Genomic DNA, 72,089 nt, shown 5'->3' with positions numbered 1-72,089 from the left:
GCCTCTCTTGCTCTTGCTCAAATGAGCAAGTAGGTGTATGCTGGCTAGTTTCTCTTTCTCTCCTCGGACTTTCTATTACTTCTTCAGTTATTTACTCCTCAACTTGAGGATCAACCCTCCGTCTTTTGGCTTTTGGTTTCTGGATTGACCCACTTGGAGGTGTGGTCTCTTCCCTATCCCTCTTTTTACCTCTTTCTTCATTAAGAGGAGTGTGTAAAGTTGGCACTTGTAGTGCCTCAGTTTGTTGTGGAGGGGCTTGCCCTTGACTCTACTCCTTTGAGGTGGTAGGTTGTTCTATCACTATTTCCTGCTCTGCATCCATCACCTCCTTTCCTTTTGTTGTACCTGTTGCTAATGTAGATCTTTCTCAGGCAGCTTGTGAAGCTGCAGCAGTAGATGGGCCTTCTTTGACTTGTTGTGGCAGTTTGAATATTACATGCTCAAAATAATCCAAGTCAAGAGTTTTTTTCCAAATCTTTGACATTTCGCTCCATTATTTCTTCTTGAGTGAACTCTTCAACCAGTGTCCCTGCCACCCACTCATCTTGGTTGGAAAATTGTTCAATATGTGGGATTTTGTAGTGTTCATAGGCTGACAGCCTATATTTTATTTTTCTGGCATTAATAAAGCCATCTAGGTCATAAGGGACCCACCAAAAACTCATTTTCAACTTAAGTTTCTCCCCCAATATTTGATCAACAGCTTGCCAACCTTCTTTCTTGTTCATGACAAAGGGGCCTAGTTGGTCTCTGAATTTCAGGCGAGCCTTTTTCTTAGCACTATGAAAATGAGTAGAATTGATGAGTTGCCTGTAATACTCCAAGGAAAACAGCCTCATTGGCACATATCTTGGGAGCCTGTAGGGACAGAGCTCACAGCCATAGATCCTAATGACAGTGTGATTTTGGTAAAAGTACCAGTCACCTATTTTATAGTTCTTTGAAAGCTGCAATATTTTTTGCATGTCATAGGATAACCTAGCAGGAGGAGTTCTCTTCAGGAGACAAGATACTGGATAGACAAACAGGTCAATGAACTCGCAATAAGAGTAGGGGGAGTTCTGGACTTCATGAAAGTCTGAGGTCCAGAAAATTACAGACCTCTTTTCCCCTTTAGAGTCCAATCTTTTGATGGGGCATTGGAAGGAGTCTGGCTGATAATACATGAATAAATGGTAGATGTAGGAAGAATATTTGAAGACTCCCTCCCTATCCAGTTTCAGTAGTTGGTCATGTATCTTATTGGAAATAAATTTGGCATAGTTGTATTTGACAGCAGGGGGCTGTCCTGGAGTAAATGCTGACAACATGACTAATATAGTTTCATCAATGTGCTCACTTGTTTTGAAACCTAGAACATAGGATATCATGTCTACCAGTAGTTTGCCCACGTCATTAAAGCACACATAGAGAAAAGGAGGTGGCCCTATTGGCTGGCGATCTGCTCTCATGAATACTTTGGCAATTCTGGCTATTTCTGAGCTAGAGAGTTTAGGACCTTCATCAAGCAGGAATTTCATAGAGAGAGGGACCAGAAGCTGAGTTTTCTTGAAGTTTAGCATTTGGTTGATTGATTCAGGAGTTATTTGGAAGAGGGTGCTCCCAGATGGAGACTTGACTGCTCTTTGTGTTGGGTCATAGTTTTCACAGCAGAGGTGAATAATTTCGGGGAAAATATTGACAGAAGGGAGGAAGTAGATGGGCAAGTTTGATTCCCAAATGCCATAGATGTCACTGTTGTTCAAATAACTATTTCTCAACTTACAGAAGGTCTGTAAGTGGTTTCTGTCACCAACTAAATCTTGAATTAGGTGGTCCCTATCAGCCAAAGGCAATTCTTCAAGTTCCTTTTGAGGTGCATTGAGAGGAGTGATGTTCAAGGCTGCTGGGGTGGTCATCTTCAAATTTTCTGTGTTTGTACTTGAAATTAGGAATTGTGCAACAATAGACTGGTGAAAATTTCTCCTGAGGCTTTGCTAGGGAGCTGTAGAGTAAGCTTATCTAGAACTATCCTTACTTTGTGCAATTTATGGTAGAAGAGCAAATTTGCAGAATTTACACAGGTTTCTTTTGAATAAATCACTTGGATTTATAGACTGTGAGTAAACTGCAGAGGAAACGAGAATTCTTTTTAGCGAAATGAGTGAAATTATGTGGAGGATTCTGACAAAGGGAGTGAATGCATGGGTAGTTTGCAAACTCTGCCAGCGAAAACGGCCTCGAAACGTATTTTAATGGTGGGATTTTGCAGAGGATGGCAAGTTTGCCGGGTTGCTCGTGAACAGAGGTTTGCTTAGTGAATTTACAGGTGGAATTTCAGGGATTGGAGTACATTTTAGCGTGAATTTGCAGATGTTCAATCTATTTCAATGGAGAAACTGCGAAAAAACAGGGTTTGGAGGCAAACAGACGGGTAAATACCTGTTTTAATGGTGGAGAGGGCGACTGACAGGTACAAATGCTGAGCTGAGGGGTCGAAATTGCAGGAAGAACTCACTTGGTCGATTAAATTTGAGTTCTGGCGGCAATTCATCGTAAACGACATGCAGAGCGCTCCACAAGTTGACCAATAGAAATAAAACAAAATGGTCACTTTCGTGCTTTTTAACAATATTTGGACATTTCAGCGCTTTTGGCGCTTTTCGGGGATGACGTCAGCATGACATATTTTGGCGCGTAGCGGGTATAGAGAGTGACGTGGCAGCTGACGCGTATGGTGACATGGCATGTGACACGGCGGTAGGGTGGTGATGTCGGCGAATGATGTGGCAGCACTATAGAGGTTTGGGGGTGACGTGGACGCGCGGTCATGCGGTGACGGGGACCTAACATCAGTAGAAGGAGGCGGGTGGTTTCCAGTTTTCCCCGCACCACTTTTGGCCCAGGGCGGTATTGCAGGGGGGGCTCCGATCACACCGGGAGATTGACGCGTGGCGGGGGCACGACAACAATACCACCAATCCCCCGGACGCTAATCTCCGACAGCTAAGGGGCTCCGATATGGCCGCCTACCGTTGGATCAAGGGTTGTCGATTGGACGTCGGTCGGGAGGTTAAAAGCTGCGGGGTTCGACAATGAGGTGGACCCGCGCATATTTAAATGTTTAATAATATATGCGGGGAATAAAACTTAGGTTATATGGGTTATGTGTTCGGCACCAGGGATATGGTTTATTTGTTTAATCAAATATCAAACAAGACCCGAAATATATGAGCACGGAGGGTAATATGGTAAGGTTTATGAGTGGGGGGGGGGGTCAACATAGTTATTAATCTAACCAAGTGTTAGATTAATCCTAAGAAATTGGATGCGGAATGGTTAATCATAGGTTCCAAATGAACCAATGTTTCCCGAACTTTAGGTTATATAGCTATAGTGCTATGGGGTAGGAATATTTACATTTTTTGGGGTTTTTATATAGTTTTTGTATGATAGGGATGGGAAAATGATTTAGGGAGCTATATAATAGGGTTAAATGTTAATATGACTTTATGGAATGAAACTGTATGAGAAAATGCCAAGTTTGTGGAGTGAAAACTTAGACATAGGTAGATGAAAGGAGTATAGAGTAATTATTTTTACACGAGAAATGTGGCTTCTTTTTACCAAGTAAACTCATAGTTCAACTCAACATTTCTCATAGAATGAAGTGAGACAGGACTATTGGGCAGATCCCAAGGTCCTCGAGGGGATGTTAATAAATGATTTCTGGGGGAATGAAAGGGGAAATTAATCATGCTTCCACTGTTATGCCACCAAATAACTGTCGTGGTACGAGTGTCATTGATAAGATGAGCCTTTCTTGACAAGACAAAAAGTGATTATAACCTTGCTTCTGCAACCTCAAACTGCCTACCTAGCCTAATACACCTAACATATTTTCTTCCTTTTGATTGGGTGCACTTGAACTGGAAAACCCTGATCTTCCTCTTTTCTTTTGACTTCCCTCCTATTTAAATATACCCTTATATCTTCCAAGGGCCCAGATTAAGCAGTTGGACTCCTTAATTTCTCTACCTATCTACTCATCTGCCAAGCTTGAACTGTTTGGACAGATATTCTTTCTCTATTCTACAACAGGAAATTCAGACATGGCATGGTCCAGATTGAACTGTTGGGCCATCCATCAAATGTGATAAACAACAACATTTTCACATTGTGAAATTTGCAAATAAGATAGCAGTGGCATTTTGACTTGCCACTTTCCTGGTCTTTTGGTTTGGGGTTCATTTCTATTATTTTTTCTGACCAAATCATTTTCTTGCCCTTTGATTATTCTTTTAGGGCATACCCTCTTTACATTGTTTAACTTTCTTCTTTTGTTTACAAAATATGGAACCTTTGCAGCATGCAAGGATGAACATATTTGGCATTTCCCTAGTCAATCATGAAAAATGAAACCTATTGGTATAGGAAACTAACACCCCCACAATAGCATAAAGAATGATTCATAGTTGCGTTACTGCCACATATTAGGTTACCTTTGACACAACAGAAGATTGTGACTCAAGGTGAAGCATTGGAGATTGCGATGAAGCTGTAATCTTCGCCAATTAGGGATACCCATGGATGAGTACAGTAGATACAAAATCATCTAGCCAATCTAAATTTGGAATTGCAGGACCTCAAGAAAGGTAAAGAGGCCAGATCATAAGTATGGTGTACAAAATGCAAAGTAGAAGGTCATTTAAGGATCAATGCCCTATGTTCAGAGATTATATTGCAAGTGGAGTGCCTAATCCAATAAACCTAGGTCTGTGGTGCGAGATTTGTAGAATGAGAGGCCAACATTTCTCTGAAGACTGATACCTATTACAGAAGTAAGTGCAGACCCCAAAGCAATTGTTTTGTAACTTTTGTAGATCAGTAGACCATGATGTGCAAAATTGTTGAAGTTATGATTTAATGATCAAGCACACTGCTGATAGTCATAGAATGAAAATTGAAGGAAATAAAATGAGGAGCAAGGCCATCACGTTGGTTGAGGAAGATTTCAAGGATGAGGACGAGGTGGAGGAGCTGGTCGAGGACGTGGCTAGATTATTTGTTACAACTGTGGACAGGCCAAATACTTTGCAAGAGATTTTAAAATCCCTATGACAACATGTAGTTACTATAAATATTTTTATCATGTGATAGAAGAATTCCCCATCCTTATTTCGAAGATGTAGGAGAAAAGAAACTAGCAGCCTGCAGAAAATATTTAAATGATGACAGTTGAGCCAAGGGAATATCAATCATGCATCGGCATTGTAACGAGAAGTGGAGTTGTGACTGGAAATGATAAATCTAATGGGAAAAAGGAAGTTGAACCTACATGGGTAAGGAAAACTATTGAAAAAGATCCATCATTTGATATCTTGAAGGAAAAGCAAGTATTCATGGAGGTGAGGCAAAGCGTTATGGACGACGGAGCCTCAACCTCTACCATGCAGCCAACTTAGAAGGATAACTATGAGATAGTACTGGTTGCGACACAAGATGTGGATCTGAATATTTTGAAATCTTTTCTATAGACTTGCATGAAGTTGTTGAGAAATCAGAAGGTCGTAGAGGGATTGTAGGAATTGATAAATTCTTGTGCTCCTAAAGAAGTATGGAAATTTAAGATTCGCAGTGAATAATTTGCATTGACACAAGAAGCGGACTGGGAAGGAAATGAGGATTATAGCGTAGATTAGGGAATACGACATGGATTAGGTTATCTTAAATCTAGGATATGATGCCAGTGTCTTCCTGAAGAAAACTTAGGAAAATATGTGTAAGCTGAAGTTGCAATGGTCAACTATCCAGTTGAAGATGGTAAATCAACATAAGATCATCCCTCTAGGAAGATTGTTAGGAATCATAATAGATATTGATGGAGTGTGCATGTTGGGCACAGGATCCCCCAAGAGAATTTTTGGGGCTTAAAGCCCAGGTTTTCGCTAAAACTTGTAAATATGATGTAAAGACTCCACTTTTTGTGGGCACGGAGCGCAAAGTTGTAAATGAGTCATAGGGTTGTCCGCCCTTAATTTTGTAATGTAATGTCGTCTTTAGAGATGTACCCATGGTCCACAGGGCATGAGATTGTATAAATAGAGTGAGGCCCTAAGTAGTTGAGACATCTAATTCCAGAAGGTGATCAGGGAATAGGAGCATAACGGAATATCTAAGGGTAAAGTCGAGTCTTTGGGTCATAGAGTAGGAGAAGGCTCTACAATTGAGTGCACAAAGGCCTAGTAGTCCGTAGCTAAGTGCACGGACCCCTATAGCTGAGTGCGTAGGGCAAGTCGAGTTTGTAATTGTTGAAGCATTAATAAAGAGAAGTTTACATCAATTTTGTGTATTTAGTTCCTATTTTATGTATCGAATATATTGGGTATAAATTGCATTTATGTTGTCTATATGGTGCGCAAACATATATAACTGTGTAGATTAAGTGAATGTGAGTTAAAGTATCTGGTTACGCAAAGTTGACTAACATCTATAAGAGGATAAGTAAGATACATGGTGTAAATTAGGGAAATAGCATAGATTGTTGATAGCAGTGTGAAATCACTTCAATCCCTGGTTAGGGTTGCATGAAGAACAATTATAGAAAATCGTGAAGGTATCGCAGGCCAAAACAGTGCGCGAAGTAACCTGCACAAAGGTAGGCACAGTTGGACTAAATCTACCCCTCAAACATCTCGAGGGTGCGAAAACTTGGTTCCAACATCCCCCCATACTGCTTTGGGTGAGACTTCAGTCCACGCTCCATGGGCTGATGCTGAAAGGGCCAGTAGTGTAGGGATTTGTTTGGCTAATTAACTTTGAACCTAGGTTAGGCCCCATAAAGCCAACAAATGGTTCTGTTGCCAGGACTAGAATCTGCATAGAGATGTCTGATGTCATATCATTGGAATCCAAATAAGAAGGAAATTGAAGGCTGGTTGGATAGAAGAATTCATGAGTTTGTGGCACAGGATAACATGAACCTGCGACTAACAAAAGAAGAGTGGTTAGATTGCTACCTGTACACACAGATCCACGAAATCTTCTTTGCGTCTTTCCCTACTGAGTTGTACGAGTGGATCGCGAAGCTAACAAATAGCCAAGGAGGTGGAAACTTGGTAACCATATTGTGTGGACCCCAGAACTAGTATGAATGTTGGAAGCATTGGAGGATAAGATCGCTCGCATCATTGATAACTGGCTCGATCAAATTATAGGAGGATTCATTACTGAGTTTGCGGTTTACACCTCAGTTAGCTACATCGAGGCAGAGCAATGCTTTCTCAAAGGACCGTGAGGTAAGTACGTAAAGTCTCTGAATACTTGGATTAAAATGTTATTGTGTGAAAAGAGGGTTATGCAATTACCTTGATGTTTGAGGCTACACGAAGTGGAAAAAATTACATGAATGAAGGAAATAAGGGACTAGAAGCTAGCCCCTTGATTTCACCTCCGCAAGGGGACGAGGAAGAGCTTGCGAAGGTCTCTCTGTGAAGTGCGATCCATTTGATAAGGCAAAGAATTCTGTGAATACCACCCCTACCCACACTGCCACCAACTTCACCACCTTCACCTCCATCTTCACCCGTACCACCTCCGCCACCACCGTGAGTCAATATGGCAAGCACAATAAAGTTGCATGTGTTCAATGGATTGGGAATGAGGATCCAGACCAATTTTGGTTCATTTTAAGAGCCGTATGGGAAGTGAAATGAGTTACGGATCACAACATAAAGAAAGCGACACTAGTTAGCGCCCTATAGGACCGCACGCTGACCTAGTATATTAAGCACTCCAATGATAATCCAAATGCAGGAATCGCGGATATTCAAGCAGTGCTAAACAGAGAATTTAGCAGGCCGAAGTCGAAAGCACAGTCGATCATTATATTCAAAGAGATCAAGATGCTACCAGGCGAGACTCCTTGGGATTTAGATCAGAGGTTGAAGTTTATGATTCGTGAAGCTAATATGAATCTTACAGATGGACAACATCGCGAATGGTTTGTATCATTGCTAACACCACATTTAAAGAGCCCTCTATCACAGTAGAAGTTAACGACTCAAGCAGAAGCCTTAGAGATCACGATGAGGATGCATGAGACCCCGATGTAGGATCCTAACTTAGGAGTTTAGCAGATCCATGCACAGCTAAAGAATTTATGCCTGGAGATGCAGAGTCTAAAACAGGACAAAACAGCTCGACCAAAAGTGCACGAAGAGGTGTGGTGCATAAAATGCAAGGGGCAGGGTCATGATAAGGACCACTGCGTGGTGTTTGAAAATTACCTAGCAGGATGAGGACCGATGCCATTAAGACTAGAAGTACAAGAAGGACCTAGCATGGCACCTGCTTTTTGGTGCGCTATTTGTCAAATAGGAGGAAAACACACTACGAACAACTGCCATTTGTTACAGAAGTATACACAAAATTCGCAAAATTGCTCTATAAATTTTGTAGGTTGATGAGACATGATGAGCGCACTTGTAGAAGCTATGAGTTGATAATGGATAGAACTCCCACCTACAAATTTCAGGCTAAATCGCAACCCCTAGACCAGAATGCAGGAGTGGTGCGAATAGGATTTCATGGGCACGGATGAGGCCGAGGCGGAGGAGGACCTAGAAGAGGTCGCGGTCAATTCATATGCTACAATTATGGAGGTCCAGGACATTATTTCTGTGATTGTACGAATCTGACGTGGCTGTTGTGTTTATATTACAACTTGTTCGATCATGAGACGAAAGATTGTCCTATGATGATAACTGGGATACGCGACAAAGGAGTGCTACCACCTCCCTCGACTCAGAACCTGTAGATGATGAGGTCTAAGCTACGCAAGGAAGATCCAAATATGAACATTGTGCTTCGAAGTGGAATCACGATGGGAGATGACAAAGGAAAACAGCCGGAAGATAGTACTTGGGTTCGCAAAGCTCCGGCAAAAGAAGCGGAATTTGCTTTTGAACGCACTTGGGAAACCTTCATGGAAGCTAAGAAGAGCTTCACTAATACCTCTAGTTCAAGAAGAAAAGATAGACCAAAGCCAGAGATGGACCCATATATGCTCACAACATTCCTGGAAACATGCGTGAAGTTACTGCACGATAGTAAAGATATAAAAGGGTTACAGGAACTCATTACTAGATGCGTTGGGACCGCACCAGGAGAACTGCATGTGGTCACAAAGATTGGAAAGCATAAGACAAGGATGGGAAGAGAAATGAAGTTAAATGCACAAATTAGAGAATATTAAATGTACCAAGTAATTATGGATTTAGGATCGGATGTGAATGTTCTTCTGAAGCATACATGGGAGCGAATGGGGAGACCAACGCTGCAATGGTCTCCTATTCAACTGCGAATGGTGAACCAGTAGAAGATAATACCCATGGGGCGACTATAGGGAATCACTGTAGATATTGAGGGAGCGAGTGTGGTAAGCGCCAGTATTGCAACAAGAATGTTGCAACTTCTGGGTTGCCAACTTTACTTTTATCAACCCGGTAGTTCGTAACAAACTTGGAAGCATCGGTGCTATATGCACAAGTACTAGTTCTCGCTGTAGGTTGTCACTTGGTCAGCCAGTGCAAGATCACTTGGAGCTCAAGCAAACTTCTATATATCTCAGAAGAAGCTCTATGTGTGATGACAAAAAGAAAGATTACTTTACAGAAGCTATTCTAATTGCAGAAAGGAAAATGACTAGAATGTAAAGCAAGACCTAGTAAACCCTAATTAACAAGCTAATTCTACTTCTGCCAAAAACACTATGAAAATCATAAAAGTAATGCCATTACCTACTCAAGAAATCAAACAAAATCTAACCATGCTATTTCTGGAAGTAAATAAGTAAGAAACATATTTTTGGATTTTTACGTGTTTTTATGTGACTTTGACATGTATCTAATTTATTGTATGTGAGTGTGGCAATGAACAGGTAGCATTGAAGGGTGGTTTTGGAGCTTGGGAGGATGGAAGATGTATAGATGGGTCCTAGGAGGTCTTAAGTGGCCTTCCGGAGGCTTTGCCCACACTCGGCCATCAAAAGAAAGCCTACAGGAAAAACTACTGGAGGACACAGGGAAACTACAGGAGGAAAACAGGGAAACTACAGGAGGAGGCCGAGAGCAATTTCCGCTATTTTGAGGGTGTGAGAGTGGGTGGAAAAGGTGGATGAAGGTTGGAATGAGGTGTTAGGGTGCCTATGGTCTACCATGAACCACCAGGAGAGAGATATATGATTGGGTTTTCTCAAGGAGAGAGGAAGAAGTTCTATGAAAAATGCAGGAAATTAAGGCAGAATTGAGGTGAGGTTTGGGAAGACCTATAGGGCATCGATCATATGGAGGATGTGATTTCTGATAATCTAGCCTACTACTGGAAGAGATATTCTGCAAAGGAACTGATATTTAACCAAGAAGATCAAGCAAACAATAAAATGAGTGCATTTAGGAAAAATCGAGTTTTGCATTAAAATGATCTAAACTTTGAGTGTAGTTTTGTTTGCATCGATGTTTCGAGCCATCCACCGTGGCTCATCATCAAGATAGATCAGTAATTTTGTAAGACAGATATCATGATCTAAACTATGACCTATGAAAGGAAGTGCTAAGAAATTTTGCAAGCAAGGAAAGCATGAAAGAGGACTATTGAAAATCAGGAACTGAACATGATAATGAAGATCTGAAGCAAAGCAAAACTGGACTATTAACTTACTAAAAAGTTGCAGACACTAGAAGTCCTATGAATGAGGAAAATCTTTGTTTTTGGGGCAGCAAGAGGGTCTATGTTTTTTCCTCAAATCATGGTCCCAGAGAGAGGAAGAGAGGCCAAGGCACTACTGCTATCCTTTTGAATCTTTTTTGATCACTTCTTAAACTACTACAGAAAGCACAAATGGAAGAAAACTATTAAATCATCAAAAGAAACCTATTCTTAACCATAAAAGAAATACATATAACAACAAATTAATCTACAAACTGAAGTAAACATACAAATACAAGTAAAGAGAAGCTTGGCTATTTGGATTGGGCCCTAAACCAAGAGCTTCAGCCCTCTGAGGTAACTTAGTGCTAGCTCAAAAAGGATTCCATATTCATTATCAAAAAAATAGCAAGTTTACATGAAACTGTCACAAAATAATAATCTTGAAACTTGAGCAGAGTTTACATAAGAAAAAATCAAACCCTATTGAGGCCCTAGGCCTCCCCACTTATACATCTGAAGCTACCAACAACTTCCTTAAAATCAAGGAGGCTTGGCTCCAAAAACTCAAGATAACTATAAGTCATCCTCCACTTGCTCGGTTGCCTTCTAGTGCATGATTTGGCTACTTGTACTCCAAGCTGAATGAAGGGGAATTCAAAGTGAGGAGTAATAAATTGGGGGGATTCCCTCCTATAAGTCCTCTCCTTTGTCTATTGCGACTTATTGCTGCCATTTGACCACTGGATCCTTGACTTTGACCTCGAAATCCATCAATAATCTACGTTAAATACATGTTAGATCACATGGAATCATAACTAACTCAACTCACTCTATAAGCATAAATATAATCAGAAAATCATACAATAATTTAAGAGAATGGTTGATTTGACTAGGTTAGGAGGTAAAATGAGCCCATATAATTACCCATTTATGAGGCTCATCATTACCCCCTACTGAAGGTGTTGCTCATCCTCTGAGCAACTTAGTCAATCTCCTCATATTTTATGGCCCTGATGGCCTCTATAGCATCCCAAGCTTCTGATGTGGTCTACTCATGTTGGCCATAAAACCCTACCTTTCTTTCTATGTCCTTCCATTTCTCCTCCTCATCTTCTTCTCTTCTACCTTCTAGCATGCTTAATAGGAGTGGGGGACTCAGTTTGAGGCCAATCCAATTGACCTTCAGCCTTTGCATGGAGCACTTTTACATTGGCACTCTTTTCAATTCCTCCTTCAACCTCATGGGGGAATATTATTCCTTGATCTGCAAACTGTGAGGTAAGGTGTTCCATCTTCTCTTGCATGCATGCACACAGTCATCCCTAAGTAGCCTTTGCATGTCTTCAAGGTGTGCAATGGCTTGTGCCTGATTTGTTAGATATTTAGGTGCAATCTGAGGGTCATTGACAAGCAGGTTATGTGTGCTGATGAGTGCCATAGGATCTGATGCCTCAGCTCTTATCATTAATGGCTCATTCTGCTCTTTTATCATCAATCTTTTCATTTCTGCTACCCTTAATTCTTCATGGTTCATCTATGAGGCCATGCCCATTAATTGCAAGTCCCCTAGATTGTCATTGGGGTCCCACACATTCATGTCTGTGATGGCCATGTTGTGTAGGTAGAACTCTACCATCTTTGCTTTATCCTCCGAGGTGCTCTGGTCACACAGGTCCATGAACTACCTGTAGTGTTGGAAAGGCATTGTGCATGTTTGTGCCAAAGTCTTTATTTGGAATTGAAGCCATTGGTCCTTCAAATAGAGGCCATAGGATTTGGTTGGTGTTTTGCATTGTAATGCCTCCATGGATAAGCTGGCCATGTATGCCAGTTGAGCCTCTTTCTCTTGTAGTTGCCTCCTTAGGATTTCATTCTCATTTTCTAGGTGGCTTCTTGTGATGGCTTCTCTATCTCTAAGAGCACTCAATTATCTACACATTTCCCTGAGTTTGTTTTCCATATGGCCAACATCCTCAACCCCTTTGGATTTGGCTATCTACATCCACCTATGTGTTCTCACTCTTTCTTTCTCCAATTCTAAAAACAGTGTAATTACAAATTTCTGTGGGATTATTCTGCCTCCCTCAAGTAGATTGTAATAGGAGGCAAGACTAGGCTGGGGGTCAGGTTCTTGTAGCTCTTTTTCTTCCTCCTTCACCTCTGGCTGTCCTTCTATCCTTTCCTCAAGCTTTTGGGTATCCTATAGTTTAGACAATGTCTCTTGTAGGACTGTCTCAGCCTCATATAGGTCTGGCTTTGGGTCCTACAGTACTGCCTTTCCCTTCCATGTAGAATATCTCAGAGTCCCCCTTTCATATGTGATAGGTGTCTTGGAAGGATATTCTTTTACCTTGGCAGATGGTGAATCTCCAATGGTAATGGGAACTTTTGAAGAGGGCTAAGGTTTTCCTGTTTTAATTATTGTTCTCTTCCTTGCCCTAAAATACATGGAGGTTTGTCTTTTCCTCTTCTGCTTTGGCTTGACTGGTGTACTAAGGGCAGTGAGGGTAGCTGTTGCCTCTCTTTCCAAAGTCTGAGGGGACTCTTCCCCTTTCTCTGCCTTCTCTGCCTCCTTTTCTCCTTCTTCTATCTCTTTTTTTGTCTCTTCAACTTTTCCCTTCTCTATTTCTTTTCCTTCCTCCTTCCTTTCTTGCTCTGCTATGTCACCACTGGCTTCACCTTCTCCTCCTTGTTGTTCTTCCTCCTCACTACTAGTAGGACTGACATCATAGGTTAATGCTTTTATGTCATCCTCAACTATCATATTTCGTAAAACTTCCCATGCTATAGGGAGTGTAGAGGTATGGATGGCTTCCTCTACTAGGAGTTTGATTAAGCCATGGTGAGCTAATTGCCCTGAATTTCCTGCTTGTACCTTGGTGCTGGAGTCAATGAGGGACTGAAGGAGAAAATAAGGGATACTGAGCTTTTGAGGTGTTGGGGTATCCATGCCATACCTCAAGTCATGGAGGATTCTGAAATGATAACCATAGACAATGTTGTGCCTCCCCTCACAAGAAATGTATTTAATGATTGGGTAGCTAACCTCATCCCAGGGATATGGTATACTATCCCTTCTAATTCCATTTTTATCTTCCACAAGGGTTTCATTATTTTGGAATAATTTCTTCTTGGCAGCTTGGCCAATGGGTTTCACATCTTTACTCCAAGGCAACCCAATAGGAAGGGTAGTGACCCTGCTGATGAATTCTGGGGTTATTTCGATGGAGAGGCCTCTAATGGTTGCAATGGCATGTTTTCTTGTGTGAGGGACTAGAGAGAGAAAATTATTGGGAAATCTCCTCATCAAACCCTCGAAATTTCTCAAAAAAGTTCATCCAGTTTTCCTTGTGAATATGTCCACTACTTGGGGATGTGCATGGAGCCTAGTGGAGTTAGTGGACTCCCTTCTCATAAACCCTCCTATCATATTGCATGTGCTTTTTTAAAAAACCAAATATGGAGGTGGAGACAGAGGGTTTTTGAGAAAAATAAAAAAACAGAGGACACTGTGTTTTTTTAAAATAACAGAATTTTTTTTTATGTATTTTCTACCCTCCTAAAGACTTATTTCATCCTCAAATTGAGACCACTTCTTTCATATATTGATATTCAACAAGGGTCATGCATGAACCCTACCTCTTCAGCCCGAATTTCATGCCAAAAACCTTGTTTTCTCCCTTCAAAATGGCTCACTTCCCCTCCTGTAGAAGCCCGTTGTCCCTCCTGTAGATTTCCTGTAGGTGTTCCTGTAGATTTCTTGTAGGTGCTCTTGTAGAAAAATCTGAGAGCAGAGATAGGGAGGAAATCAATGGAGGATGGTGGTTACAAGACTATGGGGGCACAAGAAGGCTGTTGTAGCTGAGTTACGAGGACAAAATTGTAGGTTTTAACCCCGTACAGAAATTACCTGCATACGAATTCTAAATCACATAAAAATAAACAATACGAGAGCATAACACATAAAACACATATACACAGAGATTTTCCCCTGGATCCCAAAACCAGGACTACCAGCTTGATTTTTCATTATATTCCTTTCAATGTTACAATACATATTTATACATGTTGAAGCATTCAATACCATAGACCGAAAACCATCGCGTCCAAAACCATGGACCGAAAACCATAGGTAGGTTCGCCCAACCTAATATAAGGTCCAAAAAAATATTTCCCAGGGCGCTTCCCCGGACCCCGTAGAGGGGGGCTACCCACCGCCCTCAAACCCCTCGGATAGGGGGGGCTACCACCCCCGCTATGTAATCGACGCAACGAAGGGGGGGCTTCGCCCCCCCTCTAACCCCCCGGTTCACTACGTAGGTTAGTCGTGGAAAGAATATAACACAACCCAAAAAAAATGAAGAAAAGGTGGTGAGAATACACAGGGAAGAGTGTTCATTACCCTTTATGGATGTTTTTGGTTATGAGTGCTGAGCTGGCAAGGTGTACGTCGGCCATATTTGGACCATTGGTACCCATCTGCCTTGTCATCATGGCCCCTCCTCGTAATCATCCCTCATTATTGCATCAGAGTTTACTCTTTCTCCACTACCTGTCCTTGGCATATTTTCTTGAGTTGACTGTGTGCACGTGTGGGTGACATAGTGGAGTCAACTACATGAAGGTGGCCAAGTTAACTGAAAACCTTTACCTCGTTCAATCTCAACCATCTTGTTGCCTTCGTATGACTCCTAATTACACAAATGCAAATAGAGGAATGATTTAGTTACTTACCTGTGATCCGAGTGTATTTATTGTAAGGTGTTGTGGCTCTCTCTGTTGCATGCCTTCATTCTTATTCATGCATGCTGTCTCTGCTAGCTAATGTGTGGTTGTGGACTTTTATAGGTTCTTCTTTTGCTGGAGCTGAGCTACATGTGCCTTTCCAACCTTCAAATGTGCACTCTTTTGCTGTTGGTGCTGGACTTCTATGGGATCAACTGCTACAGAAATTCCTACAAGAGCTCCTGTAGCTACTTCTCCCCTTGAAACTTTAGTTTTTCCTTATGCTTGGAACTCAAGAATAATGCCAGAGGTGTCATGCATTATGGAGGGAAAATAGGTAAGCTTCAGGTAAGGTTATTGGTGCCTTTTTCCCTTTTTATAATTTTTGTTTTTTTTTCATATTGTAAAACTATTTTTTATATGTTTTTCTTGGATAGGAAAAGAAATGACACTTGGGGGTGTGATGCACGATTGGAAATGATAACAAGGAGGCTTGAAGGTGGTAAGAGGGATGATAAGTTCCTCATGAAGCTCTCCTGGTCCCTCAAACTGCCCTCTGTAGACATTTTTGGCTCTCTGTAATTCCTACAGGAGCCTCCTGTAGAAAACACAATTTTGGGGAAAAAGGTGCAGTTGGGTGAAAGAGATGCCAAATGTGATGGAGGAAGGTGTGGAGAAGGTGAGATGGATGGTAGTGTGAATGTCAGGGTTTCCTTGGCACCTTCTTCTTCTTCTTGTAGTCCTCTTGCAAACCTACAATGCAACAAAAATTCATTTTTCTTTTCTCTTTTTTTTTTTTTGAAAAAAACTAGGGCGTCTCAAAGAGGTTTTCACCTTAATTTCCTACCCTGGGCGCCTCCAAAGGAGGTTTTCACCCAAGTATATTATTCTTTTCCTCTCTTTTTTTCATCACTGGGACACCATGGAATAGGTTTTCAACCCAATGATGGGACTCAAGCACCTCATGGAGGTTTTCACTTGAGTCCTTATTTTTTTATTTTTTCTTTTCTTTAGTGAGTGAGTGAAGTGGGAGCTAGGACATGCTCCACTACCATCACTATTTTATTCAAATCTTCAATAAACTCTCTCTTGGAGAGAGGTTTCTTGTATACTTTCAACTGATGTCCATTGACAAGCATGGGGATGGCTTCATCATCAATGGTCTTGATTAGAACTGAACCATTATCATTGCAATTTTCCACAATGTAGGGTCCTAGCCATCTTGTCCTCATCTTGCCTTTGAAGTCTTTGTATCTTGAGAGTAGCGCCAAATCTCCCTCTTGGAATTGCTTCTCCTTGATATCTTTTTCATGCCATATCTTTCTCTGAAGTTGAACTACCTCTGTATGGAGGAGGGCTTGCATTCTATATTCATCCAATCCATCGATATGAAGTAATCTCTCCTTCTGTGCATGGTTGAGGTCTAGGTCCAGCTGAGCTTCCATCCTTAGGGTATTTAATTCAAACTCTATTGACAGCAAAGCCTTCTTCCCATAAACCAGTTCATGGGGTGTGAACCCGGTGGTGGTCTTCCATGTTGTGTTGTAGGCCCAAGTGGCCTCAACTAATTTGTCCACCTAGTATTTTTTGTTGCTGCTCACTACCTTGGTTAGGATCCCTTCCAAAGATCTGTTAGTGACCTCCACTTGCCCACTGGCTTGTGGATGGTAAGGGGTGGAAATCCTGTGCTTGATCTTATGATGTGTGAGCAGGTCTTCAACCAAGCTAGAAGTGAACTGACTGCCTTGGTCTGTTACCAACTCTCTCAGATACCTGAATTTGTAGAACATGTTTTCTCTCAAAAATTTAGCTACTTTTTCTTTTGTCGCTGCTTTGATTGCTTTTGTCTCTGCCCACTTTTTCAGGTAGTCGGTGCACACACTGATGTACTGCTTTTGCTTTGAAGGAGGGTTGATAGGGCCCACAAATTCCATGTCCCACTTCTCAAATGGCTCAAAGGTCACTTAAGGTTGCATAGGAATTTCATCCTTTGGAGTAGGTTTCCCCATCCTCTGACACCGATCAAGCTGGCTCATGTATCTCCTCACATCCTGATGAAGAGTGGGCCAGTAGTAGCCTGCTTGCAATATCTTGAAGGCGGTTCTTTTTTCTGCAAAATGACCTCCACAAGGCCCATCATGATAGGTCAGGAGGATGTCAAAGGCTTCCTTCTCCCTGACACATCTTCTCAGGATCTGATCTGGGCCAAGTTTGAAGATATTGCCTCCAATCCAGGTGAAAGGGGCGCTTTTCCTTACTATCCTGCTCTTCTCTTTTGAGGATAGGTGTGGTGGGAACTATGCTGAAACCAAGTAGTTTGCTATATCAACAAACCATGGAGAGAGTACTGATATAGCAAATAGGTGTTCATCTGGCATTTGGTCATCCACCATTCCTTCTTCACCTACAGGAAAATTCACTCTAGACAAAAAGTCAGCGACAACATTCTCTTTACCAGGCTTATCAATAATTGTCAAATCAAACTACTGCAGTAAAGGAAACCATCTAATAATGCGAGCATTTACATCTCGTTTGTTCATTAAATATCTAATTACAACATGATCAATGTGCAAAAAGGTTTGATAGCCTGTGATATAATGTTTGAATTTGTTTAAGGAATGCACTAGAGCTAGGAGTTCCTTCTCAGTCACTGTATACCTTAACTCTACCTTTGACAAGTTTTTACTTATAAAGTATATGGCATAAGGTAACTTTTCATCAACTTGTCCTAAGGCTTCTCCTAGCATTTTGTTCGAAGCATCTGTGTGAATGTGAAATGGTAGGGTCCAGTTTGGGCCTCTGACAATTGGGGCAATCACGAGCTTGCTCTTCAAGGTATCTAGGGCTTCTTGACAATTTTCTGACCATATGAACTCAACATCTTTGCCTAGGAGGCTAAACAGAGGATAGGCTATCTTGTTGAAGTCTTTAATGAATCTTCTGTAATATCCGGCTAAGCCTAGGAAAGTTCTAACATCTCTCACCTTTTGAGGAGGTGGGACCCTTTGGATGATGCAATTTTGTTGGGGTCCACCTGTAGTCCTTGTTGAGATATTGCATGACCTAGCATGGTCCCTTCATTCATCAAAAATTCACATTTTTCTAGATTGAGGGACAGATTCATCTCAATACACTTATCTAGAACTTTTCCTAGGTTAGATAAAGCTTCCTGAAAGTCATAGCCATAAGGAGAAAAATCATCCATGTATATTTCTACTGCATCATGAACCAGTTCAGAAAATATACTTAATACCTCTCTTTGGAAAGTGGCTGGAGCATTGCACAAACCAAAAGGAAGGACCCGGTATGCAAAGGTACCCCAAGGACAAGTGAAAGTGGTCTTATCTTGGTCTTCTGGGCTGATTTGAATCTATTTGTACCCGTTAAACCCATCTAGGAAGGAGAAAAAAATTTCCCTCCCAGATTGTCTAACACTTTATTTATGAAAGGTAAAGGAAAGTGGTCCTTTTTAGTGGCTTTGTTCAATTCCCAATAGTCGACAGAGATTCTCCACTTACCATTTTTCTTTGGCACCAACACCAAAGGAAAGGCCCATTCACTGTTAGAAATGGGATAGATGAATCCTACATCAAGCAATTTCTGTAGTTCTTCCTTAACAATATCTTTAAGTGTTGGGTTCATCCTCCTTTGAGGTTACCTGACTGGCTTGCAATATTCCTTGATGTATATATGACGAGTACATACTAAAGGGTGCACTCCCTTCATCTCCTTATAACTCCAAGCGAAGGCATCTAGATGTTTTCTCAGTAGGCTGCATAGCTCCTTCTCGTGGGAAGGAGATAGGGATGGATTGATTTTCAATGCTCTTTCTAGGCCGAACTCTATATTTTTGACATGGAAAGAAGTAGGGGCGACCACACAGAGATCATTTGAGGGGTTGTTTTAGGTTTCTCTTATTATGTCTTCTAATGGTGGTACATTAGGAGGTGGATTCTGAATCAAATTTTCAATCATATCATCCTCATCTTGTGTTTTTCCTCCCATGGCGATTTCCAATGCACAAAGCAGTGAAAAATAAACTTCATCCTCATCCTCCTCCTCCAACCAGAGAGGTAGGTCATTTTCTAGCAAGGGTTGGGCAGGAGGATATAGGGTTAACTGTTTAGACATATGCCCATTCTTTATGGTCATGTTCCCAGCTTGGCAACTAATCTAGGCATCGGTTGTAGCCAACCAGGGTCTTCCCAGAATGAGAGGATACCCAGTGAGCTTTGCCTTTGGCTGGAGAACTAAGAAATCAGCAGGGTACTCCAAAGAATCGATGGAGACCATCACATCTTCCACAATCCCCTCAGGGGTCACAGTGGAGAAATCTACTAAATGCAGCACCATCGTGGTCTTCCTTAAGGAGCCCTAGAGGATAAGTTTGAACATTGTGTCCCTTTTCATCACATGAATGGTAGCTCCTAGATCAATCAAGGTATGTGGGACCATTGTGCCATTGATGTGGACATCAACTATTGGGCTTCTAGGATCTAGATATTTTGGATAGATTATCTGCCCCAACATCAGGTCGGACAGTTGTCCTATGACATTGATGTTTGGGGCATCTCTCTTGTGCCTTTTGCATAGTCATAAGTTCGACAGATGACAGTGAACTCAAACAAGAAGGTGTCAGGATCTTCTGTAGTCAAGCCATGGAAGTGAGGTAGGGCTGAAGGAATTATATTTTTCATTTTGGTGTCCCCATTGGTCTCCCGAATGGGAAATGTACCCTCTATTCTTTCTCCATTTCCCCTAGCATTTTTGTTTTCAACCATTGGCTCCAGAGGAATGTTTTCTTCTTATTCTTCCCCTATAGGTTCTTCAAATATGTCTGGATGTTCACCTAAGGGTTCTTCTTTATTGTAGCCACTGAAAAAGAGAGAAGGTTGATTGTGTGAAGCAGTGTGGGTGTTGGGCAAAAACTTTCCTGAGTTATCTCTATTCCTACAAGGCATGAAAGGAAATCCTTTTGGCTGGATTTTTATTTTCCCCACACTGATAGTACCTAAAGAAACTGAAATTTCGATTGAATAAAACAAATTGCAACTAGCTGAAATGAACTTGCTAAATGGAAACTTGCAGAATTGAAAAGGAAAGCAATGAAATGCAGAACAGAAAGAAAGGAAATGACTAGTCTACTTTTGCATAAATAAACTATTAGCAGAATGTTGTAATAGGAAATAGAAGAAAGAAGTAATCACAAAATACTCTGACGCTTCCCCAACAACGGAACCAAAAGTGGTGAGCGACAGTATTGAAGCAAGAATGCTGCAACTCCTGGGCTGCTAACTTTACTTTTATCAACCTGGTAGTTTGTAACAAACTTCAAAGCATCGGTGCTATATGCACAAGTACTAGTTCTCGCTGCAGGTTGTCACTTGGTCAGCCAACGCAAGATCACTAGGATCTCAAGCCAACTTCTATAGATCTCAAAAGAAGCTCTATGTGTGATGAAAGAAAGAAATATTACTCTACAGAAGCTATTCTAATTGCAGAAAGGAAAAAAGACTAGAATGTAAAGCAAGACCTAGTAAACCCTAATTAACAAGCTAATTCTACTTCTACCAAAAATACTATGAAAATCATGAAAGCAATGCCATTACCTACTCAATAAAGCAAACAACATCTAACCATGCTATTTCTGGAAGTAAATAAGCAAGAAACATATTTTTGGATTTTTAGGTGTTTTTATGTGACTTTGACATGTATCTAATTTATTGTATGTGAGTGTGGCAGTGAACAAGTGGTGTTGAATGGTGGTTTTGGAGCTTAGGAGGATGGAAGATGGTATAGATGCATCCTAGGAGGTCTTAGGTGGCCTTCTGGAGGCTTTTCCCACACTCAGCCTTCAAAAGAAAGCCTACAGGAAAAACTACAGGAGGACACAGGGAAACTACAAGAGGAAAACAGGGAAACTACAGGAGGCCTACAGGAGGAGGCCGAGAGAAATTTCCGCTATTTTGAGGGTGTGAGAGTGGGTGGAAAAGGTGGATGAAGGTTGGAAGGACGTGTTAGGGTGCCTATGGTCTACCATGAACCACCTAGAGAGAGAAAGATGATTGGGTTTGCTCAAGGAGAGAGGAAGAAGTTCTATGAAAAATGCAAGAAAGTAAGGCAGAATTGAGGTGAGGTTTGGGAAGACCTACAGGGCATGGATCAGAGGGAGGATGTGATTGTTGATAAGCTAGTCTACTACTGGAAGAGATCTTCTGCAAAGGAACTAAAAATTAACAAAAAATATCAAGCAAACAATAAAATGAGTGCATTTAGGAAAAATCGAGTTTTGCATTAAAATGATGTAAACTATGACCTATGAAAGGAAGTGCTAAGAAATGTTGCAAGGAAAGCATGAAAGAGGACTGTTGCAAATCAGGAAGTGAACATGATAAGGAAGATTTGAAGAAAAGCAAAAATGGACTATTAACTTACTAAAAAGCTACAAACGCTAGAAGTCCTATGAATGAGGAAAATCTATGTTTTTGGGGCAGCAAGAGGATCTTTGCCTCAAATAATGGTCCAAGAGGGAGGAAGAGAGGCAAAGGCACTATTTCTAGCCTTTTGAATCTTTTCTGATCGCTTCTTAACCTACTATAGAAAGCACAAATGGAAGCAAACTACTAAATCATCAAAAGAAACCTATTCTTAACCATAAAAGAAATACATCTAACATCAAATTAATCTACAAACTAAAGTAAGCATATAAATACAAGTAAAGATAAGCTTGGATGCTTGGATTGGACCCTAACCCAAGAGCTTTAGCCCTCTGAGGTAACTCAATGCTATCTCAGAAAGGATTCCATCTTCATTATCAAAAAATAGCAAGTTTACGTGAAACTATCACAAAATAATAAGATCGAAACTTGAGCAGAGTTTACATAAGCAAAAATCCAACCCTAGTGAGGCCCTAGGCCTCTCTACTTATACATCTGAAGCTACCAACAGCTTCCTTAAAATCAAGTAGGCTTGGCTCCCAAAACTCGAGATAACTATCAGTCATCCTCCACTTGCTTGGCTACCTTCTAGTGCATGATTCGGCTGCTTGTACTCCGAGCTGAATGAAGGGGAATTCGAAGTGAGGAGTAATAAATGAGGGGGATTCCCTCCTATAAGTCCTCTCGTTTGTCTACTTTGAGTTATTGCTACCATTTGACCCTGGATCCTTGACTTTGACCTCGAAATCCATCAATAATCTGCATTAAATACATGTTATACCACATGGCATCATAACTAACTCAACTCACTCTATAAGCATAAATATAATCAGAAAATCATACAATAAGCTAAGAGAATGGCTGATTTGACTAGGTTAGGAGGTAAAATGAGCCCATATAATTACCCATTTATGAGGCTCATCAGAGCGCGCTAGTAGACTTTGAAGTAATAGAGATTGTTGATGACAACAATCCTTATCCCGCACTCTTAGGAATTGATTGGGCCACTGACATGAACAGGGTGATTAATCTGAAGAAGCGTAAGATGATTTTTTAGAAGAAGTCACTACGCGTAGTTATACCTCTGGACCCTGCTAAAGGATCATGCTATACAGATCCAGTTCGTGACTATGAAAATGATGATGATTTGGAGTGCATCTATAAGATAACAACGCGAAACTAGGACTGGGTGAATCCCACTGCGAATGGACGGCTTGCATGGTAGCGCGAGAACTCTTGTACTTCAGATTTGGATGAGGAAGCAATGGCAGAATTAGTTACATGAGGTGACTACACTGAATTGTAATATGATGACAAGGTCGTTGTGTTGCGTATCGACAGAAGTAAGAGACCTACCTACTTATGATGGCCTAAGTGAGGTAGATACCTTCTTGAATAAATTTGAAAGGGAGGTGCCAGAAAAGCAATGCTTCCAGGCCTTGGATTGGGTAATGCACACTACACCCGTGAGGTGGTAGGGTACGCACAAAGGGAGCTTTGACGACTGGCATGAGTGTAGAAGGATGATGCCCACATGATTTGGGAAGCCTAGGGTGTGATTGACAAACAAATACAATTGATGAAATGATCCACATGCAAGTCTCACCGGGTGGATGCAGGCATATGGAAAACAACCTACGCGAATGCACATGAACTTCATGCTAAAAGGGATGGTCAATAAGTATGTGTTGGGGGGACAAATGTGCAAATGGATCTTAATGTTGGAAAGACAGTACATAGGAAGGAAAATTGCATAGAAGGTTATCCACGTGGAAGCATTTAGTAAGGTGTGCAATGCATTGAAGAAGGTATGAAATGTGCAACGAGGTGATTGGTACCTACGCGTACCCGTAGTATTATGGGCTTATAGGATGACATGCAAGAAACTGATGGGACAAACACCTTTCCGGCTTGTCTATGGAGTAGAGGTCATAATTCCTATGGAGTATATCTGCCTAGTCAGTGCATAACAATGCTCACAAGTATGACGGATCGTGGAACCCTAGAGGAGAGGCTCGCGTAGTTGGAGGAGCTCAGAGAAGAATAGTTTTTGGCTGGATTCCACCAGCAGGTACAAAAGTTGCATGAAAAGGCATGGCACGATCAACATATCAAGTTGCGCACCTTTAAGGTGAATGATTTGGTGTTGCTATATGATAGTAAGTTTGATCAATTCCCAGGGAAGCTCAGAATGCATTGGTTGGGACCATATGTTATTAAGGAGATCACAAATGGTGGCGCGGTGCAGTTGGTAAAATTAAATGGCAAACTCTTCCCAGGAAAAGTAAATGGCAGTCATTTGAAGCTATACACAGGTGGCTCGACCATCTGACTAGCCACAGGAGGTACAGTCTTAGCGCTCCAGGTAGCTGAAAGGAGGCGCGGGACTATAAACTACTCTTCTTGGTTGCTGTGTGATGACAGGACTGCACGCAATAGCGAAGTATCACAAGGTCTGAGACAACACGAGGGTAGTTGTGCTGCCGCGCAGGTTGGATGGAAAGTGACCTTTAAAGTCATTATTCACGATGTGATGCTTGGTTTGAGATCAAAAGGATTGGGCGGCAGGCATGTAAGACGAACTTTATGCTCTATATTTTGGAAAATCTGCCGCCAAGGGAGCATTCATGGACCGAAAGTGGGGGGAACAATCGAATTCAAATTCATAAGGCACTATAAAGTGCAAAGGGATACCCACAAAACAACACTTGGAAATTTGAGAATTGAGCTATTACGCACCTAGAGATTCATGAACCTCGATTCATTCGATATTTTGAAGTCAAAGGCATTGTTTGAGAACTTACCTGAGCTGTTGAGAGAATTGTGGAATAGTAGTATGGTCGCGCCAGAGGAAGGCATGGATATTGAAGAGATGACCACTGAGGAGGTCGTGTAGGCCATAACAACAGGAGAAGCCCCAAAAAGCATTGGGATAGTCGCAGAAATCCCTAAATCATCGCACACACCGAGACCCAAGAAAGATAAGTAGCCTATCATACCAATGCGTTGTCCCCCAAGAATCCGTTAAGGATGAGGTTCACCATGGAAGAAAATGGGAAGGCAATCAATTTGGAAGCTAATGAGGAGGAAGAAGACTTTGAAGAAATCCTGGTAAAGGAGGAGGACGAAGAAATGGAGGAAGAAACCCAAGGTGCAGACCCTTTGACCAGGCTTCCCGCATATGTTCCTCCATGGAAGGGGAAAGTAAGGGTGCCCAAGGACCTAGATGATAGCGAGAGCTCTCTGCAGACACTACTACTCCCTGATGACATCGTTTTTGATGAAGTGCACTTGGGATGGTGTCGGTTCTAAAAGTTGAAGACTAGGATCTCACGGATCACGATAAATTCCCACATTTTGCAACCACGCAGCTAATGCACCAGAAGGAAAACACACTGGTGGGAGTCATAGAGTTGGAACCGCATAAGTGGTTGCGAGGAGTAGAGAAAGAAGGATTGTTAAACCTGCTCTGGGTGCCGCATTACATTGGGCCCCAGTGATCATTTTCGTCATCAAGAAGCTACACTGCCTAGTGCATGATGGGTGTTTATGGCTGGAGGAGCCCATCCCCATCATGGATCATCTGATTCACTGAATCACCTAGCTCCCTTGCAAAGGGGAGGATCCAACGAACATATCCAAAGGTAAAAGTAATGATTTGGCCATTAAGGAGGCCATGAAGAAGAAGTTCAAGCTGGAGAAGAAAGAGAGAGGGTACACAATCTCCAGTATCAATAACATGGAGGTCTAAGTCACGATGCGGATGTTGGCTGGGAAAGTCATGCGGAAATGTCACGCGGATGAGGTGCCCGCGTTGGTGGTTGCACTTGTTGCGCAATGCATAAAGGGGGTCCATTTTAATTGGGTGGATTACTTGTACAGAGAGTTCCTGGAGAACTGCCGCAAGGCACAGGAGCAGGGGAAGACTTTCCACTATGCATGGCTTCTGTTCTCAATAGTGTTGGTGGCTTGGGAATTTCCTGAGGATAGTCAGTTACCAATGATTGCGAAGGATATTCTAGAGGTAGCAAAGTACACTTTGTTGTGGGAAACTAAAGATGCGCAAAGTATCCAAGACAACAAGATACTCTAGGTTTTCATGGAGATGAACATCAGAATGGGGATTAATTGCAAGCCGCGGTTATCGCCCACAGTTTATAACAGTCTATAGAGCTTCGTGGAGTTCAAGGCAGACTTTCATCACGTGTACATCACGGCAAGGAAGGACCCCGTGAAGGCATGGAAGGAGCTACCTTACCTGGCGACGGACGATTTCATATTCACCTTCCTTGAGTCGTGGCCATCGGAGTGGCGCACTCCAGCTAGCTCTGTGGTGGAAGCAGAGAAGTGCACTGCACAGAGGAAAAAGGAGGGGGTAAAACTATGGATGGTGCAGTTGGCCAAAAAGAGAAGAAACAAAGTAGCCATAGCAAAGGCGCAGGAGGCACGGGATTTTGTGAAGGTAGCAAAAGAGTATCAGAGGGCAGATGAGAAGGAGTTCGAGAGAGAAAAGTCACCTTCACTCGAACTGGAGACAGGTCCAGAGGAAGGTGGCGCGTACCCACAGATAGTGTCCACACAACTAAAGCGATAACGCCCAAGGGAGCAGGTAGGGCCGCAGAAGAAGTCGAAGGCCTCAAAGACTTATTTCGACCCGATCACCCTCACTAAGGGGGATCTCCATGACATAGGGGAGACGGTGCGGGATGTCACCACGAAGACCCTCCAATAGTTCGCCAAAGGAAAATCAGATGGTGTTGGGGACCCTCTAGGCACAGATATAGGAGTTGCAAGTGCACACTCCTCAAGCTGGTACTCTGTCGACCAACCTCGCAGTAAGCACGGTCGTGGCTGAGGAAATTTTTCACTCCCACATGACCGACACTATAGTGTTACCAGAGGGAGCACTCGTTACAGAAAATAAGGCTGATGGGTCTATGGTCAATGCACTAAAGGGAGTTGGAATAAACATGGTTCCACTCCCTCAGGAAATGCTCTATGTTCTGCAGAACAGAGTGATTACAGAACTGCGAGCCAGGGAGGGTCGCGCGCTCCAAGTCATAAGCGAGCAACGAATCAATATGGAATAGTTGAGCATGCAGCGCAAGGAGTTAGTGGAATAGAACTGACATATTATGCAGGTAGTCGAGGACACCTGCCAAATGGTCCCAAAGTTCGCCATCCCAACAAAAGACCCAGCGGAGGCGTGCATCAGGAAACTCACAGCAGGGGTGTGTGAGGCAAAGGAAGAGATGGCTAAGGTTTAGCTGGAGCTTAACCTTCAGATAGCTAAGCTCTAATTGAAGGCGCAGACTTCAACTCCACTAGAGGTGAAGGAACAACACCAACACCATTACAACAGGAATAGCAGAAATCAACAGTGTAGTGAAAGACAGCACCCAACTATTTGAGGAGTGGTTGGAGGTTCTCACTACTCTGCAAGAGGACCCAAACATACAATGCTTAAAAATAAAGGCGTGTGAGCTGCAATAGAATTATGATGAATTCAAAGGGACCGCACAGACGGTGGCCCTTACACAGAGGCTCACGCGGATGCAGCAGGCAAAAGCTCTGAAGGAACGGGTAGACGTTGTGCAACATAAGGAAGTCGTTTTGAAGGTGCACGTACAACCATGTATTGATGAGGCATTCTTCATTACCACGTTGATTGAAGCAAAGCTCACGCAGATGGAGGGAACATAGGAACATATTCAAGGAAGCAATTCAGATACTACGATCTCTGAACATCGTGTCCTGGAAGTGCAACAGGCAGCCGCCCAGTGCGCTGCCGACCTTGCAGTAGTCCAAGCAGAGTTGGGAGGTTTGTGCACAAAGATCTCCGCACCAATAGAGTGACTCGAGGGCAAGTCACAATGTTTGTGTTGGGGCTTGTTGGGCACAGGATTCCCCCAAGGGAATTTTTGGGGCTTAAAGCCCAAGTTTTGGCTAAAACTTGTAAATCCGATGTAAAGACTCCACATTTTGTGGGCATAGAGCGCGAAGTTGTAAATGAGGCATATGGTTGTCCGCCCTTAATTTTGTAATGTAATGTCGACTTTAGAGATCTACCCATGGTCCACAGACCATGGGATTGTATAAATAGCCCAAGGCTCTAAGTAGTTGAGACATCTAATTCAAGAAGTGATTAGGGAATAGAAGCATAGCAGAAGATCCAAGGGTAAAGTTGAGTCTTTGGGTCGTAGAGTAGGAGAAGGCTCTGCAACTGAGTGCACAGAGGCCTAGTAGTCCGCAGCTGAGTGCGTGGACCCCTGTAGCTGAGTGCGCAGGGCAAGTTGAGTCTATAACTATTGAAGCATTAATAAAGAGAATTTTACATCAATTTTGTGTATTTATTTCCTATTTTTTGTATCAAATATATTGGGTATAAATTGCATTTATGTTGTCTATATGGTGCACGAACATATACAACTGTGTAGATTAAGTGAATGTCAGTTAAATTATCTAGTTACGCGAAGTTGACTAACATCTATAAGAGGATAATTAAGATACGCGGTGTAACTTGGGGAAATAGCACATATTTCTACCATAGTAGCGCGAAATCACTTCAGCCCCTGGTTAGGTCTATGCAAAGAAAAATTATAATAGATTGCAAAGGTATCGCAGGTCAGAACACTGCTCGAATTAACCTACACAAAGGTAGGCACAGTTGGACTAAATCAACCCATAAAACATCTCGAGGGTGAGAAAACTTGGTTCCAACATCCCCCCATACTACTTTGAGTGAGACTTCAGGTTGCACTCCAGGGGCTAAAGCTGAAAGGGCCAGTAGTGTAGGGATTTGTTTGGCTAATTAACTCTGAACTTGGGTCAAGCCCCATAAAGCCAATAGTGCACTACCACTGACTTAAAAGTGATTGAGATTGTGGATGATAGTAATCCCTAACCCACATTACTTGCATTGGATTGGGAATTTGATAACCTGATTATAATTAACTTCAAGAAAAGGAAAATGATATTTGAAAGCAATAATATGAGACCATTAGATCCATCGTAGGGAGTGACGTATATTGAACCTGTCAGAGAATAATACAGTGTGGATAACATCGACAACATTTATCAGATAACAACAAAAGAAGATTAATGGATTAACCCTACTATGGACAAAAAATTGACTTGGGAGAAAGATAGTTCTTTCACTTTAGATTCAGAAGAGGAATTGGAAAACTAGTAGAACATGTTGTATGAAGTGTCTAGAAGTTGGCGTGCAAGGATCACTAAATAGTAAAGTAGTGCGTTGTATGACAACTAAGGTATGTGATTTAGCTTTATATGATGGTTTGAGTGATGTAAATACTTTATTTAGAGATTATGAAAAAAAGATATCCAAATGTCAAAGACTGTTATCTCTATATCAAGCACTGACAGCTACTCCTGCTAGATGGTGGGGTACTCATAAGAAGAATATAGGAGATTGGAAAAAATGTAGAAGGTTGATGTGGGTAAGATTTGGACAAGTAGAAATAGATATCATAGACAAGTATGATGTTCAGAATGATCCTAGAGACGACATACATATTTGTATGGCAGCTTGGGGAGAAATTCCACGAGAAGAATGGGTGCATGGCTTCATCCATACCTTGGAGATAATTCCTCGGAATTGGTATCTGGAAATTGAGCTTCAACATGGTATTCCTAGCTGGGTATATATGGTTGATGGATTCATAATAATATTCATATTTGAATATGACTATCCACATATAGATGCAGCTCTGAATATAGTTAAGAAGAAATTTTTTGAAAATGGAGTTCCATTTATCTGTCAACCTGATTGGGCTTCGCAGATACGCAATGTAATGGAATGTTATAATATGATTGTTAAAGAGGATGAAGATCCTCACAACATTGACATTAAAGAGTCAGAAGGTAATCACAAAGTAAATGGACTTGAGATAGGGATGCCTGATATAATGAAGCCATTGAAGACGAGGAAGGTGAATATAGGGTCAGAAGCTAAACCGAAATATTCAATAATAGGATATTACGGGGATGAATATCAGGAGTTGTTCCCTACTAATTTTTCAGATATGAAGGGAATATTAGGAGATTTGGGAGCCATGAGGATCCCTCTGAAGCTGGCTGTGAAGCCTGTCAAGAAGCGACCTTATAGACTGAATCCAAAATACAAGGAGAAGGTGAAAGAAGAATTAGACAACATGTTAGCAATGGGGTTAATTGAACCTGTTGAAGAGTCTGAATGGGTAAGTCCCATGGTGGTTCAGGAAAAGAAGGAAAAAGGGGAAATCAGACTTTGTGTTAACTTAAGGAAATTGAATGATATGTGCCTACATGACCTCTTCCCTACACCATTTACAGATGAAGTATTTGATAATGTAGGAGGATAGGAGGCCTACTCTTTCATAGATGGCTTTTCAGGATACCATCAGATCATAATTGTGCCAGAGGATAAACATAAAATTAATTTTTTGATAGAGTGGGGATCTTATCAGTACGCGGTGATGCCTTTTGGATTAAATAATGCACATGTTATATTTTCCATAGTTGTAATTGCGGCCTTCAAAGAATATATACACAATTTTCTGGAATTATTCTTCAACGATTGGACAGTCTTTGGGCTCTTAAAGAAGCATGTGGAAAGCTTAAATTTGATGTTGGATACATGTAGGCAGCACCAGATCTCATTTAACTTGAAGAAGTGCATATTTTTTGCACCATTTGGTATACTCTTGTGATATGTAGTTTGTAAACAGTGATTAATGGTGGATCTCGTGAAGATCACATTTATTGTGAACATGCCAACACCAAAAGCAGTACAACAATTGTGCATGATGTTGGCTACTACAGAAATTTTATTAAGGGGTATGCACAAATAACTGCACTAATGGAGAAATTGTTGAAGAAAGACGTGAATTTTCAATGGATCGAAGAGAGCCAAAAGAGATTCGATGTACTGAAAGTGATGGTAATTGTGCCTATTCTAGTTTTTTCGGACTAGAACAAGGAGTTCCATGTACATGTTAATGTATCTTACATAGCATTGGGTGTAGTGCTAGCACAACCAAGACCATGGGAAATTGATCACCTCATAGAATTTGTAAGCATGAAACTATCCAACGCAAAAAAGAACTATAGCATGACAGAAAAAGAGGGATAAGCTTTGGTGTATGCATTACAAAAGTTCAGGCACTACTTGTTGGGGACGCATTTCAAAATATTCATTGATCACTTTGCGCTGAAATATTTGGTGAATAAACCTGTTTTAAGAGGAAATATTCGTTGATGGTTATTATTATTCCAGGATTGTGACTTCAAATTTATAGTAAATCTAGGGAAATTGAATGTTGTACCTGATTATCTATCAAGAATAGAGATAGGAGAAGAACCCACAAATATTGACGATAACCTGCTTGATGCATAGTTATTCATAATTAGAGTCACAGATGATCACTTCATGGATATTATTCAATTTCTTACCACAGGAATGGAACCCGTGGAGTACATTATGAGTCAAAAGAAGGAGTTGGTCATTCGAGCAGTTGATTTCTCATTGATTGTTGGACACTTGTACAAAATGGGACTAGATGAAGTATTGCGCATATACGTCCCTTAACATGAACAAAAAAGTATTCTGACAGAAGATCATGGAGGAGCTGCAGGAGGGCACTGTGCAGGAAAATCCACTACGTAGAAAATCTTGAGAGTTGGGTTCTAGTGGCCCACAGTACATAAGGATGCAATAGAATTTTGTTAATCATGCAATGTATGTCCAAGGACAGGAAAGCCATCTAGAAGAGACGAAATGCCACTAGTTCCACAGGTAATTTTGCAGGCTTTTGACAAATGGGTGACTGACTTTGTTGGACCTATCATCTGCCAAGAAAGAAGACTAGTGCAAGGTATATAATCACTGTAACTGATTATTTGACAAGATGGCTGAGGCACAACTAGTGAAGGATTGTAGCACATAAAATTCTACGAAGTTCGTCTTTGAATATATACTATCAAGGTTTGGATGTCCAAAGATATTGATGAGTGACCAAGGCACTCATTTCTTGAATAAGAATATTAAAGCACTAATTAACGAATTTTAGTTTTATCATCAGAAGGGAACTCCTTATCATCATCATGAAAATGGAACAGTGGAAGCTTTCAATAAGATTCTGGAGAATGCATTGACCAAGGTATGCAATGTGAACAGAGATGATTGGGATTTGAGAATTCCAACAGTGTTGTGGGTATATAGAACAACATGCAAGAAATTGATAGGGAAAACACCATTTAGGTTGGTATATGGACAATAGGCAATTATGCCTATGGAATACATTGTGCCAAGATTGAGAATTGTAGTTGTCACAGATATGGCAAACCCTTACATTATAAAGGAAAGAATGTTGCAGATACTATCTCTAGAAGACAGGTTTGTAGCAGGGTTTAATCAGTAAGTACAGAAATAAAGGGACAAATCCTGGCATGACAGGCACATCAAGAAGAATAAATTCAAAGAAGGATACCTTTTATTTTTATATGAAAACAAATTCGTGAAGTTCCCAGGAAAATTTAAACACATTCGTTAGGACCATATATCATCAAGCATATAATTGATGGTGGTGCAGTTCATCTCGTGAAGTTGTATGGTCAACTGATTCTAGGATGAGTGAATGGTAGTATGTTGAAGATATACAAGGACGACTATGTCCCTGGAACTTCACACTGAAAATTGAAGGGAAGTAAGTCTTAGTGCCAACTGCAGTTGAAAGTGGGCATAGGACTATAAACTACTTTGCATAGAGGGACTACACCATGAGGAAGGATTCGTCGAAGTTGATCGGAAATATGACCATTGGAAGTAAAAAGCTATTGTTAAAAGGAAATTTTTGTTAAGGGGCGTGGGAAAAGAGAATTTATGAAGCACAGCTGGTTGTATCTAGCCCCATACCTGCATTAAATGAGAAAATATTGAAGAAATCATGAGGATGGAATTCAAATTTGTTATAAAAACCATATCTCACACCACATTTGACACTTTGTTGTCTGGAGAAATTGAGAAATTGCATAGAAGAGAGCTATTGTATGTCTGAGAGGAGTTTTGAAGAACTTGTTGGAATATTTGCAAAGAAAGGATTAGCGGGTATTATGGAGGCACAAGGAGCGAAGATACCCATGTCCCCAAGATGCTAGAGGTTGCTGAGAAACCAAGTGCCCACAGAACCACAGCCGCATAAGAAGCAAGAGAAGAGACCAGCTAAGGTTTCTGCGATGCAACTCAAAACATCCATGAGGAAGAAAACACAGACAAAATTTTGCATGAAGAAAGGAGAAGATAAGGGGAAGAAGTTGATGTAGAAAGGAAAAAAGTTGATACAACAGAAGGTGTCTCAGTAGATCAACGATACTAAAGAGGAGGCCAAGTTTAAACACATGCAGATAAAGGATGAAGAGATTCTCGTTGTGCTCCCACCTTACATGCCACCAAGAAAAAAAAACACCAAGTCAGTTAAGGAGCCCAAGCATCAAAAGTTGAATATGTTCACTATGTTGTTGCCAGATGAAGTGTCTTTCGAGGGTGAAGTGTTCAAGAGGATCCCCCAACTAAAGATGTAAGACTGGGACTTTAACGATCAAAGAAAATACCTTCAATTTGAACGAAGTAGGTATTTGAAGCAGGTTCGGTACCCAGATAGTGGAGTCACGAGGCAGAAATTGTTACAGTGGGATGCGGGATTGTAGAGAGAAGGACTCTTGAACATTCTGAATGTGACACACTTCAGTCTAAGCATATACAGTACAATCAGTGTGCGCAAACTCATCGCTCCAGTACACTACATATGCATTTGGCTAGTGACGAGGATCTCGATTGATGAGATTTTAATCAAAAAAATCACAACATTGCCTCATTAGGGAAAATACCACGTAGAAGAATTTGTGGGAAAGAATAAGGATAAGGAGATGGCACAAATGATGAAGGAAAATTTTGGCTTAGTGAATAAGTCACGAGGATATGACATCAACTCCATTGATGACCAAGGAGTGAATTTTTCTGTGCACATCTTGGCAGGGAAGATAATGAAGAAGTGCAGGGACAACAAGGTGCCTGCTGTGGTACTATCTTTGGCTGCACAGTGTAATGCAGGAGTCCAGTGTAACTAAGTTGCCTATCTGTGCAAGGAATTTTTTATAGACTGTAGGGAATCACAGGAAGAGGGGAAGCCATTCCACTATGCTTGGTTGTTAATACCCATCACACTAATCATCTGGAAAGAATAATAAAAATCATAGTTTCCATCTATAGAGGTGGATATTTGTTAGGCCGTGAGGTATACCTCCCTTTGGTTTACTAAGGAGCTGACACGCGCAACAGAAAATATGATTTTATTTGTGGTGATGGCAATGGATCTACACATGGTGGTGAATCAACATCCAAGGATGTCAGCTAGTTTTTACAAGCAGTATTGTCACATTCCATATTTCAAAGAAGACTTCCACGGAGCTTATTGAAGGAAATGAAGGATCCAAGTGAGACATGGCACCCATTGCCATATTTAGTAACTGAAGGTGATGTTCTCTCCATAGTACAAAAATGGTTAGAATACTAGATGAATCCACTTGGTGGAGCAGTTGGAATAGAGAAGGGTACCCCGCTGGATGTAGGTACAAGTGGCAAGGATGTAGAGGTGGAAACAGAGGAAATAGAGTAGGATCATGAGGAATCCCTTAGTGATACAGGAGTATCAGAGGAGTCTCCTTTCATTGTCAGAAGGAGAGACACAACTGTGGAAGGCAAGAGGAAAAAGCAGAAGGCGGTTAAGTCCAAGGGCATAGAAACGCTTGTCCTCACTGATGGGGACATCAACGAGATCAGAGAGAAGATCGAGGAGATCACTGCGGAGAATTGGGACATAATTTATGATCGATATAGAATGATATTAACTAAAGTACAGAAAGGCATCATGGAGCTAAAGGCATTGTCGTAAGTAGAAAAACAACTAGAACAAAGAGCTTAGTCACTGCAGGTAGAACAAAGAATAGAAACGCAATTTGGTGTTAGAATTTTGCAAGTGCCAGCTGGGGCACTTCACTAGTAATCATCTGAGGAAAAATAACGAGCCAAAGAATGGAATAATGTCATCATAAATATTGTCACACTGCCCATTCAATTGCTACATGAATTCCATCAAAGTTTAACAACTGAGTTGTAGGAGTGGGAGTAGCAAACCTCAACAATGAAAATGCAGACAAAGAAGGAGAAAGTTGCATTGAAGAAGTAGCTGGAGAAGGTGGCTAAGCACAGAGATGATGCACTTTAGTGACAAGAGCATTTGTAAAAATCCATCTAAGAGAGTTATAGCGCAGTCTCAGTTCGGAAGATCAATGACAAGGAACCACCAGCGGAAAAGGTTATGAAACTTGCCCTCCGGTCAAGGAATCAAAGAATACATTGGTGAAGCTCAAATTTGAATATGAATTGTAGATATCAGAGCTAAAAATAAGGCCTTCAATCTCAAGTAGGTGGAATAGCTTTATCAATCTCTCCAAATGCATTAAATGATTGTTGCTAACATTTTGGATATCAAACAGATTGAGACTACATCTAGTGAGAAAAATTCTGCAATTTGTTGGTGGTTATTTCTCTCAAGCATGTACGAAAAAGATGAAATAACCTTTGTTACATGGTAACATGAAATAGGCTGACTTTTAATATAAAAACTAGGTTAGATTCATGATTTATAAGATAATAAAAAAACACAATTACTCATATAAATTTAATTAGACAAAGATAGCATCTTACGAATGCAACCCAATGGAAAGACAAAAATAAAGTACAATGCTAGTAGAATCTATTGTAACTTCACCTCAGTGTGTAAAAGGATGCTAGGGGAGAAGCTCAAAATCTCTCAAGGTATGGGCCTCTCTCTCGCTCTCTCTCCCCTCCTTCCTTCTGTATAAAACTGCCAACATAACTTTGCTCTAAATGTCTCCCTTTTTCCTTGGCATAACCACTAACAAGTCCTTGTAGTGGAAAATGTTGAGCTAAGGTTGATGTTTCCTTGACCACAATGTGGCAGTCTTAGTATATGAGTCCAAACATCATCAAATTCACTGACTAGGAAGCCTACAACACGAAAACATCTATCACATGACTATTTCACCATAATCTGCATGGTCACATGAGTTTATTGAAGAAAATACATGAAATTATGCGTGATAAGTTAACAAGTTGCATAGTGGATGAAATTTTAATTTCTTCTAGTCTATCTTAATGTCTTAGGAAGTTCTTTCACCAAGGAATATTTATGCTAATGTTTGAACTTGTTTTTGACATTCTATTGTCCTACTATTTTCTGTACAAGATGTGTACTAAATTTTGGGATAATAGTTTCCCCTATGATGTGTAAGAGGGGGAGCATAGAAATGTACACCCAAAGTACATCAAAAAAAAATGTAATGTTGAACCGAGTACCATTGAATTTTTTTATGAGAGAAATATCGAGATAGGTCAGGCGATCCCAACTTATTAAGCGAGATAAAACCTACGTGAACTAGTACACACAAGTTACATATACTGATATTAAATTTCTTGATATAAACGAGATGGGAATGTCCCATGCTCATAGTAAATTTCATAGTAAAGTACAAAATATAATGATGTCCATGCAAGACCATGTAGAATGATGGGTCTATGAATTTTCTAAAGTGGATGATGTAGTAATTGTTGATCTAACTAAGCCCATAGGGGTGGGATATGGCAACATGACTTAGTAACCACAAGGGGCATCCCCATTGTAGGGAAAATTTTAGGGGTGGAATTTTTCTAACCGGATATTTTTTGGACATTTTCTGAAAAAATATCCTCCCATTTGGTTAAAATTTTCCTATTTTTTACATATATATGATTAAACGAATGATATTCGCCAAAAAATTATCAATTTTAATAGTAAATTACATATTTTTTTATTGAATATTCACCTACATTCTATATGTATCGATTTTCAAACTAGAATAGTTGCCTATAATACTATAAATAAGCATAATATTTGAATCCTTAAAAAATACCCTACCCAATTGAAGGGGGGATATGAATGTAGTGGGTTCACTGAGGTATTTAAATCTTCATAGGGTCGATGCAACTCATGGCCATGAAAACAAGTGTAGTTGAAGTCGAGCATGGGTGGAGTTGATCTAATCAAGGAGCACTAATCTATCCCTCATGTTGACCCAAGGTTGCATGCACATTGAAGGTGCAAGGAGACAAAGTAAACAGACAATTCATAAGTGTGACTTGCAGCAATGTGAATAAATTGAGTCAGAGTCAAACATGGGGTAAGCTTGATGTATCAAGCAGCATTGATGTCTCTCATATTCCTCCCCAATGAGATTCATGATAAGGGAATGGCTAACCAAGGAACAAACAATCTTCGACATATCAGAACTTTCAACTAATGAATGTTGGTGTTGACGGAAGTTAATGCCATGTGAGGATGTGTAGAAATAATAGAGTAACTAGAATGTTTACTAACATAGGGACTTTGGAAAATTGTTGACAAGGTCATATTAATGAGAGGGGTGACTTCTTGAACAAAGCGTACACAATGAGTGTTGACATTGATGACAATGAAAAGTACAATTTGGGTAATGAGATGATGATGGTGCCAAGGGTTAGACCAAGGAAATTAACACAATGAAATGGTAAAGAGTGTCATGGGGATACTGGTATGTTAAGGAAAGAAATAATCAAAAAAAGGGAGAACAGTGTTAACAATGGTGATAGTAAAACCTATGACAAATGACACAAGTGGAAAAGGGACCAGGGATACTAGCTGGGGGTTGAGGACAATAAAAGTAGAACAATGGGGAATATTATTCATAACAAGCGACAGTCAAAACAACTGAAGTGACTTAATGTGGATGCTCCATACAAAGGTGACACAAGGCTATTTTTGATATAGAATGGTTGATATTATCAAGTTTTCAAGGTGTCAAGGCGTGAAGAGGTTTATTATTTTCAGGCCTAAGCGCTACCAAGAAAAAAATAACAAATAATGAACATACAACCAGAATATAGGTGTTTATTGTGTCAATGTGTGTATACCTTGGTGATCAAAATAAGGGATGGAATGGGCCTTTAGGAGTGTCTTCTAAGGGAAGGTGGATGAATCAAATAAAACGAAGGTATCATAGTCACATGGGGATGGATATCCATGTGAAACTTCATGATCAAATCCTTATGAAATTGATGGGGAGGGAGTTTGAGGTGGGGTGGACGGTACTGGAAACCTGTCAAGCAAGGGGATCTCCCCGATATGAAGTCCCAACTAGACCTCACACCATTTAGTGTAGGACTCCAATCTAGTATAAAGGCTCGATTTCCATATACTTAGAGATCTGCCTTGGCTCTAGTTGTCAACACATGAGAGTGTTACATCAGTATCTTCAAACAACAAGGTAAGTGTGTCTAGTGAGTGTGTAATGTAACTCATGCCTAGGTTCTCTTACTAAAAAGGGGGAGAGTGAAGTGAGCCTCTAAGTGAGAGGTAGTAGTACCACCAAGGAAGAGACACATGCGAAACAAGAATGGTTTGTCCAGCGTCCAGCGAAATAGTCCACAACAAACGCGATAGTCATTAAAACTAAAGTGCAAGGGAAAACACGTACACCATCCAGCTGTAGAGTCGTTAATATGCCATTATTATGATCACTCTTGAACACTTATTCCACCCATTTCTACCATTCTTCATCATGTCATTTATTATAATTTATCATTTAAATCCATTTTATTAATTATTTATGCTCTCATGAATAAATATTATTTATTCTCCTTTATTTCTAATAACTTGATTATTATGAATTATTTTACCAATGATAGTGCTAATAAGTTGGTTATAACATTATTCACCATTTTTAGCCTCCAAGGTAACTTCCAGATTGAAGATTTGATTTTTAAATCTGCCAACTCAGAAATTCGCTGGTTTAAGGAGTGACAGTTTTGCGGTTGAGATTCTGAGCAAATGAAGACGAATTTGGAAAATCCGGAACATGGGTTTTGTCCAGAACGGGCCCAATTATCTCCTTGAAGAACAGTTTGCCCAAATTCGGCTTGTACAGGGAGAAACGCAGGGTTCTTTGAGCACGATTTTCTGAGATTTGCTGTTGCAGCCGTCCTCCAAATCTTAGCTACAAAACCAAATACGCCTTGTTCTTGTTGATCAAATGGTTAGAATCAATCCAATTTTGTAAAACAAATCATGTTGTAATTATCTATGCTCTGATCTTCTCTATTTAAATGAAACCCAAGATCAGAGAGGGAGGGACGGAAGGACGATTGTATTTTGTAATGATAAGTTTCAGAACAGACTCTGATCATTGAAGTTTCGTTGAGACCTGATTCTGTTACACTTTTGTTAATGCAATTAATCTAAAAGACTTGGTGTTCATTTCGTCTCTGCATCTGGAGTAACTTACGGCAGTGTACCATTGGTAGCCAAGGGCCCAGCTCCGACGGACACTTGCCGTTGTATTGTTATACGGTAAATTGTGTGTGGTTTGTTTATTTCCATTATTTAAGTAATCTGATATATTTTTTATATGATAGACTATGCTTCATAATTGATATCTGAATCTGAATGAGTTCCTTATCTCATGTCTCTGTATTACGCACAGTGAATCTATTCGAAATTACATCTATTTCCATAGCAGGATATTGGTATGAATGTTATCATCATTAGATTCATATGAAATAGTATTTGCGAGACTTGAAAGCAATATTACTTCGTTCAGAAACGTAATCATATCATTCGTTATTCTCAGATTGCTATAGTAGTATAGAACATGTACATACGGATGAGGATTGTTGTTCCAAGATTCATTGAGGATTGTTGTTCCATTTTATTACTGCTGTTTCATTTTATTATTGCTGTTTCATTTACTGCCGTTCTATTTCCTTGTGATGTTCGATTTATTCTTAGAATAAAGATTGCTATTACTTTGGCTTTGCTGATTTCCATTAATTAAAGTTTGTTGTTCATTTCCTTTAATTCTAGTTTGTTGTTCCATTTACGGCCGTTCCATTTTAGACTTGCTATTCCATTTCCAGTTTGCTGTTCTATTTTGCTTTTTGCCATTCCTTTTACTTGCATTTATTGCTTTGGTGTGAGAGAAGGTCCAAGGCTGTCGTGAGCCTCAGCAGATGCTACCATGCTCCCAGATCCATGGTCCATACTCTATTCCATCAATTTCTAGAGGAAAGAGTTATTGCTACTATATCCTCGATTGATGGTTGTTTGAACGAATGATTTAGTTTCTTGCTGTTCCAATTAGATTTTGTTTCAAGCATTCATTTACTTGTGGGTTTTAAGCACTATACTACGAAACATTACTCTTAAGTAAATAGCCGCCTCAGACAGAGTACACTCTTGAAATAAAAAGTCATCCCTGGGTTGATAATTAATGTGAGGTAATTAGGAGTTCACAAGACACCTTTTTATCGCTCCACACCAGCTAAGTAGTCCACATGGATGTGACGTTCATTATAACCAGTAAACAAGAGACAAGGATGAGACAGAAGTGATAACCAATACAACACATTCTCAACAATGTAAGTACTAAAACAACCAAATTAGTTAAACTATCTTAGTACAGGTTAAGCAAACATGCATTACAAATGTTTAAAGAATAGTCTTACAAACATCTACAAAACATGCATGAAAACATGTTGGCCTTAACAAGCTTCTGAATTAAGCAAAAGTCCCAAAATACTTCTGTACACCATACATCACTAGTCCCAGTAGTGGGACACTAGAGCCACTCCTTGCTCATCAAAGAACTAACTAAAAAACTCTCTATTTTTTGTGGAAGTAGCCAAGGTGAAAATTCCTTGATCATATAATGGGAGGGGTGTATATAGACAAGGGTGATGCCTGACCCTTATGACTCTTGAACTACCCTCATGACTTTTCAACTTCCTATGACTTTTCAACTAACTTGACTCTTCAACTTTAAGTGTGTGTCCATTGGACTTTCACTTTACATTACATTCAGTTACAACATATATGGCCCATAGTGATGATGTGTCCTTGAAAACTCATGACACAACCTAACATGACATTGTTGACATGTATTGGCTGGTTGTGGTGGCAATGTCAAGCTATTGTACTACTAATTAATATATGTACTCTCAGGTGTACGTTGTATTCTCCTTTGCATGGATTGATGTTGTGGGGTCTTCAATGGTCTTGGTCTTGTAAGATGGTTCCATGCACATGTTCATTTCACTTGCTAATTGATGTGCTTCATTCATTCATCCAACTGCAAGTAAGTCTTCTAGTATGTGTGCTCCTTCTTCATGCCATTTGGCGTCTCATTGTGATCTATGAGTGTACTTGTTTATGCAATTCACTCATGATGGGACGACATCAAATCCAAAACCTCCTAGTCTAGCATGATGAATTGTTTCCATGGTATGGGCCCGCGACAAATGACAGGCTAGGAAGAGGGCCTAGTAACTTCACACTGTGCAGTTCCATGTGAGAGGGAGGATGACTAGTCACTGAGACTTTGTAGAGTGCAGCTCAAGCTTGGACAAGGATCTCTGGAGCACAGTCTTCACTGTCTGGGAAAACTGCGCAAAGGCCAATGGGAGGCAAGTTTGCGCAGTTGAAGACACCAATAGCAGTTGAAAGCTGGGACCCTGAGGGACACCTCTGTGAAATTTCTAGAGGGAAGACAAGGCACTAGGAGGACATCTCTATGCAATTTCTGGGAGAAGTATAGGCTCAGGTATTTGTGCAATGTGGGGTTCTAGCAAGTAGGAATGAGGCTTGATGATTGTTCTTGCGAAGTGTGTAGTTCAGGTTGGGCTTTGAGGCATTTTATTCGCAGTTCTAGGAAGAATGATAGGTTGCTCACCTCTAGGATTACGCAATGCAACTGACCTAGACGACAGCCTCAAGCACTAGGTAGTTCCAAATAGAAAAGCATCACCACTGAGGTATGAGACTGCGCAGTGCAACTCAGTTAGGGTCTGGTGAAGTGGAGTTGTTCAGTCGAAGAGATTTTCAAGAAAATGGCTCAGTGTGAGAGGCAAGTGAACTCATGAGGACTCAACATTATGATCACACTTTTAGCATACTTCGACAACATGATGACACTAACCACTGAGACAATATAGCAAAGCATGCCCCTCTATGGGATTGCTTAGAGATGAAAGTGACAAACGAGACACTTAGGATAGACATTTGGATGATCATGATGATACTTACGTGACAGTGCTTACAACTTTGTGTGTGAGTGTGACCGATGTTCACATAGATAATACAACCCAAACAAACAACGACAAACCTTAGAAATCACCATAACAAGATCGCAAGCATGGAAATGAAATCAACATTCCAAAAGATGACAGTTGTTTAAGCAAGAAAAAGGGAAAAAGGCACGTAGAGGAAACATATGGAATGAATTTCAATGCTTGCAACTATGCACATCATTGAAGACATAATGATATGAAAATGATAAACAGTCCTTCAATCTACACTAAGAGGTTTATTTCCAAAGATGTGCTTTTTTTTTCATACCTACCCTCCAAGGGTTGTGCATTAGATGGAGTCTTTATGCAGTCCCAATGTTCTATCATACCTTAAGTTCCTTGGTCTTCTTATCGTCTTCCTCATCTCCTTGAGAGTACTCTAGCATGTCATCCTTTGTGTGATCACTGAGATACACATATGTGCATTTTCAGTGGGCAGTGATTTTTGTGGGATGAGGCCCTAGGAGGACACATCTATTCAGTTTCAAGATGCAAGGCAAACTAGGCAACTTGGGGACAAAACTGCACAGTTTCTAGAGATAGAGGGTTCTGGCAGAGGAAAGGAAACTGGAGGAAATTACTACACAGTTTTGAATGCTAAGGGAGGTTGGGCATATTTCCCCTTGAAGAAAAACAAACTTCCCTTTGCATAACAAGCAATAATCCCCATCCCCAAAGATGACACATACTGTAGAAAGATAAAAGTGTGAACGACTTTTTAAGATAGAAAAGGGGAGCTTGAGATCATCAACTTACCAATAAGTGACTAAGGAATGACTCATCACAGGATCCATAGTAGGCTCCGAAATTTGAGTACAGACCAAAATTTTGGAGGGTGTTGTAGCTGCTACAACACTTGGTGACACACTGGTCGAATTCCATCTTCTCTGTCTTGGTTCATTCATTGCAGGACCTTGGCCTATCAAGGAGTATTGATTCATTGTTAAAACTACTTCGGATTCCCCACTTACCCCATGGACTAACATGGTTCGCCTTGTACCAACTAAGTTGAGCACAACACAAGCTTCAACTAGATCATAGTGTTTCAAATTGTGAAGGGTAGTTTAGTTCGCGAGCTTAAGATTTTCACAGTATATTTTTTCATCTCTAGTGTTGCTCCACTGTCGGCAGGCCTAGACAATACCCTGGTAGAGTCATGCAAGAACACAAGCATTGTACCACTGCCAGCGAGCCTGGATAGTACCCCGGTGGAGTTGCTTGCTTCACCTCTTTGCACAGGCATCCTTTCTCTTCTTTCACCTTTATTTATTTTTTTTGTAAGAGAATTGTGCATCGACACTATTTACTTTACTCTAATTCAGGTTTTCTCATTTAGATTTTTCCCCTTCTCCATTTCTACTAGTTACATCAGCTTGAACACACCAAAGAAAAAAACTAAGTACAGGCATGAGGTTTCCCAAACTGGAAGTAGGTTCATGGTTGGACCAAAGCTCTCCTTACAGATGGATTTTATTTTCCATAAATACTTCATCGGCCAAAAGTTACAACCAAACACAAGGAAGACAGACACAGGACTAGCCAAGGGTTGCGCTGTCACAAGACTCTTTGAACATCATCCACATACACATTCCGAAGCTAGAATGTAGGTCTAGGCACAACAATTATTCATGTAGTGAAAACAAAATTAAAACTGAACAAGGAAGGAAACAAAGGAAAAAGAAGGAATAAATAGAACCAAGAAACCAAAATCAAAGGAGAAGAGAAAAAAATGACTAAAGCGAACATGATGTGAAACCAGAATAAGAAAACTAGAAAGAACTACTAGGAACAAGTGCAAGATGAGTGCAAGGAAAGTAAAACTAAGATGCAACTAATCCTACTCCTATCCTAACAACTAAACAGGTGGGGTTACATGTAATGGAATTTCCAGTGAAGCCACCGCAGTCATTCCCAACCTACATCAGCAAAGATATGAACAATTAAAACAAATAATAAGTTATGTGCAACAAAAAATATAAAAACTTGAAAAACTTTCACATTGAAAGGAAGGTCTTTCCTATGGGCAGAAAGATGTGTCACAACAACTACATTTACCCAATGCACATGCTTACCTCTTTGATGGATATCGCTTTTCAATAAACCTCGGAAGCCTCTTGCAGGAGCGTCCTTATTTTCACTAAACTTCTTAGCAAGCACGAGGAAGGATTGAAACATGCTACCTGCAGTAGAGCTTTCCAAGTAAGATTATTCCATCGATTTAGCGATTGGATCATAAATTCATCATGGTTGGCTGAAAAGCCTCGTGATATTTGAAAAGATAAATTTTCGATTGGAGAGATGGGATCACGCTGGGAATCTTGTAAAGAAAAATAGATCTAATCATTCTCGGTGATCATGCCAAGACAATGCGGACCTTCCATAGCCATCAAAGAAGGTTAAAGTGCCTCACCTGCTTGACAGAAGTCTGAAGAAAGAGATGTTAAACGAAGAAGATCAGAGAGGTAAAAGCCACTATCATCGGATGTGTTGATGGGAAAATGATAAGCCGACTTATAGCCACCCAAGACAGAACAATGATCAAATGAACTAATTGGGACGTTAGATTCCCAGTTTTCAATGAACAAAGAAAAATCCATATGAAAATTCTTATGAATGCTCTAAAAAATCAAACCAAGTTCATTGTGAGCTAGATATGATGGACCACTTACCTGCAAATGGTGACCAATTGCGCAAGCATCGTAGCCATCACAAGAATTTAAAAAGGATGTTAGCACTGTGAATGCATGAAACCAGTTGAGGCATGGCGAATGGAGTGGAACTTGATTCCTATGATAGCTTGTGCATTCATCATCACCCATAGAGATCTCTGGTGTGATGAGCAGACATATTTGCAATACAAGATTCACAAGAAGACCGAGGAACTGATCGTGAAGGGGGAAATTTGATAGGTATGCTTTTAGGCAAATATAGTCTTTGAGATGATCAGCTTCACAATTCCATGACTTCGTGAGAGATGGAGATTCCCAACCCAAGTTTGACTTGAGATATTTGCATGAAGATGGATGTGTTGTAACACGGGTTTCAACAACAATCAGATTGCTCAAAGGAAGAGGCTCTTTTGATAGTATGCCCAAGGATAAATGAATTGGTAAGCTCGCATGAGCAAGCTTATTTGATTTATTGTCTTCATGCAACATAAGAGATGATGAGGGGTGGGGAGAATCCAGTGTGATTAGGCTATTTTCTATTTTATCATGGACAACTTCACCATCTTGTGACAATCGAGGAGATAACTCATTAGATGGAGAAACAAAATAGCATGGAGTATCTCTGCCACATGTAGATGCGTTGCGAATGGTAGGACGCAAGGAAAAGTGAGGTGAAGAGGAAGTTTTGACACAAATGTCTTCTTTGACCAAGGCGCATTCTAGATCTGAATTAGAACCTTCATGAGAAACCAGAAGACCACATGATGTGCTTGGGCATTCATCACGGTATACAAACATCGATTTATCATCATTAGGATGACTACCTCCCAATGCTGGGGATTGATTGAAAGAATTGATTGCACAAGATGTTCCACCAAGATTATCAGATTGAGGATCGTTCAAGAATGGAAGTTTATTATTTTGATGAAAACAATTATGAAATAGAGAGGGAAGATTGATAGTGTCCTCACCTTTCTACTCCTCTTCCTGTGTAATGTGGCTACCTTGCACCTGATCGCAATTTGAGCCAGCATCTTTAGAATCAAGAGAATGCAAAAAATTGGTTGGTGAAGTAGATTGATAAAGCATTTCATGGTACAAGGAGTCATGTCTTGTAGATGATAAAGGATGGTAGAGATTTAGATCAGATTCAATACTTGATTTATGAAAAGTGATGTCCTCTTGTGGAATGGAGGAGTGAGTTTTTGTTGTAGGCTTCCTGAGCCATTCTAGAATTTTCTCCATTGAAGGGCGAGATGGGTGAGAAGATGGGTTGGGGACATGCTGCGAATATTTTTCAACTTCATGATCACGCAAGGAGTCACCCACATCGGTACCAGAAACGAAAGAGGACAAGGAATAAATGGGGTAGTGGGATCCTCCTCTTACATAGCATTTGGTGTAGTGCTAGTGCAACTAGGACCAGGGGAAATTGATCACCCCATAGCATTTGCAAGCATGAAACTGTCCAACGCAGAAAAGAACTATAGCGTGACAGAAAGAGAGGGATAAGCTATGGTGTATGCATTATAAAAGTTTAGGCACTACTTGTTGGGGACACATTTCAAAATATTCACTAATCACTCTACGCTGAAATATTTGGTGAATAAACCTGTTTTAAGAGGAAATATTTGTCGATGGTTATTATTATTCTAGGATTGTGACTTCAAAGTTATAGTAAATCTAGGGAAATTGAATGTTGTACCCGATCATCTATCAAGAATAGAGACAAGAGAAGAACCCACAAATATCTATGATAACCTGCTTGATGCATAGTTATTCAAAATTAGAGTCACAGATGATCACTTCGTCGATATTATTCAATTTCTTACCACAGGAATGGCACCCGCAAAGTACATTATCAAGCAAAAGAAGGAGTTGGTCATTCGAGCAACTGATTTCTCATTGATTGTTGGACACTTGTACAAAATGGGACTAGACAAAGCATTGCGCATATACATCCCTTAACATGAACGACAAAGTATTCTGACAGAAGCTCATGGAGGATCCACAGGAAGGAACTGTGCAGGAAAATCCACTACGTAGAAAATCTTGAGAGTTGGGTTCTAGTGGCCCACAGTACATAAGGATGCAATAGAATTCTATCAAGCATGAAATGTATGTCCAAGGGCAGGAAAGTCATCCTAAAGAGACTAAATGCCACTAGTTCCACAGGTAACTTTGCAGGCTTTTGACAAATGGGTGACTGACTTTGTTGGTCCTATCAATCCACCAGGAAAGAAGACTAGTGCAAGGTATATAATCATTGCAACTGATTATTTTACAAGATGGGCTGAGGCACAACTAGTGAAGGATTGCAGCACATAAACTTCTACGAAGTTCGTCTTTGAATATATACTATCCAGGTTTGTATGTCCGAAGATATTGATGAGTGACCAAGGCACACATTTCTTGAACAAGACTATTAAAGCACTAACTAAGGAATTCTAGTTTTATCATCAGAAGAGAACTCCTTATCATCCTCAGGAAAATGGAACAATGGAAGCTTTCAATAAGATTCTGGAGAATGCATTGACCAAGGTATACAATGTGAATAGAGACGACTAGGATTTGAGAATTCCTAGTTGTCGGTATATAGAACAACATGCAAGAAATTGATAGGGAAAACACCATTTAGGTTGGTATATGGACAAGAGGAAGTTATGCCTATGGAATAAATTGTGCCAAGATTGAGAATTGTAGTTGTCACTGATATGGCAGACCCTTACATTATAAAGGAAAGAATTTTGCAGATACTATCTCTAGAAGACAAGTTCGTAGCAGGGTTCCATCAGCAAGTACAGAAAGCAAGGGACAAATCCTGGCATGACAGGGACATCAAGAAGAATAAATTCAAAGAAGGAGACCTTTCATTATTATATGACAACAAATTCGTGAAGTTCCCAGGAAAATTTAAACGCATTGTTTAGGACCATATATCATCAAGCATATATTTGATGGTGGTGCAGTTCAACTCATGAAGTTGAATGGTCAGTTTATTCTAGGATGAGTGAATGGTAGTAGGTTGAAGATATACAAGGATGACTATGTCCCTGGAACTTCGCACTGAAAATTGAAGGGAAGTAAGTCTTAGTGCCAACTGCAATTGAAAGTGGGCACAGGACTATAAACTACTTTGCATAGAGGGACTACACCACGAGGAATGATTCGTCGAAGTTGGTCAGAAATATGACCATTGGAAGTAAAAAGCTATTGTTAAAAGGAAATTTTTGTTAAGGGACACGAGAAAAGAGAATTTATGAAGCACAGCTAGCTGTATTTAGCCCTATACCTGCATTAAATGAGAAAATATTGAAGCAATCATGAGGATGGAATTCAAATTTGTTAGAAAAACCATATCTCACACCACATTTGACACTTTGTTGTCTGGAGAAATTGAGAAATTGCATAGAAGAGAGTTATTTTATGTCTGAGATGAGTTTTGAAGAACTTGTTAGAAGATTTGAAAAGAAAGGATTAGTGGGTATTATGGAGGCACAAGGAGCAAAGGTACCCACGTCCCCAAGATGCCAGAGGTCACTGAGAAACCAGATAACCACAAAACCACAGCCGCATAAGAAGCAGGAGAAGAGACCAGCTGAGGTTTCTACGGCGCAACTCAAAACATCCACGAGGAAGAAAACATAGACAAAAGTTCACATGAAGAACAATGAAGACAAGGGGAAGAAGTTCATTCAGAAAGGAAAGAAGTCAATACAACAGAAGGTGTCTCAGTAGATCAACGATACCAAAGAGGAGGCCAAGTTTAAACACATGCAGATAAAGGATGAAGAGATTCTCGTTGTACTCCGACCTTACATGCCACCAAGAAAACAAAACACCAAGTCGGTTAAGGATCCCAAGGATCAAAAGTTGAACATGTTCACTATGTTGTTGCTGGAGGAAGTGTCTTTCGAGGGTGAAGTGTTGGGGAGGATCCCCCAGCTAAAGATGGAAGACTGGGACTTTAACGATCAAAGAAAATACCCTCAATTTGAACCAAGAAGGTATCTGAAGCAGATTTGGTACCCAGATAGTGGAGTCACGAGGCGGGAACTGTTACAGTGGGCTACAGGATTGTAGAGAGAAGACCTCTTGAACATTCTGAATGTACCACACTTTGGTCTAAGCATATACAGTACAATCTATGTGCGTAAACTCCTCGCTCTAGTACAGTACAGATGCACTTGGCTAGTGACGAGGATCTCGATTGATGGGATGTTAATCAAAAACATCACAGCATTGCCTCATCAGGGAAAATACCACGTAGAAGAATTTGTGGGAAAGAATAAGGATAAGGAGATGGCACAAATAATGAAGGAAAATTTTGGCTTAGTGAATAAGTCGCGAGGATATGACATCAACTCCATTAATGACCAAGGAGTGAATTTTTCCATGCACATCTTGGCAGGGAAGATAATGAAGAAATGCAGGGACAACAAGGTGCCTACTATGGTACTATCTTTGGTTGCATAGTGTAATGCAGGAGTCCAGTTTAACTAGGTTGCCTATTTGTGCAAGGAATTTTTATAGACTGTAGGGAATGATAGGAGGAGGGGAAGCCATTCCACTATTCTTGGTTGTTAATACTCATCACATTGATCATGTCGAAAGAACAAGAAAACTTGTAGTTTCCACCTATAGAGGTGGATGTTTGTGAGGCCGTGAGGTATGCCTCCCTCTGGTTTACTAAGGAGCCAACACGTGCAACAGAAAATATGATTTTCTTTGTGGTGATGGAAATGGATCTACACATGGTGGTGAATCAGCATCCAAGGATGTCACCTAGTTTGTATAAGCAGTATTGTCACATTCCATATTTCAAAGAAAACTTCCAAAGAGCTTATTGAAGGTAATGAAGGACCCAATTGAGACATGGCACCCATTTCCATACTTAGTAACTGAAGGTGATTTTCTCTCCGTAGAAAAAAATGGTCAGAAGACTGGATGAATCCACTTGGTGAAGCAGATGGAACAGAGAAGGGTAGCCCGCGAGATGTAGGTACAAGTGGCAAATTTGCAGAGGTGGAAACAAAGGAAATAGAGCAGGATCATGAGGAACCCCTTAGTGATACAGGAGTATTAGAGGAGTCTCCTTTCATTTTCAGAAGGAGAGAGACAATTGTGGAAGGTAAGAGGAAAAAGCAGAAGGTGGTTAAGTCCAAGGGCATAGAAACGCTTGTCCTCATTTATGGGGACATCAACGAGATCAGAGAGAAGGTATAAGAGATCACTGCGGAGACTTGGGACATAATTTATGATTGATATAGAATGATACTAACTAAAGTACAGAAAGGCATCATGGAGCTGAAGGCATTGTCGTAAGTAGAAAATCAACTAGAACAAAGAGCTTAATCACTGCAGGTAGAACAAAGAATAGAAACGCAATTTGGCATTAGAATTTTGTAGGTTCCAGCTGGGGCACTTCACTAGTAATCACCTAAGGAAAATTAATGAGCCAAATAATGGAACAATATCGGCATAAGTATTGTCACGCTGCCCATTCAAATGCTGCATGAATTCATCAAAGTTTAACAACTGAGTCAAAGGAGCGAGAGCAGCAAACCTTGACGATGAGAATGCAAACGAATAAGGAGAAAGTTGCATTGAAGAATCAGCTGGAGGAGGTGGCTATGCACAGAGATGATGCAATTTAGTGACAAGAGCAGTTGCCAAAATCCATCCAAGAGAATTGCAGCATAGTCTCGGTTGTGAAGATCGATGACAAGGAACCACCAGCAGAAAAGGTTGTGAAGCTCGCCCTCCGGTCAACGAATCAAAGAATACATTGGTGAAGCTCAAATTTGAATATGAAGTATAGATATCAGAGCTAAAAATAAGGCCTTCAATCTCAAGTAGGTGGAATACCTTTATCAATCTCTCCAAATTCCTTAAATGGTTGTTGCTAAAATTTTGGATATCAAACAAAGTAGAGACTACATCTAGTGAGCATAATTTTGCAATTTGTTGGTGGTTATTTCTCTCAATCATGTATGAAAAAGATGAAATAACCTTTGTTACATGGTAACATGAAATAGGATGATTTTTAATATAAAAACTAGTTTAGATTCATGATTTATAAGATAATAAAAAAAACACAATAACTCATATAAAGTAAATAGACAAAGATAGCATCTTACGAATGCAACCCAATGGAAAGACAAAAATAAAGTACAGTGCTAGTAGAATCTGTTAGCCTCCTATACCAATAGGTTTTCGTATCTCATGATTGCAATGGAAGTGCCAAAAGTGTTCACCTTCCATGCTGCTAAGGTTCCATTTTTGTGAAAGAAGCAGACAGATTAAAAAATGTAAAGAGGGTATGCCTTAAAAGAAAAATCAAAGGGCAAGAAAATGAATTGGTCAGAGAAAAAGTAAAAGAAATGAACCCCAAACAAAGACCATGAAAGTGGCTAGTTCAAATTGCCACTACTACCTTGATGGGTGGCCCAACAGCTCAAGCTGGGCCTCACCATGTTTTAAATTGCATGTTGTAGATTAGAGAGGAAGTACCTGTTCAAACAGTTCAAGCTTGACAGATGACTAGGTGGATAGAGAAAGAAAGGAGCCCAACTGCTTAATCTGGGCCCTTGGAAGTCATAAGGGTAGACTTAGATAGGAGGGCAGTAGAAAGAAAAGGAGAATTATCAGGGTTTGCAAGGCTAAGTGCACCCATCAAAAATGAAGAAAAAATGTTAGGCACAATAGGCAGGGTAGGCAGTTGAAGGTTGCAGAAAGCAAGATCCAAGCACATCTCTTGAAGCAAATCAAAGTGGCCATCAGCAGGAAAGGCAATAGCAATGGCTTATATGGCAAAGTGCCAAATCATCACTAACTTCCCTCATCTCCTTCAAAAGTCTTTTACTAATCCCCCCATGAGGATTGCAGGATCTGCCTGATCAGTCCTCCCTACACTCTTCACTTGTACAAATTTCATGTCATAAATGACTTCTCTATTTTGAAAAGAAGCCACATTTCTTATGTAAAAATTCTTTTCATTTTGATCTACTTCCTAACTAAGTTTGACTCTTGAAAAGCTTAGTAACTACCACTTCCCATTCTCATTCCCCCCAGTTCTAACTACTAACTGTATTTACATTAAATCCCCTATGTCCCCCTTTCCCCTACTATTATAACACCATGGTGTATAATACCCCAAGAAATGTATAAATATCCCCCTTTTAGCATTATAGCTAAATAGTATGTCTATGGGAGACTTTAGTCCACCAGGGACTGTAGTCAACCCCTGTGTTGGGAAATACTCTAACCCCCGGTTAGACTAATAACCCACCCTTAACCCTCATATACCCTATTTTCCTAAAAATACCCCTGCAAGCCCTTTCCCCCTCTCAAAACCCAATACTCCTATGTTTTCCCAAAACCCGACAGAAGAACCAGAAAACCCACAAAAACCCCAAAACCAAAGTTTGAAACCCGATATATTAAAATTAATATTTTAATGCGCCGGCAGGTCCCCCCCAAACATGCACGATGGGTCGGGCTGCCCGCCAACCGTCCATCTACCACCCCCCTTCATCCAATGGTGGGCGGTCCTTTTTTATTTCCATCCCGCCGATGTTTAACGTCCGGGGAGAGGGCGGTTTTCCTCCCCATACACAAGACGCGTGGCAAGCGGTGGGGTTGTTTAGAGCCCCCCTCCCCGATACCGCTTTCGCCCAAAGGTGGTGCGGGGAGATCGCTTACCACCTCCCCGATACCACCTCCCTACTACGTCACCCACACGTCATCATGACGTCATGACACCTCCGCCCGCCCTCGCGCCTCGTGGCCCTCCACGCAGCCCTGCCACCGCTCTCCACCCGCCACCGTGCCCAACCACGCTGGCCTCCAGCTCAGCGTCCACGTCACCCTCCGTACCCCAGGCCTGCCATGATGCTATGCTGACATCATCGGCGGAAAAACGCCAATGACCCTTTTTGTCCAAGTTTGTTATTAAAAAGCGCGGTTTTGACCGTTTTATGTCATTTTCGAGCGAAAGTGACCAAGTTGTTGTTGCCTCTTCATCGCGAAATTGCCTCCCAACCGCCAAATGCTCAGTTGCAGCCGTCACAACTCGTCAATTCAGCTGTATTAAGCACCCACTGTTCAACCCGAAGGCTTTCCGTGTTGTTTATCCAGGTATTCACTATAATTCTCTTGTTTTTCCCCTGTGCATGGCATTCTCTGCAAATTCTCCATTAAGTACCTGTCAAATCCCAAAATTGAAGTTGTCTACTTCTTAAATTTGAACTAAAGTAACCTGCATTGCCCCACCATTATAAATTTGATATTGAAACAATAAATTCACGGGCTAAAGTTGCAAATTTATCCTTGAGCTGCCCGGCATTGTTCCCTTTTGCCGGGTGCATGCCCAAAGCTGCATTTCACCAATTTGAATCCTTCGTACCCTCTACAATTCACCTTCATCAATTCACAATCCCTGTGAATTTAACCAAGCAAAGCAGAGACAGTCATTCATAGCTTGCCAATTCCACTTGAGGAAAACTTCTAGCACTACCTGCATCCAATCTGTCATTTTAGCTTTCAGGAACCTTGCAAGTTATTACACTTGCCTTGTTCAATTCAGACCACATAATGGTTGCTCCTGCACCCACAGCCCTCAGTGTTTCTCCCATAAATGCACCAAATAAAGACCTCGAGTCCTTGCCTCTTGCTGACAGGGACTATCTCATCCAAGACTTTGCGGGTAACAGGAACGTTTTGCAAACCTTCAGGGAATTGAGAGATGACTACCTGAATGGAAAGGATACATATGGCATATGGGAGTCAAATCTGCCATATTACTGTCTCCCCTCTGTTAATATTTTCCCAGAGATTATTCGTCTATGTGCTGAAAATTATGATGTGCATCACAGAGCTGTTAAGTCTCCATCTGGGAGCATCCTCTTTCAAATTAATGCTGAGTCCATCAATCAAATGCTCAACTTCAATCAAACTGAGCTGCTGTTCCCTTTTTCCATGAACTATCTGCTGGACATTGGCGCCAAGATGACCAGTGAGGACATTCAGAAAATCACCAAGACATTTATGAGACCTGAACACCAGCCCACAGGGCCACCTCCCTACTTGGATGTCTATTTTATTGATGTAGGCAGACTTCTGTTGGACATGATTGCTTATGTGCTGGGATACAAAACCAATGAGCATGTGGATGAAACAATGCTGGTATTTTTAGCTGCTTATAACCCAGGCCAACCCCCTGCCCGCAAATATAATTTTGCCAAATTCATAGCTAACAAGATTCATGACCAGCTGTGCAAAGTAGACAGAGAGGGCATCTTCAAGTATTCATCTTATATCTATCACCTTTTCATGTACTATCAGTCCGAGGCTTTTCCATGCTACATCAAAAAGCTGGACTCTAAAGGGGAAAGAAGATCTGTCATCTTCTGGACATCTGTCTATCATCAAGTGCAAAGGTCACCATATTCATATTGTGAATACGTTGATCAGTTTGTTTATCCAATCTCTTGTTTATTAATGAGGTCCCCTCCTCCTAGAATATCATTTGAAATACAGAAGGTCTTGCAGCTCTCCAAGAATTACAAAATAGGTGACTGGTACCTATATGAGGATCATACAGTCATCAGAGTCTATGGCTGTGAGCTCCGTCCATACAGGCTCCCAAAATATGTGCCCATGAGGCTATTTGCCTTGGAATATTATAGGTAGCTAATTCACTCTGACCTTACTCACTTTCACAGTTCCAAAAAGAAAGCCCATCTCAAGTTCAAGCACCATCTGGGCCCCTTCATCATGAACAAAAAAGAGGGATGGCAAGATGCTAAGCTAATCCTTAAAGATAAGTACATGCTCTCAAAAAGCTTCCGGTGGGTCCCCTATGACCCTGAAGGCTTCATCACTACTAGGAGAGTTAAGTACAGGCTGTTAGGCTATGAGCATTGCAAGTACCCACATATTGAAAAGTATGCCAATCAACAAGAATGGCTGCAAGACACTTTAATTGAAAAATTAACTGAAGAAGAGATAATGCAAAAGAATGTCAAGGATTTGGAAAAGACTCTTGACTTGGATTTTGTGCAGCAGGTACCCTTCAAACGACCGCAGCCAGTAGGAGAAGGTACCTCAGCCTCAACAGCTGCACCAACAACACAGACATCTTCCACAACAGCACCAGGTACAGACAAGGGTAAAATAATAATGGGTGCTGAAGAAGAAACAGTCAAAGAATAGCCTGCCCCTTCTAGTGAGCAGCAACAAGAGCAGACCCCCCCTCCAAAAAATGCGCCACCAACAGCACCAATTTTGCAGACCCCAGCACATGAGGAGAGGGGGATGAAAAGAGACAGAGAAGAGTCCACTCCAGTTAGTGGATCCTCCCAACAACCCCAGGCCAAGAGGCAAAGGGTTGATTCTCCGGAGATAGAAGAAATCAGTGAAGAAGTCCTTGAAAGTTCAAGGAAATATGGAGAAGGCAGCCAACATATAGGCACAAGCTCCTTTCAGCAGGAGCGGGGAGTACAACTTGGCTTGGAGGTGTCATCCTCCACTCAGCAGAGCAAGAAGCCCAAAAGCACTGAGGCTTCTTTCAAGCAAATAAAGGCACAAAATGACTTGCTGAGGGTGGAAGTATATAAACAGTTTCTGAATGCAACACCTACCCAACAAGAAAGATTGATGTCTGTATATGACATCCAAGAGGAAAAAATGATCCTCGGTCATTTCAAACCCAAGGTGTCGCAGCCTAAATCAGCTGCAGATTTTGTGAGGACTAGGGTGGAGGTCATGGCCAAGGACATCCATCCCATGGACCAAATAGAACTCCACAAGCAAACTGGAGAAATGGTCTATGTCACCTTGGTGGACAGGGCATCCATGGCTCATGAACTAAAAGAATCACTGAAAAATACCAACATTCAGTTGGATTTTGAGAGAATGTCCTCCATGGCCAAGGACAACAGAATAAAATCGTTGGAGGACATCATCATTGACTTAGGACATGATCCTAAGGATCCAAAGGGCGTAAGGGCCCTCCTCAAGAAAAAAGAAGATGACCTCAATGCACTGAAAAAAAGGTTAAAGCTGCTGCCCACAGAGCACCCTCAAATAGCAGAGTTACAAAGGGAAAAGCAAGCCGATGAGCAGCTAGATCTTATCATGCAGCTCAACCAAAAGGTCCTTGATTTGGAGAAGGAGCTGGAAGGGGCATTACAAGATAAGCAGGGAGAATCTACATCCCAAGCTCCTCCAACCACTTCAACCACTGCAACAACTACAGAGGCAGCAGTGGCCCCTGTAACAGCAACAGCAACAACAGAAGCAGCAAAAACAACAGCTCCAGACTCCAGCACAAGTATGGAAGAATTGACCAAGGTTGTTAAAGAAATGGAGCTCCAAGCCAATGAGATAAAGCAGGCCAAGGAAAAGTTGGCAGAACTAGATGCCAAATATGATAAATCAAAAATGACTATGGCTGAGCAAGGAAGAGAGATAAAGGCTCTCAAAGAAAAGATAAAGGCCTTAGAGAAAGAGTTGAATCTAGAAAGCACCATGGCTGAAATAAAAAGAATTCTTTGGGCCAAAATTGACCAATCCATCACTAAACAATGGAAGTCAATTAAAACTGTATATGAACAAATGGATTTAATTGGCCAAGCACAAATAGAAGTTCAGAAGGCCAAAACAATGCTGGGAAACAGGCCTGAGCAGGCCAATAGAATGATTGACTTTCTTAATAACCAAACTAAGGAAGAACTAGCAGCCTTCGGCATTGTCAACAGAACAGAGGCTGTCCTCACAGCTAGAAAGGTGCTAACTCTGAGGAATTTTGTACAGACCGTGGAGAGGAGATGCTATGAGATATAGGATGAGGTGGATGAGTACCAACTCAAAATGGCAGCATTGCAACAAAAGGGACTGCCCAGCCTACTGAATGGTGCAGGGAGACTGATCTCCCGAGAACAGTATGCCACCAGAATGTCAAATTACATTGAAAATCAAATCACTGCATCTGGCAGTACTTCTGAAGAAACAGGGCCTCCAACAGGACAAAGCCTATACAATAAACTTGAAGGTCTATTTTTTATTGAAAATGAAGTAAAGCACCTTTTTGAAACTCCTCCAAATTTTTACAGATATACTGAAGCAGATGAGACTTTGGTGAAGATCCGAAGACACCAAATGCCCAAGGAGGATTGGTGGCAAGCAATGCTTCAAATTTTTCCACAATAGCCTCAGTTGATCTATCCCAGTCGACTACAACTCAGAAAAAGTCAAACAGCAGAATAAAGGCAGCATTAAAGGCAGCTGAAAGGTGACTCAGCAAAAGACAGCGGCAGCAAGCAAAAGATAAGATATACGCACTTTTTGGACAGCGTATCCTCAACCGACTCCAACAAGCCACAAATTCAACATCTTCTGACCATTTTGGAAAGCTAAGGCACTGAAGAGTTACTACATCATTTACTCCCTCAGCTACAACGCTCCAGGAGTTGGCATGACATTAATGAAGCATTTACTCTTCAACTAGATATTTTCTTATATAAATTATGTATATATACCTCCCCTAGCAATGTACGAGGGGTTGGTGATTTTCACTCTGAAGCAAATGTATTGTATACTTACAAATTATCTAATGCAAAGGGCTGGACAAGCTCAGTGATCTCCTGAATGTTTGATGTCTTGCTGATGCCATGCATCATGGAAAATTTTAGGCTAATGTTCGCCCAGTGGGCTAATTTTCCATGATTTTTCCACAAAAAAGATTCGCCAATTTCCAATTTTATAAAAGACGATTCGCCCAAATTTTAGAATATAAAATTATTTTACCTTAAAAATCGCCAACATTATAGAGAGACTATATATAAAATAATTATAAATTTGATTAATTTTACAAATATATCAATAAACATTTATAATTTGCATATTAGGGATTAGTGAGATTCGCCAATGTTTTAAACTTCAAGAAAATTTTCCATCCTTAAAATTTTCCCTGCCATGCATGCTGTTGCGGAATTCTTGTGTTGTCTAACGGAATAATAAGTTTTTCTCAATCTCTGTTTTGTCTCCTTATGTTTATTAAATCATACACATGTCTCACTAATCTAGCAGTAAAGAAAGAGAATAGTACAGGATATGTTTGGTTACACCTTGTGCTCAATCTTTACTGCTGTAAATGTTTTCTTCAGAATTAATCATGGACATGAATTCTTAAATGCTCATGTTTTCATTAATTCTATAAGTCTGAATGTTATATAGAAATTCTTCACTGCTTCTAAATAATATTCTCACTATTTCTCCATACCAGTTTGTTGGAAGATTCTTAAGTGCCTTTCATAGCCTGGTTACATCACACTTAATCATAATTTCGAAACATTGTTTCTCAGACACTTATCTGGCTCTGCAGCATCACTACTGTATCAACACAGCATATCAAACAACTAAAGGACCACTGACTCCATGCCCAATGGCCTAAAACACTCTAGTGAGCACATATATATCTTGACTGAAGTCATCACCCAACAAATTCCAAAAAAACAAAACCTCGAGCATCATAGCTAGCATAATATTTCATACAAACAAAGCTAAAGCATACAGAGAGAGCCCTCTCTGGTCATAGGTAGGCTAGAACCTGTGACCCAAAGATTGGTTAGTGGTTACCTCGGCCGTATTCCCTTGGGAGTCAAAGGGAACAACCTGAGTGATAACATTATTGGCGACTCCGCTGGGGACCAGAGCATATCTTCAGCTACTGTCTGTTCTTAGGCAGTGGTTCCAAAAGCCTTAACAGTCCCTTGAAAACAGTTCTAAAAATATCCTCAAAAATACCAAAAAGAAGTTCTGAAACTGGCTCCTAAGAAGAAAACTAGGCACACCAGGTCAAATCCTGACCCAAATCCTCCTCCTGTTTTCGATAACCCCAATTTGATCCATAAAACTCATAAGAGCCAAAAGGAACCAGAGCAATCTCCTGAATCTAGCCCTGAGGCAGTTCAGCATAGTTTTATTCCCACCCCTTCTAAGCCAACCATTCACCTTCATACAACTCATTCTTCCCCCTCTTCATCATCCACTTCACAAAACATATTGTCAACACCTAACACACAAACTGCTATTGTTGTCCCTGTTGTCCCTGTTGTTCCAGTTGTCCCACTTGTCCCACCAAATATGGCTAATCGTTATGCACCTCTTCAGTTGCCTGGCAATCCTGGGGCCATGCCTCAGGATTACCAAGGCAAAATCACTTATTTTGATGGAACCAGTACATACATTGCTTTACAGCATACTAAGAAAATGCAAGACTACTTTGAGAACTATGAGATAGATGATGATGATGTAAGGATGAAAATCTTTGTCCAAAGTCTGACAGGTGAAGTAAGAACATGGTTCAGGTCCCTGACCCCAAATTCAATAGCTGATTCGGGTGCCCTTTATCAGTCCTTCTTAAACCGATGGGAAAAGAAAAAAGACCCTCTACACATTCTATCTGAATATGACACCATAAGAAGAGGCCCACAAGAAACTGTCCTGGACTATTGCACTAGATTCAACACTATTTATAATGCTATTCCTCAAAACCTTAGACCTCCCCCTGATTTAGCATTGATTAAATTCCCTGATGGCTTTGATGCTGACATGGCATATCAGCTAAGAGAAAGAGCCCCTGCAACTCTAGCAGACATGCAAAACATAGCTGTTAGCGTAGAGGCAAATCTAATTGCCAAAAGAAACCGGGCCAGAACTGAAAGGAGGACTACTTTCAAAGAAGAACCTTCTTCATTTGAGCAAAAGCTAGATGCAATCATCAAAGGGATGGATAGACTTGGAGATAGGGTAGAAACCATAGAAAGAAAATCATCATGGGAAGGCCAAACAAACAATATTAGAAACCAAAACTTCAGAAAGAATCAAAATCCTAATGTAGGTAGGACTGATCCTGACCAGCATGTCAGACCTCCTTTTCAAGAAAATTATGCTGAGGCTTCAACATCTAGTGAACCTAGTGAGGACCCTCACATCAATCTAATGGGTTTGGATGGTGAAAATCAAATCTTTTTAACACAAGAAGACCAAGAGGTTTACAATGAAAATCAATTCCATACTAAGTCAGGGGAATCTTTCGACTTTAAAGAAGGATATGATGCAGCTGTGTATGAGGTGCACAAGCAGTACAAACTAAGGAGTAGAACAATAGAGGTACCTACACCCCTCAAACCAAAGGATAATAAACAACCAAAAAAGGTCAATGAAAATACTACTCTCCCCAAATCAGCTGACAGCTCAAAATTACCGGCCACAGAAGTAATTGTAGAAGACATTTCAGAACAACAGTCCTCTCAAAATCAGCCAGGTTTACCCCCTCAATCAAAGTCAAAGGCAGATACTCCCATAGCAAATAAACATGGCACCAGTGTCACTCAAAAGGATCCTAACTATGAGCAGAAGACCCCTGATAATTCAGCCGAAAAGGAAAAAGCTGCAGCACTAAATGCCAAAATTCAAATGGAAAAACCTTTCAACTTGGAAACAGAAATTAGTAAGCTAAAAATATCAGTGCCTCTCTCAGAACTAGCCAAACATGACATATACAGGCAACAGATCAACAAATCACTCCAAATATCAGACAATAAAGATGTTGTGAATGTCCTAGATGATCAACCGGAGTTGCTGTTCGGACCTGAGGTTAATGGAAAAACAGAGAATGGAGGGGTGCCACCCTTTTATGTCAGTCTAAACATTCATGATAAGATCCTACATAATGCAATTTTTGATTCTGGGGCCTCACACAAATTGATGCCCAAATCTGTGATGGAAAAACTTGACTTGGATATTACCAGACCATACAAAGATCTATTCTCATTTGATTCAAGCCAAGTCAGGTGTCTAGGCCTAATTAAAGACTTATGTGTCTCCCTAGTTCAATACCCAACCAAAACTATCTTGATGGATGTAGTGGTAGCTGACATACCACCTAAGTATGGCATGCTCTTGTCCAGATCTTGGGGGGCCAAACTCCAAGGATCTCTGCAATTAGATATGTCCTATGCAACCATCTCAGTCTTTGGGCAGCCAAAGAGATTATACCGGGAGACTTTGATGAAATATGTGGTAAGCAGTCAAGACAAGCCTCAAAACTTCCCAATCTACTCAATACATTCTGACATGGACTCATTTATTCTCTACAACGCTGACATCTGTCACAAAGCCTATTCGGAACTATTAATGACAGTACAAACCGGGGAGTTAGATGAGCAATGTATTGGCAAAGACCAGGGGACCATGGCCATAGCTGATAAAAAGAATGAAGAACATGATGTGCCAAGTAACTTGCAGGAAACCAACCTACCCATGATCCAACTTCCTAGTGATCCCAATCTAAACCTTGATCATGAAACCTTATGGTACCTAGAATTTGATGGCTCTGTAAACAAGCTAGGAGCTGGAGTTGGAGTCTGGATCCATAATATGCACAACGACCAAGCTGAGGGCCATGCATACAGACTAAAATTTCGATGCACCAACAACATGGCTGAATATGAGGCCCTTCTGTTAGGTCTGAAACTCATAAAAAATCTAGGCGCGACTAAAGTTTCAATCTTAGGAGATTCTGACTTGGTCATACAACAGATGAAAGGGAATTTTACTACGAATGATTTGAGGTTGAAAGCATACAAGGTAGCAGCTATCCAAGTACTTGAGAGCTTCTCACATTCTCAATTAACCAAAATTTCCAGAGAACTCAATCTACATGCTCACAGTTTGGCAACTTTTGCCAGCACTTGTAAGTTGCCTTTCAAAACCAATCATATATTTACTGCTGAAATCAAACACAGACCTTTAGTTCCAGATAACATCAAGAATTGGCAAGTCTTTGAGAGCAACAAACAGATAAAAAAATTTCTTACTTTAAAAGAAGAATTTTCTGGTATGAATATTGACACAAGCACTAAAGATGACCAACCACAGTTCTGCACAATCACACAAAAAATATCAGCTGAAACAGTTGATCAAGTTTTGCGTCCTACAACCTTTGACAAACAAACTATTCATGAGCTGAGACAATCAGATGAAGAAGAAATGGTTGAAGTAGAAGATGAGGTAATTGACCTAAAGGATAATTTTCTGCCCATAGGTCTTACCCCTTTGGAGGATCTGTTTGATTCAAATGATATCTCAAGAAAACCAAAAATGCAACCACTAAATGCTGAAATAGAAGGCTGTAATATTGGGATCCCTGAAAATCCCAAAATGATCAAATTATCCAAAGCATTACCACCTGAGCAGAAACTGAAATACATTGAGTTATTTAAAGAGTTTCAAGATGTCTTTGCCTGGAGCTATGAGGACCTTAAATCCTACGATACATCAGTTATCCAACACACTATCCCTCTAAAAGAAAATCAAAAGTCGTTCAAACAGAAGCTTAGAAGAATCAATCCAGTCCTACTTCCTCTCATTGAAAAGGAAGTCAAGCGCATGTATGAAGCTGGGATCATTGCCCCAATCAGATTCTCAGAGTGGATTTCAAACCTAGTGCCTACCAGGAAAAAGACAGGGGAAATCCGACTATGTGTTGACCTGAGAAATCTGAACAAAGTATCCCTCAAAGACCATTACCCCTTACCAAAAATGGATCATATCTTGCAAAGGGTAGTAGGAGCTGCTAGGATCTCTTTGCTAGATGGTTTCTCAGGATTCAATCAGATTTTAGTACATCTGAATGATCAAGACAAAACTGCCTTCACAACACCTTGGGGAACATTTAAATATGTCAAAATGCCTTTTGGACTTAAAAATGCAGGGGCCACATTCCAAAGAGCAATGGACATTGCCTTTGCCAAGGAAATTCATGACTTCCTAGTTGTCTATCTTGATGATTTAACTGCCTTTTCAAAATCAGATCAAGAACACTTAGAACACTTGAGACAAGTTTTCACAATTTGTAGAAAGTATGGCATATCACTGAACCCAAAGAAGTCACTATTTGGGCTAGAAGAAGGCAAACTCCTGGGACATATAATCTCAAAAGATGGCATCAGGATTGACCCAGACAGAATTCAAGCTATTCTACAAGTACCCCATCCAAGAAACATCAAAGAACTGCAAATCTTTCTAGGAAAGATCAACTTCTTGAGGAGATTCATTCCCAACCTCGCTGAACTTATTAGACTGCTAAATAACATGCTGAGAAAGGATTCCAAGGTCAAGTGGACTATGGAAGCTAAACAAGCCTTTGAGGATATCAAGAGAGCATTGACTAACACACCAGTCCTCACAAGCCCTAGATTTGATCAAGATTTCATTATTTTTTCTTTCGCTTCTGAACATACAATTGTTGTTGTTTTGCTGCAAAAACATGACCAAGGATGTGAAAAACCCATTGCATTTTTTAGTAGAGCCCTTAGGGATGCTCCTTTAAAATATCAGATCATGGAAAAACAAGCCTATGCATTGGTAAAAGCCATCAAGGAATTCAGAATTTATATATCCTTTACTCTCACATAATTTCTTATGTTCCTAATGTAGTGGTCAAAGATATCTTAACCCAAGATGGGATTGAAGGCAAGAGGGGCAAATGGATTGCCAATATCTTAGAATATGACATTGAGATTAAGCCTACCAAACTGATTAAAGGACAAAGCCTAGCTAAACTAATGACTGAAACTAATTTTCAAGCCCTTGACATTAATGAACTGGACAACGAACAGGAGATGGCGACTCTACAGATCAACCAAGCCTTTATGCAATCTCCCTGGTATACTGATATATGTTTTGTATTATTGAACCTACAAGCTCCTCTAGGGTTGTCCAGAACAAAGAAAAGATTCTTAAAGATGAAGGCATCCAACTTTTGTATTATTGACAATGTTTTGCTTTGGAGAAATCATGAAGGAATCTTACTCAATTGCTTAACAATAGAATAAACTGAGAATGTCTTCAAAGAATTTCATGCAGGTGACTGTGGAGGACACTTATACTGGAAATCAACAGTTGATAAAATCCTAAGGGCTGGGTTTTATTGGCCTTCCTTGTTTTCTGATGTGAAGAAATTTGTAATGTCTTGCCACAAGTGCCAAATTTTTTAGGGCAAGAGGAAACTGCTGCCTTTACCACTCAAACCGGTTTCAACTGAGAGGCCATTTCAGCAATGGGGTTTAGACTTCATTGGTGAAATTCATCCCCCATCCTCTGGCCAGCATAGGTGGATTCTCACTACCACAGACTATTTTGCCAAATGGATAGAAGCCATCCCTTGCAGACAGGCCAATGACTCCATTATTATACAATTTCTAGAAACCAACATCTTGTCCAGGTTTGGCTGTCCAGATAAAATTATCACAGACAATGCTGCAGCTTTTAAATCCAAGAAAATGATCAATTTTTGTCACAAGTATCACATCACCCTAGGTCATTCCACTGCCTATTACCCTCAAGGTAATGGCCTAGCTGAATCTTCCAATAAAAGTCTCATCAACATCATCAAAAAAGTTCTGGAAGAAAATAAAAAGAATTGGCATAAAAAGTTGGTAAATGCACTGTGGGCTGACAGACTGACCACCAAGAGATCAATTGGCATGAGTCCATATGAACTGGTCTATGGGCTGGAAGCAAAGTTTCCTACATCTCTAGGAATCCCTGTGATTAAACTGTTGCAAGAAACACAAGCTGAGCCCAATAATATCCAAAGAAGAATTAATCAAACAATTCATTTACAGCAAACAAGAGAAGAAGTCTATCAAAGAACTCAGATTCTACAAGAAAACCTTAAAAGAATATTTGACAAAAGAACCAAAGCTGAAGATTTCTATATAGGAAATAAAGTGTTGAGATGGGATTCCAGAAGGCAGGACAAAGGCAAACATGGTAAGTTTGATTTTTTATGGAAAGGACCCTATGTCATCTATGCTATACAAGGAAACAACACCTATTTTCTAAGAAGTTTGGATGGCTCAAACACTGAGGAAGACCCAGTTAATGGGAGAATGCTCAAGCATTATTTTGACTCCCTTGATTAAACATTAAACAGGCATATATTGTACATAAATATTTGTATTTTCCAGTATTTTCAATTACAGCAGATAAATAAAGCAGCAAGTGCATCACATTTTTGAGAAGACCAGGATGATACGCTATGATATTTTTGGGAAATATGGATCCTGGCATTTGAGCAGCAAGGAAATCAAAGGGTTGTTACCAAATCATGAAGACAAAGCTTGAGAAACAGAGGAAAAACAGATCTGCAAATCCACAAAAAATCAGCTTACTGGGTGCTGCTTGCAACCATTTGGGGTCCTAACCATTGGGCTCCAACAACAGAAAAATTCAGCCAGAAGCAAGGAAGCAGAACTCAGGCAATCTGACCTGCTGTTCTTGACTTTTCATCTAGAAAAGCCATCCCCAAGTGGAGCCACTGTTAGCCTCCTATACCAATAGGTTTTCATATCTCATGATTGCAATGGAAGTGCCAAAAGTGTTCACCTTCCATGCTGCTAAGGTTCCATTTTTGTGAAAGAAGCAGACAGATTAAAAAATGTAAAGAGGGTATGCCTTAAAAGAAAAATCAAAGGGCAAGAAAATGAATTGGTCAGAGAAAAAGTAAAAGAAATGAACCCCAAACAAAGACCATGAAAGTGGCTAGTTCAAATTGCCACTACTACCTTGATGGGTGGCCCAACAGCTCAAGTTGGGCCTCACCATGTTTTAAATTGCATGTTGTAGATTAGAGAGGAAGTACCTGTTCAAACAGTTCAAGCTTGACAGATGACTAGGTGGATAGAGAAAGAAAGGAGCCCAACTACTTAATCTGGGTCCTTGGAAGTCATAAGGGTAGACTTAGATAGGAGGGCAGCAGAAAGAAAAAGAGAATTATCAGGGTTTGCAAGGCTAAGTGCACCCATCAAAAATGAAGAAAAAATTTTAGGCACAATAGGCAGGGTAGGCAGTTGAAGGTTGCAGAAAGCAAGATCCAAGCACATCTCTTGGAGCAAATCAAAGTGGCCATCAGCAGGAAAGGCAATAGCAATGGCTTATATGGCAAAGTGCCAAATCATCACTAACTTCCCTCATCTCCTTCAAAAGTCTTTTACTAATCCCCCCATGAGGATTGCAGGATCTGCCTGATCAGTCCTCCCTACACTCTTCACTTGTACAAATTTCATGTCATTGATGACTTCTCTATTTTGAAAAGAAGCCACATTTCTTGTGTAAAAATTCTTTTCATTTTGATCTACTTCCTAACTAAGTTTGACTCTTGAAAAGCTTAGTAACTACCACTTCCCATTCTCATTCCCCCCAGTTATAACTACTAACTGTAATTACATTAAATCCCCTATGTCCCCCTTTCCCCTACTATTATAACACCATGGTGTATAATACCCCAAGCAATGTATAAATATCCCCCCTTTAGCATTATAGCTAAATAGTATGTCTATGGGAGACTTTAGTCCACCAGGGACTGTAGTCAACCCCTGTGTTGGGAATTACTCTAACCCCTGGTTAGACTAATAACCCACCCTTAACCCTCATATACCCTATTTTCCTAAAAATGCCCCTGCAAGCCCTTTCCCCCTCTCAAAACCCAATACTCCTATGTTTTCCCAAAACCCGACAGAAGAACCAGAAAACCCACAAAAACCCCAAAACCAAAGTTTGAAACCCGATATATTAAAATTAATATTTTAATGCGCCGGCGGGTCCCCCCCCAACATGCACGACGGGTCGGGCCGCCCGCCAGCCGTCCATCTACCGCCCCCCTTCATCCAACGGTGGGCGGTCCTTTTTGATTTCCAACCCGCCGATGTTTAACGTCCGGGGAGAGGGCGGTTTTCCTCCCCGTACACAGGACGCGTGGCAAGCAGCGGGGTTGTTCGGAGCCCCCCTCCCCGATACCGCCTTCGCCCAAAGGTGGTGCGGGGAGACCGCTTACCACCTCCCCGATACCACCTCCCTACTACGTCACCCACACGTCATCATGACGTCATGACACCTCCGCCCGCCCTCGCGCCTCGTGGCCCTCCACGCAGCCCTTCCACCGCTCTCCACCCGCCACCATGCCCAACCACGCTGGCCTCCAGCTCAGCGTCCACGTCACCCTCCGTACCCCGGGCCCGCCATGATGTCATGCTGACGTCATCGGTGGAAAAGCGCCAATGACCCTTTTTGTCCAAATTTGTTATTAAAAAGCGCAGTTTTGACCATTTTATGTCATTTTCGAGTGAAAGTGACCAAGCTGTTGTTGCCTCTTCATCGCGAAATTGCCTCCCAACCGCCAAATTCTCAGTTGCAGCCATCACAACTCGTCAATTCAGCTGTATTAAGCACTCACTGTTCAACCCGAAGGCTTTCCGTGCTGTTTATCCAGGTATTCACTATAATTCTCTTGTTTTGCCCCTGTGCATGGCATTCTCTGCAAATTCTACATTAAGTACCTGTCAAATCCCAAAATTGAAGCTGTCTACTTCTTAAATTTGAACTAAAGTAACTTGCATTGCCCCACCATTATAAATTTGATATTGAAACAATAAATTCACGGGCTAAAGTTGCAAATTTATCCTTGAGCTACCCGACATTGTTCCCTTTTGCCAGGTGCATGCCCAAAGTTGCATTTCACCAATTTGAATCCTTCGTACCCTCTACAATTCACCTTCATCAATTCACAATCCTTGTGAATTTAACCAAGCAAAGCAGAGATAGACATTCATAGCCTGCCAATTCCACTTGAGGAAAACTTCTAGCACTACCTGCATTCAATCTGTCATTTGAGCTTTCAGGAACCTTGCAAGTTATTACACTTGCCTTGTTCAATTCAGACCACATAATGGCTGCTCCTGCACCCACAGCCCTCAGTGTTGCTCCCATAAATGCACCAAATAAAGACCTGGAGTCCTTGCCTCTTGCTGACAGGGACTATCTCATCCAAGACTTTGCGGGTAACAGGAACTTTTTGCAAACCTTCAGGGAATTGAGAGATGACTACCTGAATGGCAAGGATACATATGGCATATGGGAGTCAAATCTGCCATACTACTGTCTCCCCTCTGTTAATATTTTCCCAGAGATTATTCGTCTATGTGCTGAAAATTATGATGTGCATCACAGAGCTGTTAAGTCTCCATCTGGGAGCATCCTCTTTCACATTAATGTTGAGTCCATCAATCAAATGCTCAACTTCAATCAAACTGAGCTGTTGTTCCCTTTTTCCAAGAACTATCTGCCGGACACTGGCGCCAAGATGACCAGTGAGGACATTCAGAAAATCACCAAGACATTTATGAGACCTGAACACCAGCCCACAGGGCCACCTCCCTACTTGGATGTTTATTTTACTGATGTAGGCAGACTTTTGTTGGACATGATTGCTTATGTGCCGGGATACAGAACCATTGAGCATGTGGATGAAATAATGCTGGTATTTTTAGCTGCTTATAGCCCAGGCCAACCCCCTGCCCACAAATGTAATTTTGCCAAATTCATAGCTAACAAGATTCATGACTAGCTGTGCAAAGTAGACAGAGAGGGCATCTTCAAGTATTCATCTTATATCTATCACCTTTTCATGTACTATCAGTCCGAGGCTTTTCCATGCTACATCAAAAAGCTGGACTCTAAAGGGGAAAGAAGATCTGTCATCTTCTGGACATCTGTCTATCATCAAGTGCAAAGGTCACCATATTCATATTGTGAATTCGTTGATCAGTTTGTTTATCCAATCTCTTGTTTATTAATGAGGTCCCCTCCTCCCAGAATATCATTTGAAATACAGAAGGTCCTGCAGCTCTCCAAGAATTACAAAATAGGTGATTGGTACCTATATGAGGATCATACAATCATCAGAGTCTATGGATGTGAGCTCTGTCCATACAGGCTCCCAAAATATGTGTCCATGAGGTTATTTGCCTTGGAATATTATAGGCAGCTAATTCACTCTGACCTTACTCACTTTCACAGTTCCAAAAAGAAAGCCCATCTCAAGTTCAAGCACCATCTGGGCCCCTTCATCATGAACAAAAAAAAGGGATGGCAAGATGCTGAGCTAATCCTTAAAGATAAGTACAAGCTCTCAAAAAGCTTCCGGTGGGTCCCCTATGACCCTGAAGGCTTCATCACTGCTAGGAGAGTTAAGTACAGGCTGTTAGGCTATGAGCATTGCAAGTACCCACATATTGAAAAGTATGCCAATCAGCAAGAATGGCTGCAAGACACTTTAATTGAAAAATTAACTGAAGAAGAGATAATGCAAAAGAATGTCAAGGATTTGGAAAAGACTCTTGACTTGGATTCTGTGCAGCAGGTACCCTTCAAACGACCGCAGCCAGTAGGAGAAGGTACCTCGGCCTCAGCAGCTGCACCAACCACACAGACATCTTCCACAGCAGCACCAGGTACAGACAAGGGTAAAAGAATAATGGGTGCTGAAGAAGAAACAGTCAAAGAACAGCCTGCCCCTTCTAGTGAGCAGCAACAAGAGCAGACCCCCCCTCCACAAAATGAGCCACCAGCAGCACCAATTTTGCAGACCCCAGCACATGAGGAGAGGGGTATGAAAAGAGACAGAGAAGAGTCCACTCCTGCTAGTGGATCCTCCCAACAACCCCAGGCCAAGAGGCAAAGGGTTGATTCTCCGGAGATAGAAGAAATCAGTGAAGAAGTCCTTGACAGTTCAAGGAAAGATGGAGAAGGCAGCCAACATACAGGTACAAGCTCCTTTCAGCAGGAGCAGGGAGTACAGCTTGGCTTGGAGGTGTCATCCTCCACTCAGCAGAGCAAGAAGCCCAAAAGCACTAAGGCTTCTTTCAAGCAAATAAAGGCACAAAATGACTTGCTGAGGGTGGAAGTATATAAACAGTTTCTGAATGCAACACCTGCCCAACAAGAAAGATTGATGTCTGTATATGACATCCAAGAGGAAAAAATGATCCTCAGTCATTTCAAACCCAAGGTGCCGCAGCCAAAATCAGCTGCAGATTTTGTGAGGACTAGGGTGGAGGTCATGGCCAAGGACATCCATCCCATGGACCAAATAGAACTCCACAAGCAAACTGGAGAAATGGTCTATGCCACCTTGGTGGACAGGGCATCCATGGCTCATGAACTAAAAGAATCACTGAAAAATACCAACATTCAGTTGGATTTTGAGAGAATGTCCTCCATGGCCAAGGACAACAGAATAAAATCGCTGGAGGACATCATCATTGACTTAGGACATGATCCTAAGGATCCAAAGGGCGTAAGGACCCTCCTCAAGAAAAAAGAAGATGACCTCAATGCACTGAAAAAGAGGTTAAAGCTGCTGCCCACAGAGCACCCTCAAACAGCAGAGTTACAAAGGGAAAAGCAAGCCGATGAGCAGCTAGATCTTATCATGCAGCTCAACCAAAAGGTCCTTGATTTGGAGAAGGAGCTGGAAGGGGCATTACAAGATAAGCAGGGAGAATCTACATCCCAAGCTCCTCCAACCACTGCAACAACTACAGAGGTAGCGGTGGCCCCTGTAACAGCAACAGCGACAACAGAAGCAGCAAAAACAACAGCTCCAGACTCCAGCACAAGTATGGAAGAATTGACCAAGGCTATTAAAGAAATGGAGCTCCAAGCCAATGAGATAAAGCAGGCCAAGGAAAAGTTGGCAGAACTAGATGCCAAATATGATAAATCAAAAATGAATGTGGCAGAGCAAGGAAGAGAGATAAAGGCTCTCAAAGAAAAGATAAAGGCCTTAGAGAAAGAGTTGAATCTAGAAAGCACCATGGCTGAAATAAAAAGAATTCTTTGGGCCAAAATTGACCAATCCATCACTAAACAATGGAAGTCAATTAAAACTGTATATGAACAAATGGATTTAATTGGCCAAGCACAAATAGAAGTTCAGAAGGCCAAAACAATGCTGGGAAACAGGCCTGAGCAGGCCAATAGAATGATTGACTTTCTGAATAACCAAACTAAGGAAGAACTGGCAGCCTTCAGCATTGTCAACAGAACAGAGGTTGTCCTCACAGCTAGAAAGGTGCTAACTCTGAGGAATTTTGTACAGACCGTGGAGAGGAGGTGCTATGAGATACAGGCTGAGGTGGATGAGTACCAACTCAAAATGGCAGCATTGCAACAAAAGGGACTGCCCAGCCTACTGAATAGTGCAGGGAGACTGATCTCCCGAGAACAGTATGCCACCAGAATGTCAAATTACATTGAAAATCAAATCACTACATCTGGCAGTACTTCTGAAGAAACAGGGCCTCCAACAGGACAAAGCCTATACAATAAACTTGAAGGTCTATTTTTTATTGAAAATGAAGTAAAGCACCTTTTTGAAACTCCTCCAAATTTTTACAGATATACTGAAGCAGATGAGACTTTGGTGAAGATCCGAAGACACCAAATGCCCAAGGAGGATTGGTGGCAAGAAATGCTTCAAATTTTGCCACAATAGCCTCAGTTGCTCTATCCCAGTCGGCTACAGCTCAGCAAAAGTCAAACAGCAGAATAAAGGCAGCTGAAAGGTGACTCAGCAAAAGACAGCGGCAGCAAGCAAAAGATAAGATATACGCACTTTTTGGACAGCGTATCCTCAACCGACTCCAACAAGCCACAAAGTCAACATCTTCTGACCATTTTGGACAGCTAAGGCACTGAAGAGTTACTACAGCATTTACTCCCTCAGCTACAATGCTCCAAGAGTTGGCATGACATTAATGAAGCATTTACTCTTCAGCTAGATATTTTCTTATATAAATTATGTATATACACCTCCCCTAGCAATGTACGAGGGGTTGGTGATTTTCACTCTAAAGCAAATGTATTGTATACTTACAGATTATCTAATGCAAAGGGCTGGACAAGCTCAGTGATCTCCTGAATGTTTGATGTCTTGCTGATGCCATGCATGCTGTTGCAGAATTCTTGTGCTCTCTGACGGAATAATAAGTTTTTCTCAATCTCTGTTTTGTCTCCTTATGTTTATTAAATCATACGCATGTCTCACTAATCTAGTAGTAAAGAAAGAGAATAATACAGGATATGTTTGGTTACACCTTGTGCTCAATCTTTACTGCTGTAAATGTTTTCTTTAGAATTAATCATGGACATGAATTCTTAAATGCTCATGTTTTCATTAATTCTATAAGTCTGAATGTTATATAGAAATTCTTCACTGCTTCTGAATAATATTCTCACTATTTCTCCATACCAGTTTGTTGGAAGATTCTTAAGTGCCTTTCATAGCCTGGTTACATCACACTTAATCATAATTTCGAAACATTGTTTCTCAGACACTTATCTGGCTCTGCAGCATCACTATTGCATCAACATAGCATATCA

The sequence above is a fragment of the Pinus tabuliformis genome, chromosome 8 (assembly GCF_031772625.1).
Source record: "Pinus tabuliformis cultivar Carrire ecotype Pingquan chromosome 8, CPIR1, whole genome shotgun sequence".
NCBI classification, from domain to species: Eukaryota; Viridiplantae; Streptophyta; class Pinopsida; order Pinales; family Pinaceae; genus Pinus; species Pinus tabuliformis.
Note: the sequence above shows the minus strand (reverse complement) of the source record.